General features: G+C 37.3%; 2 protein-coding genes and 1 long non-coding RNA gene across 3 annotated transcripts; all 3 read right to left on the reverse strand.

Annotated features, from left to right (window-relative positions):
* Positions 1–750: 750 nt before the first annotated feature.
* On the reverse strand, positions 751–27,162 carry LOC145114917 (uncharacterized). The gene is made up of 3 exons (XR_013711334.1): positions 27,062–27,162; positions 19,804–19,865; positions 751–824 (listed from the first exon to the last, which is right to left on the reverse strand). It is a non-coding gene; the product is annotated as an uncharacterized LOC145114917 (long non-coding RNA).
* Positions 27,163–60,314: 33,152 nt separating this feature from the next.
* On the reverse strand, positions 60,315–62,692 carry LOC145113544 (putative WRKY transcription factor 26). The gene is made up of 4 exons (XM_079049614.1): positions 62,352–62,692; positions 61,440–62,125; positions 61,120–61,269; positions 60,315–60,979 (listed from the first exon to the last, which is right to left on the reverse strand). The coding sequence occupies exons 1-4, from the start codon at positions 62,577–62,579 to the stop codon at positions 60,532–60,534; spliced, it is 1,512 nt and encodes a 503-aa protein (XP_078905740.1). The 5' UTR covers positions 62,580–62,692; the 3' UTR covers positions 60,315–60,531.
* A 3,686-nt stretch (positions 62,693–66,378) lies between these two features.
* LOC145113545 (UPF0664 stress-induced protein C29B12.11c-like) lies at positions 66,379–68,142 on the reverse strand. Its single transcript, XM_079049615.1, has 5 exons — positions 67,775–68,142; positions 67,187–67,301; positions 67,022–67,093; positions 66,735–66,934; positions 66,379–66,626 (listed from the first exon to the last, which is right to left on the reverse strand). Exons 1-5 carry the CDS (start codon positions 67,882–67,884, stop codon positions 66,542–66,544), a joined length of 582 nt encoding a protein of 193 aa, XP_078905741.1. The 5' UTR covers positions 67,885–68,142; the 3' UTR covers positions 66,379–66,541.
* Between the last annotated feature and the right edge of the window lie 3,947 nt (positions 68,143–72,089).

A 72,089-nucleotide genomic window follows, 5' to 3' on the forward strand; every position in this document is an offset into this window, starting at 1 on the left:
GGCTAGGACCCAACACAATATTCTACAACATGGAAGAAGGATGTCGTAATCCGGTCGCAGAATATTTGAAGGTAAGTGAATGACGGTTCACTAATTTTTCCACCATGAAAAAACGAAAATAGAGATTAAGTATTAAATGTACCGAAAACTCCTAAATCTTTTGAGATTCATTGAACTTTTCAATGGCATGTTTAAATCTGGATATGCCCCTCGTTTTGTGACTGGGATGCCGAGGATCACAAAACAAGGTGTGAATAACCATGCGAATGTATGTGGTGCCCTCAATGTTACAATCACCTAATTGACATGCCGGTTAACCACACACGCTCCATCGTCTATGACAAACATCGAGTCACCCTTTGCCACAATGCCAATCCCAACTTAGTGTGCCGGTTAACCACACACGCTCCACTAACTGTCTCGGCAAGGGTACAAAGTGTAATTCCATGGAATTGCATCAAATTCACTTTTCCTAAAGTATCAGGGTTGTGTATTGGAGATCTTTGGGGTGCCTTATACGATTGATCTGATCCCTATTCCCATGGGGGATGTTTGCGTGATTGTGGGTATGAATTGGCTGATCCTATTTGGTGCCATGATTGATTGTGAGGGACAACACATAGTAGTTCGAACTCCAAGTGTGTTACATCCCAAAATTTTAACAAATTTAAAACTTTTCAAAACAACTCATTTACTAATTAAAGTGTTACAAAACCATTGTTTCAAAACATTATTTGAAATCAGAGTTTCCCAATATCCAGTCAGTTATAAAACCAAGGATGTGTATGGTCACGCCTTCGCGTTACCACGGTCCACTGAAGTACCTGAAACCATAAACCAAAACTGTAAACACGAAGCTTCGTGAGTTTCCCCCAAAATACCAACATACGAACAATTAAAATATGCAAATAACAGCATGAACTGGTTCCACAACTAAGAGATTGGATTACCCCTGAGCCCACAGTATGAGTCTGGCTTGCCTACCGGGCTCCCAGCTCATATCTGGCTTGATCCTGATCGCACAACATGTAATGTCCGTGTTTCTAGGCTAGGCATTAATGTTGACATAATAGTCTAGGTTAACCGTTGTGACTCATTTTGAAGAAATGAAAAGGAATTATGTGAATATTATGTGTTTTATGTGTTTTATGCTTAATTATTAGGGTTTAATCAATTAAGACTAAAAAGGAGCGTCGAAAATAAATATTAGATAAAGTCGATATTTATTAAGAAAGTTGTAGTGGTCGTGACAAGGATTACGGATATATAAAGAATGCCGAAATCCGAGTTATAACGAAGAAGTTATGACCTGTCGAAGTTTCGCGATAAACCGGCACGGTGCCGAATGTCGTAAAAAGTGAGTTTTTGATAAACTACTTTTTAGCCTTAGTGATCTAAACGAAACTCGTAGTGTTCGTTAAACCGAGAGTAGGTATAAAAAGAACGCCCAAATCTGACTTCGTATGAGGAAGTTATGATTTTTCGAAGTTTCAGCTTAGCAGTGGACAACTAAAAACTCGAATTTTAGATCGAGTGATTTTTAGCCAACACGACCTAAACAGGAATCGAAGGTCTCGTAAATAGTAGCACAACGGTAAAAAGTCTGATGAAAACGGACGTCGGATGAAGAAGTTATGAATTTTTAACGGATTTCCTGTCCCGGTCTGTTAAAAATAATAATATAAAATTTAAAGTCAAAATTAGCCGACGAAGTCTAAACGAAAGTTGTAGAGCGGAATTTCACCTACGCGTGCATATATAGAACGTCAAAAACAGAACTCGTATGCGAAAGTTATGGATTTTAGAAGTTTTGGCGCGAAAATCGAGAAAAATCCCCAAAACCGAGGAATTTCGCACACGTGGACTTGGGCCACGTGTCCTCGCTTCGCATCCGACGCGTGTCCGAGAATGGCTGAGTCATCCGAGCAGCTGGCAGACGCGTGTTCGAACCCGGAGAGCTGTCCGAAGCCGCCTCGCCTACGTCCGACGCGTGTCCAGTGACTCACCGCATCCGAACCTTCGCATGAGCCACGAGCCCCCCTCCTCGGATTCGGACTTCGGTCCAATCAGAGGCTGCCAGCAGCCCCTTCGCATGCGCAGCCCATGTGCTCCTCGCTCTGGATCTGCGCCACCTGGAGGCTTCTCAGCCGTTGGATCAGGAGGCTCGCACCTATAAATAGGAGGGTGCGAGACCTCCCAGGTATATTTTGGAAAAGTGTCACTTTTAGCCCCTAAACTCATATTTCTTTCATTCTAACTTCCCCCAAAGCTCCGGTATTAATTATAACCCCCGGAATACGCCACGAAGTGCCCGAGAAGCCCGGAAAATTTATTTTTTCGGTTTCGAAGCCCGACTTTTGCAGAGCCCGGTTTCTCAATAAAACTCTCGGTTTTATTCGAAACGATCATTTTAGGAAACGAATTGCTGCCCGATTTTCATTAAATCAAGTGAGTGTGTAGTTACTTTCACCTTACACATAGATATGAAGTATTTTATATAAAGTACGTGTTGTGTGAATATATATTGTTTGTTTATTTGAGATGGATGCTGAAGGAATGATTTATACATGTTTTTAAATAATTTAAACTGTATATGTATTTTATCTACAAAAATGTTGGGAAAAAACATGGGTAGATGAAATAGTGGGTGTATGATGAAAGGTGAGTTGGATAGATGAGATAATCAGTGGTAGAGATCATGAGTTGAGAGTGAGTGGTGAAATGAGATCATGAGTTGAGAGTGAGGGGTGAAATATGAGAAAAGCCCTTACCCAAACGTTGGCGTGAGTGGTGCAATATGAGAAAAGCCCTTACCCAAACGTGGGCCCCCGTCATTCAGCAGAGTATGGATGACAACCATGGACTATTCTCGACAGTCTGTGGAACACTAGCAGGCCCGCAACCTGTAGGTGTATGAACTATATGTTCATCTGCTGTACTCTAAAAACCCATTGACATGTATCGCAGGGGGGGGGGGAATACCTGTGAATAATATTATCGATAAATGAGAGCTATGGACTTAGCGCATGTTGAATAAACCTTGGCAGCTATGGACTTAGTGCGCGTTGTATAAACCCCGGTGACGATGTGACTTCGTGTCTATTCCTTAGGATGAATCCTTAGGAAGGAGTGATAGTTGATTCTTAGGGTAAACCCTTAAGAAATAAATAAGATAATGGGGTTGGGGTAATTCGGTTGATTGATTGATGTTTAAGCATATTAAATTATGTATTGTGGGTTGAAAACCCTATATGCTCACCAGACTTCCAAGCCTGACCCACTCAGCTTTTTATATTACAGGTAGTGGACCCCGAGCATAGTCGGATGATGATGATGAGTGATTTTTCGATTATAGGCCAGTAGTTATAAATAACTGTTGTAAGGCTTATAATGTCTTGTTTATGCTTTTGATCTGTATCGGTACATGACATCCCGAGGTTTTGATATAAAAGGAAATTATATATTTCTTAAAGAAAGGTTTTGACAAACTTTTATCATGTTTTGTTTTGGGGACCAATTCCGCAACATCTTTTAAAAAGATTTCTCTGATTTTATTATAAAAAGCATAAATTAAATCGGTCTTTTCTGGCCGAGAAATTAGGGGATGTCACAGTTGGTATCAGAGCATTAGTTTAAGCGAACTAAGAAATTGTAGGATTTCTAGACTTAAACTTAGAATGCTAAGTGATGATTGTGAGATGAGTGTCTACCATAATTTAGACACGAGCACTAGTTTATTTTAGGAAAGATGCCTAAAATGTTTTTATGTGCTAAATGCTATATGTTTGCCATATATGCCATTATTTGTTCGGATCTATGGTCTGTTGCCGACCGGATCTGGAAACCTTATGTGTGTAGGATGCTAAACGTATGATTACGATATTAGAACTAACATATAAACATTTCGGAGTAATAACGAAGATTTAACGTCTATCGAAAATAAAGATCTAAATTCACCTACGATTGGTGTATAGATCGAAATGGAAAGTACGCAAAGTGAATTCGGAAACGATAATCCGCAGCCTGAGCCAATCACGACGACTGGGGTGCAGGCAATGGTACGTACGATGTTGGATGAACAGATGGAAGAAACAAAACGTTTACTTCAACAAAGTAAGGATGAACTTACTGTGCCAGTATGTCAGGCATCTGTTCTCGAGGCGACTATCAGGGTTGCTAAGTCTATTGAAGAAATGATCAATGACAGGACCGCCAACAAGGTTGAAGTTGACAAAAAGAGGAAATTTGAGGGGTCTTCAAGGCCCAACAAGAGCAACATATCCTCAAAGTCTGGCAAAAGAAGAGCTAAAGGAAAATGGTGCGGGAAGTGCAAAAATAAACACTCTGGGAATTGTGACGGGAAGGTGAAGTGCTTTAGGTGTGGAGAAATAGGGCATTACACCAATCAGTGTACAATTCTCAAGGGTGTGTGCTATATATGTAAGGAAGAAGGCCATATTTCTAAGAACTGTCCGAAGAACAATGAAGTAACAAGGCCAAGTGCACCGCCAACTCCAAGGGAATTTCAGAATATCTTTGACGAAGCAATTAATAACGCTAGGAAGTAGAAGTAAAGACTTGATACCCAAAGATCAAGTTACAAAGTAATAATGTGAATAGTAACAAGTGGTTTAGCCTATTCGAGGCATAGTATAGGGTAAACTTGAACCTTTGTGTAATCGTTTCAAGGAAATAATATAAACCCTGGTTTTGTCATCTGATGAATGGAATGGTTGGTGTAATTCTTGAAGTTGTCCCATCGTCTGGAATTTCCATCACCAACCAAGTTGAAGTAGAATTGATGATTGAAGATACGCATGGAAGAAGTCCTAGTAGAGTCTAGGAAAATTTTATGATTAATTGGACACATTCGTATGTGTTAAATTGTTTTGTGATTTTAGGACTTGGGGATTGCGAGACAGTACTTGGGACGAGTATGAGTAGGTGTGAATAGTAGTAGAGATCTATACTACTGGAAGCACAGGACTCACACTTGGATCAGGGAAAGTCACAAGGTTACCAAGGAACTAGTAATTGATTCCATCTTATTCTAGCCTGTCGTTACCATCGTTTCGGTAATGACTAAGAAGATAATTGTTATTCCGACCTTAGAGGTCATATCGAATCGAGTTCGACTAAGATGAGTGTGTCGCGTGGTTCCGGGAACCAAGTTCGATGTAGCATTTGACTTAAGCCAAATGATTGAAGTGAAAGATGATCAAAGCGATCAATAGAAGTATCGCACTCATTGTTGAAGAAGTTGGCAGTTAGAAATGATACATGTTGAACTGTGATTATTTCACATTAGAACATGAAGGTAGGTATAGTTTGTTCTGAAATTTGTCCCTAGGAGATCTGAGTCTAAGTAGTGCATTATACAATGAGAGATCATTAGAACATGACCCATCGGTCTGTTACAATAAACGAAGGAAAATACTTATTCTAAGAAGAAGAAGGAGTCCTCAATAAGGATTTATTTTGTAACTCGAAGGTTACAATTGAAATTCCTACGAAGATCTGAAGATTTTTAGGATTCGTCGGATATTACCGAAGGTTTATCCAAGGCTTTTCTTCGATCGCGACTCCATTGACAGCTTTGACCCACAAAGGAGCTGTTTATACTTGGAATGAGAAGCATAAGGAAGTTTTGAGAAGTTAAAGAAGACGTTGTGCGAAGCACCGATTCTTTCGTTACCTGAAGGAGTTGATGACTTCACATTTTATAGTGATGCATCTGGAGTTGGGTTAGGTTGTGTTCTGAGCCAAAGGAATAAAATGATAGCGAATGCATCGATGCAATTGAAGGAGCATGAAAAGAACTACCCCACTCATGGTCTGGAGTTGACAGCGGTAGTATTTACCTTAAAGATATGGAGGCATTATCTTTACGGTACTAAGTGAAAACTTCTCACTGATCATAAGAGTCTTCAATATCTCTTTAATCAGAAGGAATTGAACATGAGGCAACGACGCTGGCTAGAATTACTCAAGGACTACGACTGTGAGATACTTTACCACCCTGGTAAAGCAAATGTTGTTGCTGATGCTCTCAGTCAGAAGGTAAATCTTGAAAAGAAAAGGCCAAGAGCGTTGAGAATTGAAGTTGTCTCGACAATTGTGGAAAGTATAAAGAAAGCTCAGGAGGAAGCTTTAGAGAAAAATGATCGAAAGGAGGAACGTTTGGGAAAAACGTTGGTGTTTGATACAAACGGTCAAGGATTGAAGGTATTCAAAGATAGGATTTGGGTACCTAATATGGGAGGAGTAAGAGGTCTTCTGATGGAAGAAGCTCACAAAACCATGTACTCGATTCATCCCGGCAGTACAAAAATGTATAGGGATCTAAAACCCTATTATTGGTGGCCGACGATGAAGTTCGATGTTATTAAGTATGTGGCCGAGTGTGTAACTTGTGCTAGGGTTAAGGCACAACATCAGAAATCATATGGGAGTTTAGAACCTTTACCTGTACCCATGGGTAAATGGGAGGACATTACCATGGATTTTGTGACTAAACTACCCAGAACAAGGAACGGTCACGACATGACTTGGGTGGTCATTGATCGCTTCACTAAGAGTGCGCATTTCATAACCACCAACGAGAAATGGTCTATGGATAAACTTGTGAATTCTTATGTGAAGAAAATTGTGAGGCTTCACGGTGTTCCGTAAACGATTGTAACTAATCGTGATAGCCATTTTACCTCAAGGTTTTGGAGGAGTTTATAAGAGAAATTGGGTACCAAGTTGTGTTTGAATACAACTTACCATCCGCAAACCGATGGTTAGAACAAACAAACAATTCAAACCTGGGAGGATATGCTGAGAGCATGTACCCTGGAATTCCAAGGTAACTGGGATGAACATTTACCTTTAGTAGAATTTTTCCTATAAATAGTTTCCACTCAAGCATTATGATGGCACCTTATCACGCTTTGTATGGGGAAAAGTGTCGAACGCCGTCATGTTGACTGGAAGCTAGGGAAAAGCAGTTTATGGGACTGAAATAGTCCATCAGACTGCTGAAAAGTTGAAAGTGATTAGGGAAAGGATGTTAGCTGCTCAAGAGAGCTATGCTGACAAGAAAAGATAACCGATATCATTCAAAGTTGGAGATTCGGTTTTACTTAAAGTCTCGCCGTGGAAGGGACTTATAAAATTTAGTAGAAGGGGAAAGTTGAGTCCAAGGTTTATGGGACCATTTAAAGTTCTTCAGAGGATCGGGAATCAAGCTTACAAGCTAGAATTACCGGAAGAACTGGAGGGTATTCATAACACCTTTCATGTGTGTTATTTGAGAAAGTTCACGGGAGATGTGCCCGACATAATTCCCATTTCTGAATTAAGGTTGGATGAAAACAAGAGGTTAATGGAAGAACCAGAGGGAATCGTTGACCGTAAGACTAAGAAGTTGAGACGCAAGATGGTCAATTTAGTGCTTGTGCAATGGAAACATACGAATGGGCCAAATCTCACTCGGGGAAAAACGGAGAGTGACATGATGAGTCGCTACCCGTATTTGTTTGCCGATGTGTGATTCCGGGGACGAAATCATTCTAAGGGGGAGAGAATTGTAATGCCCGTGTTTCTAGGCTAGGCATTAATGTTGACATAATAGTCTAGGTTAACCGTTGTGACTCATTTTGAAGAAATGAAAAGGAATTATGTGAATATTATGTGTTTTATGTGTTTTATGCTTAATTATTAGGGTTTAATCAATTAAGACTAAAAATGAGCGTCGAAAATAAATATTAGATAAAGCCGATATTTATTAAGAAAGTTGTAGTGGTCGTGACAAGGATTACGGATATATAAAGAATGCCGAAATGCGAGTTATAACGAAGAAGTTATGACCTGTCGAAGTTTCGCGATAAACCAGCACGGTGCCGAATGTCGTAAAAAGTGAGTTTTTTATAAAGTACTTTTTAGCCTTAGTGATCTAAACAAAACTCATAGTGTTCGTTAAACCGAGAGTAGGTATAAAAAGAACGCCCAAATCTGACTTCGTATGAGGAAGTTATGATTTTTCGAAGTTTCAGCTTAGCAGTAGACAGCTAAAATCTCGAATTTTAGATCGAGTGACTTTTAGCCAACACGACCTAAACGGGAATCGTAGGTCTCGTAAATAGTAGCACAACGGTTAAAAGTCTGACGAAAACGGATGTCGGATGAAGAAGTTATGAATTTTTAACGGATTTCCTGTCCCGGTCTGTTAAAAATAATAATATAAAAATTAAAGTCAAAATTAGCCGGCGAAGTCTAAACAAAAGTTGTAGAGCGTAATTTTACATACGCGTGCATATAAAGAACGTCAAAAACGGAGCTCGTATGCGAAAGTTATGGATTTTAGAAGTTTTGGCGCGAAAATCGAGAAAATCCCCAAAACCGAGGAATTTCGCACACGTGGACTTCGGCCACGTGTCCTCGCTTCACATTCGACACGTGTCAGGGAATGGCTGAGTCATCCGAGCAGCTGGCAGACGCGTGTTCGAACCCGGAGAGCTGTCCGAAGCCGCCTCGCCTACGTCCGACGCGTGTCTAGTGACTCACCGCATCCGAACCTTCGCATGAGCCACGAGCCCCCCTCCTCGTATTCGGACTTCGGTCCAATTAGAGGCTGCCAGCAGCCCCTTCGCATGCGCAACGCATGTGCTCCTCGCTCCGGATCTGCGCTACCTGGAGGCTTCTCAGCCGTTGGATCAGGTGGCTCGCACCTATAAATAGGAGGGTGCGAGACCTCCCGGGTATATTTTGGAAAAGTGTCACTTTTAACCCCTAAACTCATATTTCTTTCATTCTAACTTCCCCCAAAGCTTCGGTATTAATTATAACCCCCGGAATACGCCACGAAGTGCCCGAGAAGCCCGGTAAATTTATCTTTTCGGTTTCGAAGCCCGACTTTTGCAGAGCCCGGTTTCTCAATAAAACTCCCGGTTTTATTCGAAACGATCATTTTAGGAAACGAATTGCTGCCCGATTTTCATTAAATCAAGTGAGTGTGTAGTTACTTTCACCTTACACATAGATATGAAATATTTTATATAAAATACGTGTTGTGTGAATATATATTGTTTGTTTATTTGAGATGGATGCTGAAGGAATGATTTATACATGTTTTTAAATAATTTAAACTGTATATGTATTTTATCTACAAAAATGTTGGGAAAAACATGGGTAGATGAAATAGTGGGTGTATGATGAAAGGTGAGTTGGATAGATGAGATAATCAGTGGTAGAGATCATGAGTTGAGAGTGAGTGGTGAAATGAGATCATGAGTTGAGAGTGAGGGGTGAAATATGAGAAAAGCCATTACCCAAACGTTGGCGTGAGTGGTGCAATATGAGAAAAGCCCTTACCCAAACGCGGCCCCCGGTCATTCAGCAGAGTATGGATGACAACCATGGACTATTCTCGACGGTCTGTGGAACACTAGCAGGCCCACAACCTGTAGGTGTATGAACTATATGTTCATCTGCTGTACTGTAAAAACCCATTGACATGTATCGTAGGGGGGAATACCTGTGAATAATACTGTCGATAAATGACAGCTATGGACTTAGCGCATGTTGAATAAACCTTGGTAGCTATGGACTTAGTGCGCATTGTATAAACCTCGGTGACGATGTGACTTCGTGTCTATTCCTTAGGATGAATCCTTATGAAGGAGTGATAGTTGATTCTTAGGGTAAACCCTTAAGAAATAAATAAGATAATGGGGTTGGGGTAATTCGGTTGATTGATTGATGTTTAAGCATATTAAATTATGTATTGTGGGTTGAAAACCCTATATGCTCACCAGACTTCCAAGCCTGACCCACTCAGCTTTTTATATTACAGGTAGTGAACCCCGAGCATAGTCGGATGATGATGATGAGTGATTTTTGGATTATAGGTCAGTAGTTATAAATAACTGTTGTAAGGCTTATAATGTCTTGCTTATGCTTTTGATCTGTATCGGTACATGACATCCCGAGGTTTTGATATAAAAGGAAATTATATATTTCTTAAAGAAAGGTTTTGACAAACTTTTATCATGTTTTGTTTTGGGGACCAATTCCGCAACATCTTTTAAAAAGGTTTCTCTGATTTTATTATAAAAAGCATAAATTAAATCGGTCTTTTTTGGCCGAAAATTAGGGGATGTCACAAAACATAAGTCTGGCTTGCCCCCCAGGCCCACAGCTTATGTCTGGCTTGCCCCCTGAGCACTTTCAATCATCGAACTGAAATACCCTCAAGCCCTTAGTATGAGTCTGGCATACCACACGGTCCTCAGCTCGTATGTGGAATGCACCTGAGCTCTCAATATGAGTTCGGAATACCCTGCCCGATCCTCAGCTCATTTCTAGAATGCTCCAATACCCTTAAGCCCTCAGTACGAGTCTGGCATACCATACGGTCATCATCTCGTATCTTGAATGCACCTGAGCCCTTAGTATGACTTTGGCATGCCCCGCCCAACCCTCAGCTCATATATGGAATGCTCCAGGGTTTGTTGGCTACAACACGAAGCAGTACAACCTCAACCCAACACAATGTGTCGACATATAACAGATAACAAACATGTGACAACCTGGAAATTCCATCTAGTCAAGTCAACCAATGTTAAACTCGTTTCTGTTATCTTTTAACACTGTTTAAGGGTTCATTTAAGTTTTCTAAACTTAAGTACATCCAAGGTTGAGTATAGGGATGAGTTTCCAAAGTCGTAAAGTAGCAAATTGGGCCATACACTCCTTTAGGAGGAGTATACGGTCGTACACATGGGTGTACGGCCATACACCCCCCTCATGGCCGCACACCCACCCCTATATAAAGGGTAGACCCCTTTCATTTCATTCCTTTCACTCCTTGGCACCACACTACTTATTCTCTCTCAAAAGTTTCTTCAACCGTGAACCCTCCAAAGCTTCAAGAACGTGAGTAATCCATCCTCTAACTTGTTATCCTTGAAATACCACTCTATCTAAGCCTTGATCCTATAAGATTCGTCATGTTCTTCATGTCTTGAAGAGAGTACGGCCGTACACCTTCATAAGGTGGGCCGTACACTCCTTAAAGGCTCTCCAAAGTGAGAGTTTGACCCCTATCTTCTAGTTGGACATGACCCTAGCCTTGTTACACCTTAAAGTTGACATTTTGGGCATGAACATGAAGGGTGTACGGCTGCACACCCCTATGTACGGCCGTACACACCGCTTAAGGCCGTGAACCCACTTTGATGATCTCTATTTGCCTCAAACTTGCCCTACAACCAAGCATGGACCTAGAACACTTCATGGATGCTAGTATAAACCTTGGAAACACCTAAAGAACACATCCCATCATGAGTGTACGGCCGTACACTCATGGGCCGTACACCCATGGACGTACACACCTATAGGGTGGTCGTACACCTCCCTCACTCAATCCCATAAGGTTCTAACACTTAGTGCAAGTGGTTCCAAGTCCCTAGAGTGGTTTCTTATTGTGTCTAGTATTGAAATACCCTAATTTGGCTCCTATATGTATTATTACATGTTGAATAGGATCCAATCGTGTTCAAGGTTTCACTTGACACTCAGCATCCCGTATCGACCCTTCAATCAAACCACTCGCTCGAGGTGAGTTCATACCCCTACGCTTTTACGATTTTTAATGTTTTCAGGGGGGAATACAAGCCAAATACAAAGTATTTTATTAAGTTTTAAAACTTATTAATACAGTCAACGATTTCCACGTTTAATAAAATATTAAGATATTTTATCCCTTTTTGTACTATGTTGAGAATAAGGGACGCTCTTATTTTGGAAATCTAATTTCATAGTTTTCAGAAAGGTTTTACAAAGCATTTTCCGTATCATTTCAATAAAACTATAATGGGTATAGTTTGGGAGAATTCAATATATAGCTTTTACCAATTCAGATTTCATGCATGAGTGAATATATATAAAATATGACAGATTTAGTTTATGGTATATATTTTCTCAGGAGTATAATATATAATAATTATTTAAGGATGATTATTACTATATACTGAATTCCAACGGATTCAAATACCAAAGAATAAAACTGAATTTCATGTAAACTAGATTATATAGAATTGTGAGGCTCTACTTCAAACCTGTACTCTTAGGAGTACTTCATTAAATCCTATCCCAGTATAACCAGAGTCTCCTGGAGGGAGAGCGTGAGATTTGTGAATAGATCTATTCGGGACTGACAATCCCACACCTGAACTGCTAGCTACAGTTAGGCAGGCATGCCTGGGGTGACAAATGTCATTTAATCGACGCCTGAAGAACGTCGAAAAGGTCGCATTGGTCATATCAAGCATGGTTATATAACTCACAATAAGTATAAACTAATATTTGTTTATAGGATTTCATTCTTCATTAGTTTTATTTTAAGTAATAAAACTACTTTCATATATACTGATAGTAATCAGGGTTTCCAAAAGTTCAATGCATAAAACGATATAAGTATGGTGAATACTTGTACCCTTCAATGTAGAACGGATAGTTCAATAACCTGCATTTAGGGAAAATATAGGATTTTCCCAGGATAACACCGATATTTTTAGAAACTGATGGTTTATCATTCAACTAACGGATATTCATATTCATTCCATGACTCCTTGGATTATGCATAACTAGTATGAACCTAGAAGTCATGGAAGGAATGGGTTTTAATCGTACTTTTCATGAGAAAATAAGGGATTTTCTGGAGGAACTCTTTTCAAAAGGATCAAAGAACATTTTTCTCCAAAAACTAAATGCTTATGAACTCACCAGCTTTATGCTGATACTCTTTCAAAACTGCTTGTATTCTCAAGAAATCAGTAGACAGGTACCTCCAGGAGTTTTGAGAAGACGGAGCGTTAGGGTCACGTCTATCCTATTTTGATTATATCTTTGTCGTATTCAAAACTATGTTTTAAGTAAATGTAAACCTTTTTCATATATTTATTCAATGTATGGTTGTGTTTACTATGATTGCTATGATACAATTGTTGTGATACTACACATGACGTCCTCCACCCCCGAACGTTTCCGCCGTTCCGGTTTACGGGTGTGACAGATTGGTATCAGAGCTATTGTTTATTGTGAACTAAGTATGCCGAACCTTACATGGTATACAACTATAAACACTAAGGGGCCGAAGCGCTCTGAACTAAAAGTATACTTTTAAAAATATTAGTATTTTTATAACAAAGTATATAAGTATACCGGAGTACCAGAATCCGTGTCATTAGTAGAACAAAACAAAAGTATTTGGATGTTGGACATTGCATTTAAACCTGGACAGTTATGTAATCATATCTGGAATCAATATAGCCTGATCAACTATATTCATTTGAGATATGACCAACATGTGTTTCGGAGTGATTGTAGTGGTGCAACAAGTCTAAAACTTACCTAGATACCAGAAGAGTTCCAAAACCAAACATAAAGGATTAAAATACTATAGGAGTAATTTAGGATGCTATAACAACCTAACCAGAAACTTACAAAAATTCATTTTTCAAGAATCAATCATGTAACTATAATACAATGGAAGTATTATTAGATTTGATGCCTATTAACTATCCATTTACCACTATCTCGTGTAGATAGCATGGTTGGATTCCATCTCCCTGGCGACCCGTACTTTCCCAACCAAGGAGATAATGGATGGCTCAAGCCAGAGCCAGAAGAAAACCATGAAATTCCTTTGGACGATGACTTCGCCGAACAACTTCCTGAAGAGACTGACTCAGAACCCGAAGTCAAGAACCTACCTCAAGTGGCCCAAATACCAAATCCTAACCATCGACTTGAATTCCAAGGTCCAACGCCTATGTGGGTTGGGAGTTTGAATAGGTGGAGCCACGAGCAAGGCCAACCCCTCCCATACAATGGAAATCGCAACTTCTACAATCTGAATGAAGGAGGCCCCGCAGACAGGGCCCTTCCAATCCTGATACGCCGAGTGGCTCGCAATGTGGAGCTAGGTGTGGCAACCCTTCAGCAAACTGTGGAACTCGAAGCGGATTCAAGCACCAGCACATATTGCATTCGTCACCTTGAAATTGCTCATGGGAGAGCTGCAAGAGACAATGAAGCTCTGCAGCGAGAATTAGCTACAACCCGAGCCGAAGTCATAGAGCTCCGAGCATGCCAGTCAGAGGACGAGAGACGCCTACTTGGTGTGGAACGTAAGCTGGCCGAATTAAGGTTTCATTTGAGGGGTGCCCATCGTCGATAGGAAATACTCTACTTATCCTTCCTTTTTGGTTTAAGGAATAACTTTCGTATTTATGTTCTAAGTAGCTCTTTTTCCGTAAACATTTATGTCTTGCAAGTACTGTCTCAGTGGTCCTTCATGTTGCCAAGATTCTCTCTCTGTTGGTATGATTTAGACCTACTCTTAGGTCAAAGTTTTCGAACTATGTGTAATCTCAGTTTCAACTATAGTGGCAACAATCCTATTTCAGTTAAAGATTATCATTATTAAAAGTATACCTTAGATCGGTAGCATGCTAACTAAGCAACTTTATCAAAGTCATACCACTATTTTGTCTTTGAAGCATATAACATAGGCTGTACTCTTACCCTAGACAATCATTCCTTTTCCCCATCGATTTCATGTCAGTCTCCATAAAAAGCTTCGATGTCATAATCGACATGAGATGGTTGAGCCCAATCGTGCTGATATCCTTTGCTTCGAGAAAGCCATTCATCTCAATCTTCCCTTTGACGAAGCCCTCACTGTTTACAGTGATAAAATTAGTTTGAACCTGCGTATCATTTCACGCGCCAAAGCCCATAAGTATCTGCGGAAGGGATGCCATGCATTACTGGCTCATGTTGTTAACGAAACCCAAGTAGTTAAAGACATCGAGAGCATCTCCGAAGTCTACAATTTTCCTGATGTCTGCCCCGAAGACATTCCAGGGATTCCTCCCGAGCGCCGAGTTGAGTTTTGTATCGACTTAATCCCCGAAGCTACTCTTATATCTAAATCTCCATATCGTCTAGCGCCGGCGAAAATGTAAGAGTTATCCAGCCAGCTCAATGAGATGAGTAGCAAATAATTCGTAAGTTTATTGTATGTGAACTTTATTGTGTTCAAATCTTTTCGAAAGTTAGAAATCGATATCCACCAATCGAAGGTAACTTAGTTCGGATGACACTCAGTCTTTAACTATCCTACAAACTTACTTCTATTCTTGCTAGGACCACATCTTGGGGATGTGGGTCGAATCAATGAGAACCAGATAGCAAAATGGGAAATTTTCATGCATATATATAAACATTTAGGATACATCCAGAGGAAACCATTGTTGCTCACAAGCTTCTTTTCTTGACATGTAGCAGCTCATGTCTCCGAAGAAACATAACCAACCCACCAGTAAGACACCAATCCTTCAGATGGATTCAGCTACGTTCCAAGCTACTGTCACAGCAGCCGTAGCAACCGCCATAGTTGTCCTTAACACTAACAACACAAATGTGGGTGGAAGTGTTACCGGCAATCCAAATCTTGGTGATAACCAATTTCAACAACAAGTTCCTAGTAGAAAGGACACACCTGATTTCCAACCTAATATCCTGAAAGGAAAGTTCGAGAATGAGAAAGGGAGTTCTTCAAACCAAGGACCTACTAAAAGGCAACGAACTGGGGCAGTTAATACCCCATTCAGCCCTGCTGTTCCAACACCAACCACACCATACTTGGGAAACCTCCCGTACTGCAGCGAATGCAACTACCATCATTATGGAGTCTGTCGAGTGCTGCATTGCACTAGATGCAACAAGATGGGACACATCGCCCGCATCTGTAGGACCCTAGTCGAGTTCATCACTCCGACTACCAATGTTGGGACTAGTCCAACATGTCACCTATGTGGTGGAGTAGGACATTTCAAGAGAGACTGTCCAACAAAGAAGAACGACGAGGAAGCAGGAGGAGTTTGACCCCAGAGAATGGGGAAGCATCAAAGAACCCTGCTATATTTTGGTACGCTTTCGAAACCCCCAATAATTGTTCATAATTGTGATTACTCTCTCGTTTAAATTAGATCACAACATTCCTATAAAAATTTGAAGCCCTAATGGGTAAACTATGATGGCCGAGTGTATACGTTAGAGTCAATTATAGTTATAAATGACTTGTATACACCAAGCAATTATAGAGAGATCTAGTAAGAATCATTTCATAAAAAGTTCGTAATTTCAAAGTATCAGAACCCTCGAATTAGTAGTACCCGCCAACTTCGAATCAAAAACAGAAAAACACCAGAAGCATTCATCCAGAGTCACCAAGGTCCTAACAAAACGCCCCCTCCGGACTAACTTAACGCGCGATTCTACGACGTCATCCTGCTTAGTACGACTGAGTCTACGTTATACCGAACCCGCTTGTCCCCACGGAGACCCTTTTATCTTAAATCGCTCGATCACAAAACCCTCGTCACTCGTAACGGCAAACTGGATGCTAACTTCAGAAATTCGTCTCTCTTCGAAACCTGAAAGTATTCATGAAGAGTATGAATCAGAACAGCGGATACAACAGTGAAGATCCGCTGAAATATCCAACGAGAGTCCAAATTCAAAATGGAGAGACTCACCCGAATATACCTTCGAGAGGTAGTCCGCTTTCATGAGGAAACCGTACCCATTATCTCCGATCGAGATCGCAGGTTTACCTCGAGATTCTGGCAGTCACTACAGAAGGCTCTTAGAACTAAGCTGGATATGAGCACGAATTATCATCCACAGACAGATGGACAGAGTGAGAGGACAATCCAGACATTGGAAGATACGTTGAGAGACTGCGTTATCAACTAGGGCACGTCGTGGGACACTCATCTATCCTTATTCGAATTTTCGTACAACAACAGCTACCATACCAGTATCAAGGTTGCGCCGTTTGAAGCCCTCTATGGCCGTAAGTGCAGATTCCCTCTGTGCTGGGTTAAGGTGGGTGACACGCAGCTAGTCAAGGTTCAAGTCCCCGACAACACTCTCACGGGTCTTGAGATCATCTGAGAGACGACTGGAAAGATCGTACAAATCCAGGAACGACTAAAAGCATCAAGAGATAGACAAAAGAGCTATGCCAACAAGAGATGAAAACCCTTGGAGTTCCAGGTTGGTGACCATGTTCTTTTGAAGGTCTCACCCTGGAAGGGCATGATACGCTTCGGAAAGCGTGGAAAGCTAAATCCAAGATACATTGGACCGTACGAGATCCTTGCTAGGATCGGTCCAGTAGCGTACCAACTCCAGTTACCCCGAGAACTTAGCAACGTCCATCCCGTCTTCCATGTGTCGAACCTAAAGAAGTGTCTGTCCGATGAGACACTCATGATTCCTCTCGAAGAAATCGAACTAGACAAGAGTTTGCACTTCATGGAAGAACCTAATGAAATCATGGACCGGGAAGTCAAAACGAACGAAGCAGAGTCGCATCCCGATAGTGAAGGTTCGCTGGAATGCCAAGCGGGGACATGAATTCACTTGGGAGCGCGAGGATTCAATGAAACAGAAGTACCCTCATCTCTTTCCAAGTTCATGATTTAAATCTCTATTCTTGAATTTCGGGACGAAATTCCTTCTAACAGGGGGATGATGTGACAACCCGAAACTTCCATCTAGTCAAGTCAACCAATGTTAAACTCATTTTTGTTATCTTTTAACACTGTTTAAGGGTTCGTTTAAGTGTTCTAAACTTAAGTACAACCAAGGTTGAGTATAGGGATGAGTTGCCAAATTCGTAAAGTAGCAAATTGGGCCATACACTCCTTTAGGAGGAGTGTACGGCCGTACACATGGGTGTACGGCCGTACACCCCCCTCATGGCCGCACACCCAGCCCTATATAAAGGGTAGACCCCTTTCCTTTCATTCCTTTCACTCCTTGGCCGCAAACTACTTCTTCTCTCTCAAAAGTTTCTTCAACCGTGAACCCTCCAAAGCTTCAAGAACGTGAGTAATCCATCCTCTAACTTGTTATCCTTGAAAGACCACTCTATCTAAGACTTGATCCTTCAAGATTCGTCATGTTCTTTATGTCTTGAAGAGAGTACGACCGTACACCTTCATAAGGTGGGCCGTACACTCTTTAAAGGCTCTCCAAAGTGAGAGTTTGACCCCTATCTTCTAGTTGGACATGACCCTAGCCTTGTTACACCTTAAAGTTAACATTTTGGGCATGAACATGAAGGGTGTACGGCTGTACACCCCTATGTATGGCCGTACACACCGCTTAAGGCCGTGAACCCACTTTGATGATCTCTATTGGCCTCAAAATTGCCCTACAACCAAGCATGGACCTATAACACTTCATGGATGCTAGTATGAACCTTGGAAACACCTCAAGAACACATCCCATCATGAGTGTACGACCGTACACTCATGGGCCATACACCCATGGACGTACACACCTATAGGGTGGTGGTACACCTCCCTCACTCAATCCCATAAGGTTCTAACACTTAGTGCAAGTGGTTCCAAGTCCCTAGAGTGGTTTCTTATTGTGTCTAGTAGTGAAATACCCTAATTTGGCTCCTATATGTATTATTACATGTTGAATAGGATCCAATCGTGTTCAAGGTTTCAATTGACACTCAGCATCCCGTATCGACCCTTCAATCAAACCACTCGCTCGAGGTGAGTTCATACCCCTACGTTTTTACGATTTTTAGTGTTTGTTAGGGGGGAATACAAGCCAAATACAAAGTATTTTATTAAGTTTTAAAACTTATTAATACAGTCAACGATTTCCACGTTTAATAAAATATTTAGATATTTTATCCCTTTTTGTACTATGTTGAGAATAAGGGACGCTCTTATTTTGGAAATCTAATTTCATAGTTTTCAGAAAGGTTTTACAAAGCATTTTCCGTATCATTTCAATAAAACTATAATGGGTATAGTTTGGGAGAATTCAATATATAGCTTTTACCAATTCAGATTTCATGCATGAGTGAATATATATAAAATATGACAGATTTAGTTTATGGTATATATTTTCTCAGGAGTATAATATATAATAATTATTTAAGGATGATTATTACTATATACTGAATTCCAATGGATTCAAATACCAAAGAATAAAACTGAATTTCATGTAAACTAGATTATACAGAATTGTGAGGCTCTACTTCGAACCTGTACTCTTAGGAGTACTTCATTAAATCCTATCCTAGTATAACCAGAGTCTCCTGGAGGGAGAGCGTGAGATTTGTGAATAGATCTATTCGGGACTGACAATCCCACACCTGAACTGCTAGCTACAGTTAGGCAGGCATGCCTGGGGTGACAAATGTCATTTAACCGACGCCTGAAGAACGTCGAAAATGTCGCATTGGTCATATCAAGCATGGTTATACGACTCACAATAAGTATAAACTAATCTTTGTTTACAGGATTTCATTCTTCATTAGTTTTATTTGAAGTAATAAAACTACTTTCGTATATACTGATAGTAATCAGGGTTTCCAAAAGTTCAATGCATAAAACGATATAAGTATGGTAAATACTTGTACCCTTCAATGTAGAACGGATAGTTCAATAACATGCATTTAGGGAAAATATAGGATTTTCCCAGGATAACACCGGTATTTTTAGAAACTGATGGTTTATCATTCAACTAACGGATATTCATATTCATTCCATGACTCCTTGGATTATGCGTAACTAGTATGAACCTAGAAGTCATGGAAGGAATGGGTTTTAATCGTACTTTTCATGAGAAAATAAGGGATTTTCTTGAGGAACTCTTTTCAAAAGGATCAAAGAACATTTTTCTCCAAAAACTAAATGCTTATGAACTCACCAGCTTTATGCTGATATTCTTTCAAAACTGCTTGTATTCTCAGGAAATCAGTAGACAGGTACCTGCAGGAGTTTTGAGAAAACGGAGCGTTAGGGTCACGTCTTTTCTATTTTGATTATATCTTTGTCGTATTCAAAACTATGTTTTAAGTAAATGTAAACCTTTTTCATATATGTATTCAATGTATGGTTGTGTTTACTATGATTGCTATGATACAATTGTTGTGATACTACACATGACGTCCTCCACCCCCGAACGTTTCCGTCGTTCCGGTTTGGGGGTGTGACAAAACATATACAAATAATCAGGCAGACAAGATTACAGGTAGTCCTACAGATCTTCCAAACTAGCATATCAACAACTAGCATAATCATGCATATCTATTCTATGCTGAACATATGAGCGAATAGCAAGATATCAAACCAATGGGTCGGCCTTGGTGCCTTCGACCCGTAAGTATGGTGAGCAAAACTCACCTCAACAACTGAACCCACAAATGAATCTCTGATTGCAGATCCTCTAAAAATCCTCGCGCTATCAAAAACCAAAATGACAACCCATTAATAACTAGCTCCTGACTCACACCATGGGTCCAAATTAAGGTAAAAAAACCTTTTTACCCTTCCTCAAACTTGGCCCAAGACCAATGCCCAAACTAGATGACCAAAAACCTAAAATTCAAAATAAGCTTCTAAGGCCCAAATATGGCCCAATTTTCCAAATTGGGCCCAATTCCTTTCATGGCCTTCAACCAAGAAAATCCAAGAAGTCACCAAAAGCCCAACCATAAAAATCCAGATGGCCCAACATGGCCCAAAACAACCAAGCCCAAAACTAAAGCCCAAAACGAATAAGCCCAAGTTTGCTGAGTATGCGGGGGGTACTCAGCCTGTACGCTCAGCGTACTGCATGAAAGGCTTGCACGCGCAGCGTACATACTTGTACGTCCATCGTACTCACCGGTTATGGCCAACTTTACAAATTAACACTTAATCCATTGAGACTTTGATCCAAACTCAGATTTGACTTCCCCAAGGCAGTTAATCACATAAAGTTGCCAACTTTATGTGCATGCATGGCTAAATGGGACTCTAGAGCTCAAAGGAGCTTAATACTTGACTTAATACATGTATGAAACCAAAACTACCATAAAGTTTGCATCTTTATGACCAAGGAACCCATAAAGTATCCAGATCTTCAAAGACAAGATCCAAAAACGACCTTAACTCCCAAACCAACCAAAAGGACCAAAATGACCAAAAATGAGTTAAGAAGTAGATCCATGAAATAAAATGGAAAGGTTTGAACTTTATACCTCCCACGCCACCAGAAGGAGATGCTAATGCTGGATCTCAAAGCCTTCCTCCAAATAACACGTCTTCAAGCTTCTCCTTCTTCTTCTAGATCCACAAAAACCTCACAAGAGCTCAAGATCACCAAACATGGGCTAAGGGACGAATTAGGGTTTTTAGGGTATGAAGGTTGGCTTAGAAATGATCAAAAGAGGCTAATATAAAGCTTATATAAGGTACATCACGAAAAATTAGGGTTTTCTTACTCACCCTTGTATGCCCAGTGTAATCCTAGTACGCCTAGCGTATGAGGCCTCACACTCTCGCTCCACCATTCGCAGTACGCTAAGTGTACACCACTTTACGCCAAGCGTACTAACCTCCGCAGAAGTACGCCCCGCGTACTCCCTAGGTACGCCCCGCATACTAGGGTTCTTTCTAAAACCCTAAAACACTCTGAATACCATAACTTCTTTGTCTTAAGTCTGTTTCCAACGAACTTTATATCCATGGAAAGGTGACGAAAAGCCCTACACTTCTATCAACTCATACCAGCCCTAAGACCTTACGAATAAAAATCCAATTTCCATAAAGCCCGAACGGACGCTTTACCGAAATACCCCTAAGCTCCAAAACACAAACCGAATACCCGAATCACCTCAATTACATTACTCGCACCCAAATGGGTCTATATCTCACCTTTCCAAAGGCCTTAAGCCTTATGATGACCGATCCTCGTCCCACAGCCTCGAATTAGGAATCGATTCGGAACAGGGCGTTACAAAGTGGGGGAGAACTGGTTACTTATGGAGAGGGCACGAGGATGGGTTCAGAGTTTTGTTCAGTAGCCAGGGCTCGACAATATATTCAGCATGGGTGTGTAGGCTACTTGGATTATATAGTGGATACGCGTGTGGGGAATCAACTTTCAGTTTCAGAGGTCCCAGTTTCTAGGGATTTTGAAGATGTGTTTCCAGAGGAGTTATCCGGTGTGCCTCCTGAGAGGCAGGTCAAGTTCAGGATTGACCTTGTGTCAGGTGCGGCCCCGATTGCCAAGGCGTCGTACTGCTTTGCACCACCTAAGATGCAAGAGTTTTCATCTCAACTGTAGGAGCTGCTAGGCAAGCAGTTCATCAGGCCGAGCAATTCTCCGTGAGGAGCGCCGATACTATTCGTCAAGAAGAAGGATGGTTCACTCCGGATATGCATTGGTTACTGGGAGTTGAACAAGTTAACGGTGAAGAACCGTTATCCTCTTCTGCAGATTGAGGAATTGTTCGACCAGTTGAAAGGTGCATCTTGGTTCTCCAAGATAGATCAGAGGTCTAGGTATCATTAGGTGAGATTCAGAGAGGAGGACGTGGAGAAGACCGCATTCCGGACTCATTATGGGCATTATGAGTTCGTGGTGATGCCATTTGTGCTCACCAATGCGCCTGCAATGTTCATAGATTTGATGAATCGGGTATGCAGGCTGATGCTCGATCGATAAGTTATTGTGTTTATTGATGATATCTTGGTATATTCCAAGACCAGAGAGCACTATGAGGGTCATCTTGGCGAGCTTATGGGGGTTTTGAGACGAGAATGACTTTACGCTAAGTTCTCAAAGTGAGAGTTTTAGTTACAAGAGGTTCAGTTCCTTGGGCACCTCGTTAACCAGGATGAGATTTTGGTCGATCCAGCCAAGATCGAGGCTGTGATGCAGTGGGAGGTTCCGAAAATCTCCCTTAGATATCAGGAGTTTCTTGGGTTTGGCAGGGTACTATCGGAGATTTATTTAGGATTTATCATAATTGCGGTACCCCTCACTCGTCTGACGAGGAAGGGGGTGGATTTCTGATGGGGCCCTGAGCAGCAGTCAGCATTTGAGACTCTTTGGCAAAGATTATGTGAGGCCCCGGTATTGACCCTCCCAGAGGGAATTCAGGATTTCGTGGTATTATGTGATGCTTCCATTATTGGCTTGGGGGCAGTCCTCATGAAGAGGGGGCGTTTGATTGCTTATGCTTCGCGGCAATTGAAGCCGCATGAGATGCGGTATACCACTCATGATCTGGAGTTGGGGGCAGTGGTTTTTGCCCTCAAGATTTGGAGACACTATCTGTATGGGGTCTGTTGTACTGTCTACATGGATCACAAGAGTCTGAGGCATATTATGGATCAGCGGAACCTGAACATGAGGCAATGCAAGTGGCTGGACCTAGTCAAGGATTATGATTGTGAGATCCTTTACCATCCGGATAAAGAGAATGTAGTGGCGGATGCTTTGAGTCGCAAGTCGTTTGGGTCTTCAGATAGGGTGTCGTGTATGAGGATATCACTGGATTCCCCACTTTTGGGATTGATCAGGGAGGTTGAGGCCGAGGGTGTTCGGGAAGAGAATTGGAAGAAAGAGAGAATCATGGGTGAGATTGACAGATTTATCTCAGATAGCCGTGGGTTGTTGACCCGATGTGGTCAGGTCTGGGTTCCAATGTATGGTGGGGTCAGGCAGATTGTGTTAAAGGAGGCTCATATGTCTCATTTTTCTATTCATCCAGGGGCCACCAAGATGTACCAAGATTTGATATTGAGCTATTGGCGGTCGTGTATGAAGAGAGAGATAGCTTGGTATGTTGAGAGATGCATGACCTGCAGGATGGTCAAGGCTGAGCATTAGAGGCCGCATGGCAAGCTCCAGCCTCTGGAGGTTCCCACGTGGAAATGGGAGCAGATTTCGATGGATTTCATCACCAAGTTGCCGAAGACAACAATGGGTTTTGATGCTATTTGGGTCATCGTGGATCGATTGACCAAGAGTGCCCACTTCCTGGTGATTCGTGAGAGTTCTTCGACCGAGAATTTGGCCGATGTGTATGTTCGCGAGATCGTTGCTCGCCATGGGGTTCCGGTCTCCATTGTTTCAGACCGTGATGTTCGGTTTCACCTCCTTCTTTTGGCAGAAGTTCCATGAGGAACTGGGCACGAGGTTGCACTTTAGCACTGCTTATCATCTGCAGACCGACGGCCAGAGTGATCGGACGATAAGAACTCTCGAGGATATGTTGCGGGCATGTGTTATCGATTTTGATGGGAGCTGGGACTCCTACCTACCTCTTGTGGAGTTTTTCTACAACAACAGTTATCACTCCAACATTGGTGATCAGTCTTTTGAGCTTTTGTATGGGCAGAGATTTCGTACATCGGTTTGTTGGGGCGAGGTTGGTCATATGGTTATAGGGGGGACCGAAGTGGTCCTTCCGATCACGGAGCTGATTCAGCGGATCAGGCAGAGACTGCAGACCGCTCAGAGTCGGCAGAAGAGCTATGTCGACCGGTGCCGATCCGAGTTGGAGTTTCAGGTCGGCGACATGGTATTACTGAAGGTCTCACCGTGGAAAGGTGTGATACGCTTCAGGAAGAGGGGGAAGTTGGGCCCCCGTTATATTGGGCCTTTTTCGGGTGATTGCTAGAGTTGGCAAGGTTGCTTACAGATTGGATCTTCCCGAGGAGCTCAGTCAGATTCACAACACTTTCCATGTTTCGCAGCTGCGAAAGTGCGTATTGGATGAGGATGTAGTGATTTCCTTAGATGATATTCAGGCCGATGAGCGCCTGAACTATGTTGAGAGGCCGGTGGCTATCTTGGAAAAGAAGGTGAAGGTTTTGCGTAACAAGGAAGTACCTTTGGTAAAGGTATGGTGTCAGCATCGGAGGGGCTCCTAGTGGACCTGGGAGCCGGATGATGAGATGCGGGAGCATTATCCAGATTTTTTCACCGCAACAGACTTCGAGGACTAAGTCTAGTTCAAGTGGGGGAGAATTGTAACATCCCGATGTTCAGGTACTTCTAAATTTATCCCTTTAAGTTTACTATATGACATTTTGGTCCCTAATTTCAAGAGAATGTGCCTTGAATCCCTAGTGGCGTTCTCGTAAATTTTAGGGCAGGAGAAGTACACCAAGCGTACATGTGTGTACGTTGGGCATACACTTATGTATGCGAGGCGTACTAAATAAAGTTGGAAACCCTACTTTTTTGGGTTTGGGTGGTATTTAAGCATCTTTATGGCCTCATTTCTCTTCACCTAATCAACCTCTACCCTCTCTTCGTGATTTGAAACCCTAGAAGCATCTTGTGAGGCCATTTTAAGCATTAAAGAGTGTGTTTGTGTGATTAGAAGAGGAATGAAGAAGATCAAGCTCAACTTGGAGAAAGAGGCACCTTAGATATGGGATTCATCTTTCATTTGCAAACCTTTCAAGGTATAAATCTTGCACCTTTGTCTCTTAATCTTATAGATCTAGTTATGGGGGTTTTATGTCATCTTTTTGGTCCCAAAATCCTCATCTTGAGCATGGCATGTTCTGGACGTTTTGAGTTGTCCTTTCAGACCCTAGGAGGGGTCCTTAGCCATAAAAATGAAGTCCCTTTGGTTAGTTTTGCTCCATGCATCTTGTAGGAGGTCTTAAGGGATTAAGACCTTGTGTTAAGTTCTTATTAGGCGTGTAAAGTCATAAAGTTGGAAACTTTATGACTCTAGGGTGAGTTTTGGTCATGGATATGAAATATGGGATTAAGTGCTTAAGCCATTAAGCACTAAATGGAGTTTGGAAGCTGCGAGGGTACGCCCCATGTACATGGGAGTACTCCCCGCGTACTCGGTCAACCACCCCAATGGTGGTCTCCTGCGAGGATTCGCGTACGCTAAGCGTACCTCCGGCAGTCCGGGGTACGCCCCCGCATACTCGCATGGGTCAGCGTTGTTAAGTTGACTCGGCTGGGTTGACTCAATTGGCTTAGTGGGTTTGACCAGTGGACTTTGACTTTGACTTTGACCGAGTTTGACCAAGTTTGACCTTGAGGGTATTTTGGGTATTTTTGGATTTTGATGGAATTGGTCATTTGATGGAAATAGGTATCGGTTAAAGAGGTGAGCTTCGAAGTCGGACCTTATCAGTTATGTTCAGTCTGCGAGGTGAGTTTTCCTCAATCCACTTATAGGTCGAAGGCACCAAGGCCGACCCTTTGGATTGTTATCCTGGTTTATCGTATGATTGTGTTCTGTAGTGATCTGTTAGATCGGTATGCTGGTAGATAGGATGTTAGCATGCGATAGTGAACTGTAAATCTGCCTGTTTGTATGATGCCTGGTTATACGTTTATTAGCATGTGATAGTGAACTGTAAATCTGCCGCCGTCCGGGTGTGTGACAAACTTCTTACTAGATGCATCCTTTACCATATACTTAGATTCCATGGCATCCCAAAGGTCCTTTGTATATACATTGCGTTAATAGATATCAAAGAGGGAGTCAAACATACCATTCAATATGTGTTCACGACATACGTAGTAACCATTATCCCATTTGCAGCAACGTCTGGTGTGTTCCACACTTTCATTTTTTTGGCATCTGGTACAAACGTACCCAAAGCATGAACACCTTTCGATGTGGCGAGAAGGAAGTTCATTTTCTTTTTCCAACGACGAAAGTCATTACATTTAATATTTTCTAGGTTTTCGAATTTTGAATGACATGTACTTTACACGTGAAGCTTCTTGGAATGTTCTTAAAAATGTCTTGTATTTCTAATATATATATATATATATATATATATATATATATATATATATATATGTGTGTGTGTGTGTGTGTGTGTTTCCGGATATGTAATAAAAAGTAATTATAATTGTTCTTGACATTGACTAGTCCAAACATAAATTATTCAAGTATAAAGAGGGCAACATGACCATCAACTCGTTTCGTATTTCATATTCAGGTGGATTCGATAGAGGATGCATCAATTTTGTTTGGTATGCAGCCCAATACATTGCAGACATCAAATAAATCCAAAACATATGATAACATCTTGAATGTTTAATGATGCGATGTTGATAGTGCGTGACTATAATGTATACCCCAACTTTTTTATTTCCCATATGTAAAAGTCCTAAGTTTACAAAAATATTATTCAAATCTTACTTGAAAGTTGTAGTTGGATACATGTCTGGTCTGCCATCTTTCATACTTGCGCATCCTCCTTTAAAGAACCATCTATACGTAAGGAACGAGATCATCAAAGAGCCCTCTGCAAAAAAAAATGTTAAGATTTCTATCATTCTACACTAAAAGTAGTTATATGTTTATATATAGCAATAATATCCCTATACATAATTATTTATCTTCAAAGTCAGTACGATTAAATATAAATGCATTGAATCGTCTCACAACTAATCGTAATGAGCGTTGTTATTGGTAAATTCTGTTCATCCATCAATAACATGTTGATGGCATATGGAATATGAATGGTGATTACATTGAAACACATGTTAGGAAAAATGCCCTTGTCCATTTTACATGACCAATATTGTCAAGTCGATCACATTGGTCCTGATTGCATATTGAAGTCTATTCAAATGTTCAAAAACAAACATTGTATGCCATTTACATCCCTGGTATAACAAATGTTCCGCTACTCTTCTCTAACCAATCCTAGACTGTAATGTCTAGCTACATTTCGAAAAAATACCCACAATATGAATATTATAAGACATAACCAAGGGAAAAGTTTATGTACTCGCCTACTCTGACATATTGGTCATGAAGGCTACTTTCCTAGCATTCCTAAAACATTCATTTAGCCTCACTAGAAACCAAAACCAAGATCACTATGTAGCATGCTCAAACCAAGCATTATTGATAGGGTTTGATGGTTTCCACCTATGACAACCACTATAAACATTGAACGTAACCAATTCCATTTTAGATATGAAGATCACTAATAGCATGCAACTCATAAATATATGAAGCTATATTTTTTTGCAACATCAATCATATCAAATTAATAACTGTAAATAAACAATTGATATTTATAAAAGTATCTTACCATACATATTAAAGCCACAAAGATTACTGAAAATGATCTCTACCATCTTTATTAATATTGGTAAAAAGTTCACATGCTCTTTCAAAATTATAAAAATATAAACAAGAAGGTTGACAAAGTTTTCATCGTGCACTCGATGAACTCATTTTCAAATGTTGGAAAAAATAATTCCGATTTCTTGGTTGTAAGTGAAAAAAAAAGATGGAAAACAAAAGGACGTGTAGTACAAAAATTCCAGAATATGTATCCGAAATGTATGTCAATATAATACATGATGTCAGTCCGAAATATATATTTTCCTGTTTTAAAATATTTTTACATCAAATCTTACAAACCACTCACAAATTCTGAAACATAACTATTGCGGAATATGGAGTCCCGAAGAGACAAATATTTTTCAAAAAAAAAAAAATAATTTTATTAATGATGTCGTTTATAATGGTTTCTTGCCCATATTTTAACACCGTAAATTGTAAAACTTATCCTTTTTAATGGTTATAAAGTAACTGAACGCATGGTTGATAGTTAATTTTGTTAAAGAAAGTTTTTTGATGGTTTAAGAAAATTTCACTTTCGAGACGTTTAGGGGTCGGTTAGTATAAATAATGATTTATTATGCATACATCATGGATGACATCATATGGTTACATATGAGCTATGACAGTTGTTTAGAAAGCCAAAGTGTGGGTTTTTTTTTTCTTTTTTGAATGGGTCAAAGATATGACCCGTCTCATTTAACTTAGTGAACACGTTCGTCAAGGTCAAATTTGTAAATTTACATCATCCATTCGTATCTTCCATTTTCCAATAAACAAAAGAGACATGTAAATGTGCTTGGTGATATTCTTTTTTTTTTTTTTATTATTTATTTATTTATAAAAAATGAAAAAAATAAGATTTTATTTTTCGTGTTAGTAGAAATTTTAGAAAATTCGTAAATGTGCTTGGTATGGTTAGGATGGATGTGAGGTAACTAAGGGTATGTGTGGGTGGGGTGTGCAGGCGCGTGTAGGTGTTGAGTATGGATGAGTATGGGTTATGGATGGGGTTGGGTATACTTATGTGTTAATGTGGATGGGTATGGGTGGGAATGTGTATATGTGTGTTTATATTTTAGAAACTAACGAATGAATATAGACAAAATTGTAATAATGGTCCTTGTGGTATGTCAAAACTAGTAAGTTTGGACTCGCAAGGGTGGTCCAATAGTTTGGTTTTATTGCGAGTTTGGTCTAATGGCTTAACAGTCGTTACATGCTCCAGTTAATTTCCCCATGCCGCCCCCCCCCCCCCCCGTGAGGGTATTTTAGTCCATTCATTTGTGTAATGTTCCCGCTAAAGATCAAAAAAGCAGTTCGTCTCCTCATTTTCCGATCGTCGTTAACCAAGATCAACAAAACCCTAGACGCAAATTCTGCTCTGTGAGTTACAATTTTCAGAGATTAACGGTGGATGAACAACAAAACCAAGATCAATGTGGTACGTAAGGTTGTCAAATAAACCCTTCAACCCCAAGGTTGCGTATGTTACATAATTTTCCCTCATTTCCTCTGTTGGTTACTTGATTTCTTTGAAACAACTACAACCGAGGTCGTTTTTTTTTCTTGTTTTGAAGATGGACACCCAACATCGTTGAGCATTAAGTTATACCATAGAGGTGAGTTCACCAAGTACCCTGATGTCCGCTACATCGAGGGAAGTGTGAATTATGTTGATACAATGGATATAAATGAGTTTTCAGTTCATGAGCTCGACACAATCATGAGAGGGTTAGGATACGGGGTTCTTCCTATTATATACTCTCATTTCCTTGTGCCTGTTAGATGTGACATCCTCATTTTTACGGCCAGAAAAGACCGATTTAAATGTGACATCCCCATTTTTACGGCCATAAAAGCCGGTTTTTTACGGTTCTTAGAAAACCGGCGGTTTTTTACGGTTTGGTTTACAAGCGGTTTTTTATGTGTAAAAAACCGGTAACCTATCCGGTTCCCGGTTGAACCGGTCCAACCGGCCGGCCCGGTCCGGTTTTAAAAACAATGCCTGTGATACAAATAAACTGAGTGGGTCAGGTTGGGAAACTTGGTGAGTACATAGGGTTTTCAACCCACAATAATAAAGTTTTTATGTTTTATCATCAAACAATTAACCCAATTACCCATCCCTATTATATTCTTTAATTCCTAGGGATCTACCCTAAGAATCATTTATCACTCATTCCTAAGGATTTTCCTAAGGAATAGGCACGAAGTCCATCGTCGCCAAGGTTTATACAACAGACACTAAATCTATAGCTGCCAAGGTTCATCCAACGGGTGCTAAGTCCATAGCTCTCATTTATCGACAATATTATTTGCGGGAGTCCACCTGCAATACATGTCAATGGGTTTTTAGAGTACACCGGGTGAACGTATCGTTCACAACACCTACAAGTAGCGAACCTGCTGGTGTTCCACAGACTGTCTAGAATAGTCCATGGTTGTCATCCGTACTCTGCTAGATGACGGGGCCATCGTTTGGGTAAAGGTTTCTCTCATATTTCACCTCTCACCCTCATCTCATAATCTATATCACCTTTTATCTCATCCTCTAACTCATCTTTCATCACACGCCAACTATTTCATCTACCCATGTTTTACCCAAGATATTTGTAGATATAAAATACATATACAGTTCAGATCTGAAGAAATAGTCCACATCTGTAAAAAAAAATACATATACGGTTCAGATCTGAAGAAAAAGGTCTAGATCTGAAAAACAAAGTTTAAATCTTTCATCATAACTTTCAAAGCATAAAATACATATACAGTCTAGATCTGAAGAAATGTTCAGATCTGGAAAGAAAGAAGTTTAGATCTTTCATCCAACACAGATCTCAAGTACAAAATACATATATACAGTTTAGGTCTAAAAAGTTTAGATCTGAAGTGAGAAAGTTTAGATCTGAAGAGAAAAGTTTCAGATCCAAGAGAAAAAGTTTAGATCTGGAAGATAAAGTTCAGATCTGAAAAGAAAGAAGTATAGATCTTCATCCAGCATACATCTCAGGTAAACAAGTAGAATATATATACACATAGCACATAATTTATATAAAATACTTCATATCTATGTGTAAGATGAAAGTGACTATGCACTCACCTGATAAGGAGTGGTTTGGACAACACTTCGCTTCTTAAAATAATATTCTTTGACGAAACCGAGAAGTTTGCTTGAGAACTGGGCTCTGCATGGGCAGAGTTTCAAACCAAAAAAACTCTTTTTCTCGGAGACTCCGGGCTTTTCGAGGCTTTCTTCAAGTGCTAGGGAAGTTTCCTAGGCTTTTGGGGGTTTAGGGAGGCTAGAGAGAGAAAGTAGTGAGAGAGAGAGAGAGAGAAGATTTTGGGGTGAAGAAAGTGTCTGCCCTCGGCCTCTTTTTATAGGCGAGGCCCCGGACGAACGTACGCGGGGCGTACAGCTCGGCCGTACACACGTGGCGAGATTTCGGTGGTGGTGCGTGGCTCATCTCGGACCGCAGAAGGTAGGAGTATGCTGGGCGTTCCGAGCCTCGTACGCGGGGCGTAGTGCGAACGCTAGGCGTCCGAAGGTACGCTGGGCGTACCCCCTCGCACAGCCTTCGTGATTTCCCATTCCAACTGCAAAATTTTATATATTTCGCGTACGAGCTCCGTTTTCGACGTTTATATCCACGCGTAGGCGGGACCGTACTCTACGACTTTCGTTTAGACTTCATCGGCTAATTCTCGACCGATTTTAAATTTAATAGTATGAGAAGATTACACTGTTAAACGACCGTGTAAAACTCATAACTTCTACATACGGACTCCATTTTCGTCTGTCTTTTTATCGTTGAGCTCCTATTGACGAGATCTTCGATTCTCGTGTAGGTTGTGTCAGCTAAAAACCGCTTGATCTAATATTCGAACTTCGGGCTGTGCACTGCTAATCCGAAACTTAAAAAAATCATAACTTCCTCATACAAAGTCAGATTTGGGTGTTCTTTTTATGCACGTTATCGGTTTAACGAATACTATGACTTTCATTCAGATTGCTAGAGCTAAAAAGTCCTCTATCGTAAATTCACTATTTACGTCACGCAGTGTCGTGCCGGTTCTGTCGCAAAACTTCGACATGTCACAACTTCTTCGTTATAACTTGGATTTCAGCGTTCTTTATATGTCTGGAATCTTTGTCACGAACACTACAACTTTCTTCGTAGATATCGGGTTTATCTAACATTTTATTTTTGACGCTTATTTTTATCATTTATTTATTATATTATTATAAACAAGTAATAAGCACACAAAAGCACATAATTCACATAGTATTCAAGTAATTTATCTTTATTACTTTAAAATGGGTTACAATGATTGACCTAGACTATTACATCATCGCATCAATGCTTAGCCTCGAAACACGGGCGTTACAATAGAGACTTCCACTTTGGTCTTCACCCTTTAGGAAATGATGAAGATGTTGTTAACTTTACTCAATATGTGAGTGAGCACAAATTCATGAAGGTATACACAGAACACGGTGAGACAAGACTACTCACCTATTTTTTGAATCCTAAACCTGTTACAAATGTTACCCTTGTACAGTTAGATGATATTCCTTAGGGTGTGCAACACATTGATGAAGCTCTTGATGACAAATCTGATGAAGCACCTGTGATGCCTACCCCTACTGATATTTTAATGTGGTGCCCACTCCACTAAACCAAATTGAATCCAAGGCAATGAAGTAGTTCAAGTCGTGTCCTTATCACCTGAGTATAATAGGAGAATGGTTAGGAGGAAGGATGGAGGGATGATATCTTGTAGTAAGAAATAATGCTTGGATGATATTGGTGAGAATTAGCAAATAGCCAAAGACTTTGTTGAGGTGGCTATTGATTTTGATCTTGGATTGTACCAACAAATATTACAAAGCAATGTTGACAAAGAAGTTCTCAATTTTCAGAATGTGGATGAAGTCAATAAACCTCAGGTGAATGAAGTAAATGAACCTCACATGGACGAGGTCAATGAACCTCGTGTAAATGATTGGAATGCACCTCAGATGAGTGAAGTTGACCAACCTCGGATGAATGAGTTTTGGGATTTAGACTTTCAAACCGATGCTTGTGTCCAAGATGCAAGCGAAGATGAGTTTCAGTCTAACATGGATAGTAGTGGAAAACACAACGTAGATGAGCTTGAAAGTGAAGAAGGAAGTGAAAGCATGTGGTGGATGATTAAAAAAAGTAGTATGAAGTTCTGAGAGACTATATCCTTGAGTTGCAGTTAACCAATCCTGATACCACAGTCAAATTAGAACTTGGAGATGTTTTCAGAACCCACTATGCTCAATTGCACTTCAAGATGTTTCAAAGGACTTTATGTCTGTTTAGGGAATGGATAAGGGATTCAAAGCTTGTTTAAGAGATTTCTTGGGATTAGATGGGGCTCATATGAAAGGCCCTTATCCATGCCAGATCTTAACTGCAGTTGGATTAGATTCCAACAATTGAATATACCCATTTGTATATGCCATTGTAGAGACTGAAAACTATCAAATTTGGAAGCGGTTCCTTGAATGTCTAGGAGATGACTTGGATCTAAATGATTTGTCCAACTTCACTTTTGTTAGTGACAAACAAAAGGTAAGGGTTATTTATTTTTTATTTTTAGTCTTTATTTGTTAACCTAGTTAAATACTAACGATATGTAATTTGTTGCCAAGGTTTGCTACAAGCAGTAAATCAATTGTTCCCATGTGCCGAGCATAGGTTCTGTCTCAAACATATACATGAGAACATGAAGAAAAATGGAGAACTAAGGAATATAAAGATCACATTTGGGACTGTACCACAGCTACAACAGTGCCAGAGTTTAACCATTACATGCACCAATTGAGTTTATATGACAACTCAACATATGAATGGTTGAATTCAATACCATCATAGCATTGGGAAAATAGCCATTTCGCAGTTAAGCTATTATATTGACAAATTGTACCCTTAGCTAACATATGACACTTTTTCCCTTTTCTTTGTAAGGAGAGAAACCACATACATGCTATTAAACAACCTTTGTGAGGTGTTTAATGGCAAGACGATTGATAGAAGAGACAACCCAATTATTAGCTGCTTGGAGTTTATTAGGGAGTACATGATGAAGAGGATATGCAATGTCCTCAAGGTGTAATAAAAGTGTGTAGGGCCACTCACCCTAACAACAACAAAGATCATGGAGAAGAATGAAACAACAGCTACTCAGTACATTGCAGAATGGTGCGGGGAAGAAAAATACCAAGTCAGCGGCCCATAGAATGATCAACATGTTGTTTATATGCATGAAAGGGCATGCAACTGCAAAAAATAGGAATTAACAGGTATCCATTGCAGACATGTGATTTCTGTCTTCTTTAACAAAGCAGACCATGGTGAGCATGTAGAAGAGCTCTACATTTATGTCCATAAGGTGCACTAGCTACAAACTTGGAAAACTGCTTATGAGTACAAGGTGGAACCAATTAAAGTTCAGGCACTGTGCCCTATAAGTGAGTATTTAATAAAGATCATGATGGGTTTTCTAGGTTATAGAAAAAATCCATGTGGTGGACAAACATGTAAACCCTTAAGTTCACATGCAACTTAGAAAGGATCTATGTTTTCTCTATTAATATCAATAACCTATGAATATCAATGTAACACTTGTAATTTTAGGTATGTTCCTTTTAGCCCTTCATTGTAAATTTGCTTACATTTTGGTCCCTAGTCGAGTACGTTGGGCATACTCTATGAGTACGTTGCGCGTACTGGCTCGATGGCTTGGACGCGGAGGCACCCATGTACGTTGGGCGTACGTGATAGTATGTTGGGCGTACACTCATCAGAGGAAAACCCTAATTTGTAGGGTTTGTGCCCTATTTAAACACCTTAAGTTTCTTTGGGAGTTTCTTATGAATAGCCTCCACCTCTCCAAACCCTGAGAACGAAACCCTAGCCTCCCTTTGAGTGTTTGTAACGTCCCAAAATTTAAGACCAAAAATTTAACATTTTAAAATAATAAAACCATCATTCAAAACATGTTCATAAATCCATGATAGAATTAGAGTGTGATCAAAACATCCAAACACATCAGAGTCACATAATAAGCGGAACGATATGGTGTGTGCGATGCGATCACCCCGAGCTCTTCCCCTTTGATCCGGAAGTACCTGAAACATAAACTAAAACTCATAAGCATGAAGCTTAGTGAGTTCCCCAAAACACCACATACCATACATATCTAACATACAATGGGTCATTTCCCAACACCTATCGTGCCCCGCCCGAACAGATCTGTCAATATCATGAGATGGGCCCTGCCCTGTATACATATAGACACATAAACACATGCAATAATCACTAAGACAAATAGCATACAATACATTCATCAGGCTCCGCCTGGAATCGGGCCTCACACAGTATACATATCACATACAAAACATGAAAGAGTAACGCAGACAACTAGCATCCTATCCATAACAAAATATGGGCCGACATTGGTGCCTTCGACCCGTCAAGCACAGTGATGAAACTCACCTCAAGCTGCTGAATATCTCAGATAAAAGCTCAGACTACTGATCTGGAAAATCCCCACACGAGCATCATTAAATAATACCTAATTAATAATGGGTCCACCTCCCATAGCTGGAATCCTAGTCCGATTGTCCAACACTCGGGGTAAAATTCCATTTTACCCTTTCCTCACTTGGCCCAAAATCTGAGGCCCAATACAATAACACCAAAAAGTCAAATACGGCCCAACTTCCTAATTGGGCCCAAAACCCATCATGGGCTAAATCCAACAATGCCCAAGCCCTTATAATGCCTCCAAGGTCAAAAGACTATTGTCCCAACAATGCCCAAACCCTAAAAGTTCAAAATATGGCCCAAAACGCAAAATTCGACAAAAGTCAAACTGTTGAGTATGCTTGGCGTATTCAGACTTACGCAACATACTCCCCCCAGGGCCAGTACGAGTTGGGTACGCCCCATATATTCCACAAACGACCAAACCATCCCATTAAGCACTTAATCGATTAAGCCACTAAGCCAAACTCTCATATCTGATCCTAAATGGTGTATTAACATGTAAAGTTGGCAACTTTACGCACTTCCATGACTTAATGGGGCCCAAAACTCAAAAAGAACCATAAGAGTAACTCTAACTCATGCATGGGCCAAAATAACTTATCAAGATTGCATTTTTATGAACAAGGGACCTCAAAAATGCCAAGATCTACTATCTTTAGCTTCTAGAGTAACTCATACTCTCAAGCATGGCTTAAAGGACCATAAAATACATAAAAAACTCTAACTAGATCTAACCAAAGGATTCATCAAGTTAAGAGCTCTATACCTCAAATAGCTTGCAAAGTTGATGAAGATTATGGATCTTCAAGTTCCAAGTTCACCAAGGCTTCCACACCAAGCTCCACCTTCTTCAAAGGGTACAAAACGCCACAAAAATCACACAAGGGCTCACAAACACTCAATGAATATTAGGGTTTCGTTCTTAGGGTTTGGAGGAGTGGAGGCTGGCCATAAGATGCACCCAACATAGTATGAAGAATGGGTACAAGATTGAGCACCACCAGCAGTCAAAAAGTCCAAGAGTTAGAAACTCGTTAGAAAAGACATAAGAGTTACGGTTATTACCTAAGATAAAAAAGATAACTCAAGGAGTCATTATAAAAGCCCTGTTTTGTTGATGATTCTGGGACGTAATCATCCTAAGGGAGAGATAATTGTAACGCCCGCAGATTCAGGCTAGTCAATTTAGAGACAATAAGCATTAAAAATGACTTTTTGATAGAAGATTATTTAGAGTAAATAATCTTAACCAAGTTATAGTATATGTCACAAGGATTCCGTGCATATAAAGAACGCTGAAATTCGACTTGTAACGAAGAAGTTACGACCCGTCGAAGTTTTACGACTAAAGCGGCACGACGCCACGTAACGTAAAAAGTGAATTTTTGATAAACTACTTTTTAGCCTTAGAGACTGTTGGATTAATGTCTAAGTCCATAACTATATTTGGTATGTACTTGACCCGACCCGGCATGGTCCATTTGGGTTGCACTTCACCGACACAATTTATATGGATAGTCTTTTGAGAATAGTATAATTATGATTTATATTAATATATTATAAGTTCTAATATATTAATATGGAATCATATTATTTAATTAGTATTGATCAAGAATTAATTTAGAATTAATTAAGTGATCAAAAAGAACTAATTAAATATGGACTCTTATATATATGGAATGGGCCAAGTTCATTTAGGTTGGTCTAAGCTTTCATGGATGGTCCATGGAGCTTTTAACCCATGGATCCTATGTAAATGAAAGGTCATGGGTATTAGGGTTTACATGGATGTAACCCTAATCCTCCATAATATATAAAGGGGTCCTTGGCTCACAAAATTGGCACAAGTGTGTGAAAATAAGAGTGGGCCGATTTTAGTGTGCATACATATTCTCTCAAGTTCTTCCATGGTGTTTTGGTGATTTGTGATTCCATTTGAGGCTTCCACACTATTGGGGCTAAGCTCTTCAAGCTTGAAGACATCAAGCTACATTAAAAGGTATGTCATCTAACTAGAACTTTGTAGTATAGGTGCTTCATAATATGCTAGTTAGGATGAAACCTTGGAATAGTTAATATTTGCATGTATAATAGAGAAAACATAGATCCAAGGTTTATAGGGTTGCATGTGCACCATAGGAGTGTTAGAATGCTCAAAACCCAACAGTGGTGTCAGAGCCATGGGTTGTTTTCTGTTATATTGATGCAAATGTTTTATTTTCAAGTTGAAAAAAAAGGAAAAAAAAAACATGACGTTTGTCAAATTTTAAGATAATTACTTGTTTTGTGAAAAACGAATTATTTGTAAAATTTGAATCATTTGTTATATGAGTTGAATTAGGTCAAATTTAGTAAAAGATAAAATGATATGATTATTTTATTAGTTTTAAAAGTTTGATCTAAATATTTTAAGGAGTTACATATTTTATCATAAAATTTTGGAGCTCAAAAGTTTTTTTTTTAAAGTTGTGATCTTAAGGGTTTTTGAAACTTCCATAAGTTATGGATATGAAAGTTTTTTTTTAAAAAAAAAAATTGATTCAAAGTTTTTATGGAGTTACAAAATTTGGTGTTAATGTTTTAAAGAATTCCATAACTGGTTCTTAAGTTATGGAACATGGAAAGTTTCATCATAAAACACCATTAATTCCATAAGTTATGGAATCCAAAGGTTTTCAAGAATTACAAAACTTGCCCTCAAGTTTTGGAATTTGAGAAAAGTTTTTTATGAAAAAAAGAATTGAATTCTAAAACTCTTGGGTTCATAAGTTAAACAATTAATTAAATGGTTTAATTTTGAGTTTAATAATTGGAATTATGATGTTTTGTTGAATAGTTCAAATTAACTCTTATGGACTTTATTAATAGTTAATTAAAGCGTTTAATTAAAAGAGTATTATTAATCCATAAATATATGGTTTGAGTTTAATTAAATTAAAAGTCTAGTTTAATTAATAGATTAAACCACCAAGTATTTTAAATGTCTAAAATACACCCTTATACTATTATAATATTAAAAGTTTAATATATTATATGTATAAGAGCAAGTCGTCTTACCATTAGTAGGCCTCATTCACGAAGCCGGTCTATAAGGGGGGTATAAGGTTACTGCCTATAAAATGGCAGTTTAATGGGTGTCCACTCTCACTCACCGCTTCCTTGACCGGTGGAGGGTCGTTACCCGAACAGGTAGGACAAGGACTATAATTCTCCCTTCATTATAAGTATAATGATAAATACTAAGTAACTAAACACTTATAAATTCCCAATCTTAGTTACTTAGGAAAATGTGAATAAGGTGCTAATCCATGAAATTACACTTTGCACTTTGTTTAAGCTGTTAGTGGAGCGTGTGTGGTTAACCGGCACACTAACCTGGACTTAACAAGGTAGACGAAGGGTAACTTAATGTTTATCATAGTATCGTTGGAGCGTGTGTGGCTAACCGACACATCGATTGAGGGGTAAATATTAAGGGTACCAAGTATATTTGCATGGTTACTTCACACCTTGTTTTGTGATCCTCGGCATCCCAGCCACAAAACCTGAAGGGCACACTCGAGATTGAAACATGCCATTGAAAAGTTCAATGAATCTCAAAAGAATCTAGGAGTTTCAAAACCAATTAAAACCTAATAATACATTTCGTTTATCTTGCTGGAAATTGGTGAATCATCATTCACCTACCTTCAAATATTTTATAGCTTGGATTACGGCATCCCTCTTCCAAGTTATAAAATAGTTTGTTGGGTCCTAGCCTTAATATATCATATTGGGTGTTATATTAAGGACTTAAATCAACTTTACGTCATTGACCATATGATATCTAGAATGGAGGAATATATGATCCCTTATCTAATGGACACGTCATTGACTAGGTCAAAGTTCGACATCGGCTTTTAAGAGCTACGATTGCTAGTCGGGATTTTGGAGTCGTATTTGCAATAATAGTTTTAGACTTATCCAAGTAGGAGACTGTTGGATTAGATGTCTAAGCCCATAACTATTATTGGTATGTTCTTGACCCGAGAGTAGCATGGTCCATTTGGGCTGCATATCATCAGGACAATTTGTTAGGATGGACTTTTGAGAAGAGGTTATATATGATTTATTAATATATTATAAGTTCTAATATATTAATATGAAATCATATGATTTAATTAGTATTGATCAAGAATTAGTTTGGAATTAATTTAGTGATCAAAAGAGACTAATTAAATCCATGGGGACTAATTATGGTAATTGGTTATATTTATATGTGTTGGGCTTATGATCTATATTGGACTAAGTTTATATATGGATACATAAAGAGTTGGGCCACATGAACCATGGATCATAAACCCATGGGTATGGATTTGGGTTATACCCATGACCTTTGGAATCCTACATATAAATATGTTACTTCATGATCAATTTCGGGTGCTTCTATTCTTAGAGAAAGATGGACGATTTTGGTGCATGAAATTCTCTCTCAAAATGTCATCCATTGTCCTAGATGTGTTGTGATTCCATTTGAGGTGAAAAACTTGGGGCACTAAGTTCTTAAAGGCGAAATTCTTGCTAGCAACATCAACAACATCAAGAGGTATGTCTAAAACTTGTCTTATTATACATATGTTTGTAGTGACTAAAGAACATGGTTTGGCATGCGGAATTAAAGACTGCACAATGAACATGGTGATTTGGGTGTTCAAGAGATGTATTGAATATGTATGGTGTTACAAAAAAGGACATAGATCTACATCTACATAAATAACACACACTCACACAGTCAACTTTTACATCTCTCAAGCACACCTCTACAAGTGAACTAAACCCACCTTATATAGAGGTGTTTACATGTCTCTCTCTCACTCTCTATCTCATGCCACAAGGCTAATTCACCACATGCAAGTGGGATTTACAAAAGTCAACACATTACAAAGTCAAACATGGATAACTTTGCACCCCAACATTCTCCCCCTTAAAGTTAGGAATGGATGACCCACTTCAAATCTTCCAAAATCGAGCAACTACACGGTCTGAGCCTCAAGGGTGACACATGTCGAAATGAACTTCAAATCTTCAATTCTTCAATGATTCTTCAATTTGGGCTCTAAGATGTGAGACCATACAAACCAAGCATCAACGAATGATCAAGAGCTTCTCAAACTCCAAATAATCACCCAAAAGTTGAGCATAAAAACACACCCCGAAAATCTTCAATAAAACCAAACCCATTTCGAAACGAAATCACTTCCAAACTTCCAATTGCATCATTTCGTGTCCTTCAAAAATTCAAGGTCACTTCGGTCTTCAAATCCACGTAATATGAAAAAATTCAACTTCAAATTTCCATATAAATTCCCCCCCCCCCTTTTTATAATCAAAATTTGATTATAAAACCATCAAGGAAAAAGAACATGCTCTATTCGGAATTTTTCGTGTCAAAACTCCCCCTTAACATGTGGCATAAACTTTGTACTTCAATCTGGAAAACCCAAAAAAATATTCAATTTTTAGCTTCGTTCACAGACCGCCTTTAACAAAATTTCTCAAGAATGGGTAGAAATTGTCAATTTCAAAATTCTGCAGTGACCCGGTGCGCCCAAAACAGCCAAAAATGCCAAACTCTCCCCCTTTTCCAAAGCTGGGTAGAAAGCGTCAGTTTGCATAAACTGTAGGGGCCTGAAATGCACAATCTTCAATTTCTCAAAAATAATCAGTCCATTTTCGAATTTGGGAAAAAACTGCCAAACTTTCGAAACTTCAATGACTGATTTCCTAAATTTTGCCTTTTGTCCTCCAAACATTCAAAAAATACCCCAATTGACGAAGTTGGACAAAAACTACCAAACATTCGAAAGTATAGGGACTGCTTACAAAACTCTTCCTCATTTCTTCAAAACTAGCGAAAAAGTGCGTATTCGTTCGAACGTTTTAAAAATGTGTCAAACTGTCGAAAGTTTAAGGGCCATTTACGAAACTTTGGGTTTCTTCTTCCCCAATCTCACTTTAACGAAAATATAGGCAATCATACGAAACCGTCGAAAGTTTAAGGGCCATTTACGAAACTTTGGGTTTCTTCTTCCCCAATCTCACCTTAACGAAAATATAGGCAATCGTACGAAACTTCATCCCTTCATATGAAATCTTCTGCCCATTTTCGTTAATCAGCAACGAAACATTTTCTTCCCCAATTTCGTTAGATTCAATCACGAATTCACAGCCCATTCTAACGAAAAATTTTCCAACACCATTTTAACAAAAACACAAACTTTCGTTAGTCATCTCCTTTTTCGTTAGCAGGCACCGAAAAATTTCACAACACCATTCGTCAATCCCAGTGAAAGAAAACCTTCGTTAGTCAACATAGATGCTCAAAATTTTCGACAGTAAGGCGCGATCAAACAAAAAAAAACTTCGACTATCGCGATCAAAAATTTTCGTTAATTGACATCGATTCCCGAATTTTCATTATTACCCTTCAAACAAAATCGCGATTTCGTCTGCCTTTGTCTGCAATCAACCAGAGTATCGATCAACGAATCCCAGTATTCGCTTTTAACAAATCTCCATCGACCATCTACCCAGGTTTCGCTTTTAGTCAACAGGTTTTCGAAATCAAGAACTTACAACCAACAATCTTAAACCTCCTATTGTTCATCTCGTTCAGTTAACAATCGAGTTTATTGAAATCTAAGGATTCGTTAACAAGCCCATCGTTGTTAGCCAAAAACCATCGACATCATGTTAGGACTTTAATCATCGAACCCAAAATCAGTCACCACACAAGATCGATTCCTTCATCCATTGAAATCGAATCATTCCTTTTTCCAAAACAAATTCAACTTCAATCCATTCAATTTTCAAATCTCGTTCAAGAAGCAAATATGAATGAACTCATAGTGTTCATCATCAAGAACACACTCCCAATCAATTCCAAAATAAAACTCCAATTAAACTCGATTTCAACTTTCACAGCCTCAAAACAACTTGTATTAACCAGTTTCAACTTTCAATTCACTGAATCAACCCATAGAAGTCGAGTTTGACTTTTTCTGGAATGACTTTTTGAAGTCAAACATTAAGAAACACGAAATTGAAGATTCCAATGCCTAATTTCAGATCAAAGCTAATTCAAAGACCTGAACTAAACATGTTTTTGACAAGAATTTGTGATTTCTTGATCAATTTCTTCAAACTCAAAGATTCAGTTATCGACTTTTAAACAAGACTTGAACAAAATCGATTTGAAGATCGAACATATAACACAAAATCGATTCAGAAATCTATTTTACTGATCAAAACAAATGGCAATTGATCACCCAGAATGATAAATTTGATGGAATCAGAACATTGGAAATAAGAACACAACAAGTCAAGAACGTACAACTCTTTTATGCATATGATAATATCGACTCAATCAACAAATCGTAGAAACTGGATGGAATTAATCACCACTTGGGCTCGTTGTTTTAAGATATCGGATTGAAAACAAGTTTGGGCTCAGTATTGGATAATGAATAGTAATTGATTTCCATTTTGTGCTCAAGATATGAAATCGATATCAGATGCAAACAATTTGTTCACAAATTTGATTTAATGATCAATTAACAATAATGGATAGTTTTTGGGCCAACGCTCGATTCAAATGAACATTAGCAATTTTGAGAATTGAATCAAACAAACGAATATGAGATTGGATCGGACTTGATCAACGAAAAAATTTTATTGGATCATAACAAATGGGTTTTTCAAAAAAAATTTGATCCAACGAATCAAAATGATCAAAAATCAAGAACGCAACGCACGATTCAATGAGATTAAGAGAGATCATAGAGAGAGACTCACCAAAAGTGCTCCAATTGTGACAAATTTTGCCAAACCGAGAATCGTTCTTCAAAAAATCATGTTGATCTTTGAAGACCCGCTCTGATACCAATTGTAGTGACTAAAGAACATGGTTTGGCATGCGAAATTAAAGATTTCACAATGAACATGTGATTTGGGTGTTCAAGAGATGTATTGAATATGTATGGTGTTACAAAAAGGACATAGATCTACATCTACATAAATAACACACACTCACACACTTAACTTTTACATCTCTCAAGCACACCTTTACAAGTGGACTAAACCCACCTTATATAGAGGTGTTTACATGTCTCTCTCTCACTCTCTATCTCATGCCACAAGGCTAATGCACCACATGCAAGTGAGTTTTACAAAAGTCAACACATTACAAAGTCAGACATGGATAACTTTGCACCCCAACAATGTTATTTCTATGCTAGTTGTAGGCTTAAAGCTTTGGAAACTATATGCATGTATAATTAGAGAAAACATAGATCCAAAGCTTTTAGGGTTGTATGTGCACCATAGGATGTTGTAGTATACAAAACCCAACAAGTTTATCCAAGTCTTTCCTTCAATAGGTGCTCCATTGAAAACTTTGACCCATAAAGGAGCTAGTGAGAAGCATGGAGAAGCTTTCGAAAAGCTAAAGAAGCGATCGTGTGAAGAACCAATCATTGAGTTACCCGATGGAATTGAAGACTTTACAGTTTATAGTGATGCATCAGTAGTTGGGTTAGGTTGTGTTCTAACCCAAAGTGATAAGGTGATAGCACATGCACCCAGATAATTGAAGGATCACGAGAAAAAGACAACTCATGATTTGGAGTTGGCATCAGTAGTTTTTGCACTAAAGATATGGATGCATTATCTTTATGGCACGAAGTGTAAGTTGTTCACCAATGATAAAAGTCTCCAATATCTCTTTAATTAGAAGGAATTGAACATGAGACAAAGACGTTGGATAAAATTTTAACCAGAATGTGGAATTACTCAGGAAGACGCATTGCAATAAAATAACCAGAATGTGGAATGTTTAGGTAAAATTTTAGTATTTGGTACAAAAAGTCAAGGATTATAGGTATTCCAAAATAGGATTTCGCTGCCCAAGATGGGAGGAATGAGAGAACTTCTCATGAAAGAGTCTCACAAGACCATGTAATCGATTCATCCTGACAGTACCAAGATGTATAGGGATATAAAGCCTTACTATTAGTAGCCGGCGATGAAGCTCGACATTGAAAAGTATGTGGCTGAATGTGTGGCATGCGCGAGAGTTAAGGAGCAACATCCGAAACCATATGGGAGTTTAGAGCCTTTACCTGTACCCATGGGTAAATGGGAGGACATAACCATGGATTTTGTGACCAAGTTACCCAGGACAAAGTGCGGTCATGACATGATTTGGGTAATCATGGATTGATTCATAAAGAGTGCATATTTCATAGTGGCCAGTGAGAGATGGTCTATGTATAAGCTTGGAAATGTTTACGTGAAAGAGAAAGTGACACTTCATGGTGTTCCCTTGACAATTATGTCAGATTGTGACAGTTGTTTCACTTCTAATTTTAAAAGAGATTACAGGAAGAGATGGGTACAAAGTTGTGGTTGAGTATAGCCTACCATCCACATACTAGTGGTCAAAGTGAAAGGACAATTCAAACATTGGAGGAGATGTTGAGAGCTTGTACTCTGGAATTTTTCGATAACTAGGATGAACATCTACACTTGGTAGAATTTTCCTAAAATAATAGTTACCATTGGAGCATTAATATGGCACCTTATCATGCATTGTATGGTACAAAAATGTTGTATGTCGTCTTGTTGGATTGAAGCCAGAGAAAAATAGTTTATGGTCCTGAGATTGTCCATCAGACCGCTGAGAAACTGAAAGTGATCAGGGAAAGGATGTTAGTAGCTCAAAATCGTCAGAAGAGCTATGCTGACAAAAAAACGACAACCGATTACGTTTGACATCGGAGACCAAGTGTTTCTTAAAGTCTCTCCATGAAAGGGACTTATTAGATTTGGAAAACAAGGAAAGCTGAGTCCAAGATTCATTGGACAGTTTAAAGCTCTTTAGAGAATTGGAAACCAAGCTTACAAGCTGGAATTGCCAGAAGAACTGGACGGTATTCATAATACCTTTCATGTGTGTTATTTGAGGAAGTTCACAGGAGAAGTTCCCGATGCGATTCCACTTTCGGAAATGAGGATCGATAAGAATAAGAGGCTTATTGAAGAACCCGAAGTGATTGTTGACCGTAAGATAAAGAAGTTACAACGTAAAATGGTTGATTTAGTGTGTGTGGGATGGAAACATACGTCTGGGGAACCTCACCTGGGAGAAAGAAAGTGACATGATGAGTCGATACCCACATCTATTTTCTAATGCATGATTATGGGACGGAATCATCCTCAGGGGGAGAGAATTGTAACGCGCGTATTTTATCGCTAGGTATTAAGAAGATAATATACTGTAATGATCAACAATTGTAACCTTTATATGAAGTAAATAAAAAGAAATATTGAGTATTATGTGTTCTATGTGTAGTTATATTAGTATGCGTGCTTAAAACGATATAATAAAATAAGAAATAAAATACGCGTCTTAAATAGAATAATGATTAGGATGAATAACATTGATCAAAGTCGAAGTAGTCATGATGAGAATTCCGAGAATATAAGGAACGCTCAAATGTGTCTTAGAATGAAGAAGTTATGACCCGTTGAAATTTTGCATTCGACCCGGTACAGCATCGAGTGTCGTAAATAGTGAATCAGAGATAGATCGCTTATTAGAATAAGTGATCTAAACGAAAGTCGTAGTAATCGTAAAACCGAGAGTGTGTGTATATAGAGAAAGACTAAATCTGAATTCATAAGAGGAAGTTATGATCTTTTTAATATTTCTGCGTAACTTTATTAGCACATAAATCGAACTTTAGATCAGTTGATTTTAGCTGAAACAATCTAAATGAAAATCAAAGATCTCGTTAATAAAAGTTCGTCCATATAAAGACTGTTAGAAACGGACTTCGGACGAGAGAGTTATGAATTTTAACGGAATTTAACACTCTAAGTCTGTTAAAAATATAACTTTAAAAATAAATTCAAAATTACCTAACGGAGTCTTAATAAAAGTTGTAGATCTCGTCGATAGCTATGGATATAAAACTTGTCGAAAAGAGAGCTCGTATGAAGAATATATGAGTTTTCCTAGAATTTATAAAAATTCGCGCGCATCCGCGCGCACAGACAGGAGGCTCGCCGCGCCTTTGACAACCCCTAATATCTCACCAGGTGTCACCCCTAGATGACTGCCACGTAACCATCTCCGACCGTTTGTGCGGCACGCCCCGACGGGGTGCACGACGCACATCTTCTTTGTCGGGTATAAATAACCTTCAAAATTTTGCACATTACCCACACCTTTAACTCGTTTCCCTCTCGAAATTCTTCGCGTATTAGCACATAATTCTCTTAGAATTAGTATTCTAACGAAACCCTACGACCTCTGAGTGCCCGACAAGTAGTAGCCCTCAAGTAGAAGCTCTGTCAGTGCAATTTCCAGACTTTTTTCTAGGGAACCTCTATAAATTAAATTACACTCTATTTTATTTTAGTGTAATTTATATTTAAATTCATAATCGTTATTATGAACTTATAAATAAGATTTGTTAATGATTCTAACGTCAAATTACTGATTGATCTACTTATGGGGATGATGTATAGGTTGGATTTAGGGAAATGTTTAAAGTGGGATTTCCAAACAGTATACTCTGTATACCAAACATACCCTACCTCCGATATGATCCTACCTGGCTGTCTCTTATCATCTATAGATCAGTAGACATTGGTATTATTGAGAAATCTATACTATCATTAGTCATAAGGAATATTAGACTAAGACTTAGTGATAATTATACTAGGTCACATCAAGGGAAAAGCTAGGTGCTAGAGCAAAGCGCTGCCCGATTTCTAAGTCATCACTTTAATAAGTGAATGCATAGTTACTATCAACTTACACCTAGATATAAAGTATCTATAGTATTCAATACTACGTGTTCCTATTATCTGAATTACTCGATATTTGTGTTAAATAAATTATATGATTTTACTTGATTAATCATATATGTATTTTCTTATATATTTATATAAAATATGTTGGGTAGTAATAGGTGATGAAAATGATGAGATGATGCTGAGAGGACTTGACTTTTGATCAGCCAGTCACCCAGCAGAGTATAGATGACGACCAAAGAAAATTTTTGATAGTCCTGTGGAACGCCAGCAGGCTCACAACCTGTAGGTGTTAGTGAACTATAAGTTAATTGATGAACTCTATCCCCCATGGTTGCCTTATTGACATGTATTGCTAAAGGAATACTGCAAGCAATATTGTCTACCCATTGATAAGGAGAACTCATTTTCATTTCATCTTGTGACTCATTCTCTTCGATCTTCTCTTTGATTGCTGCTTGTTGCCACTTTATTAGTAAGGTTGTTTACCTCAATAAAGGCGGAACTTACTTTTTCTAACTCGGAATGAACGCTTTTCAAGCTTTTTCCTTACTCTTACTAAAGCAGGCACACGCAAAACTTGATGATGATCCTTAGGATTGGTCCCTTGAGATCAGTATATTAGGACCAGTATGTGAGAATAATGAGAATGGGTAATTGGGTGAATTATTTGATGTGAAATATATAATTAAAAGAACTTAATTACGGTGGGTTGAAAACCCTATGTGCTTACCAGGCTCCCATGCCTGACCCACTTAGTTTCTTTGTATCAGAAGTAGCGACACGAAGGCCCAAGGATGTTGAGTGGTTTTTGGATAATTGTAGGCCATACTGTAATAAACTACTGGAAGGCCTATAATATTTTCGTTATGATTATGTTTCTGTATTGACGATGAAATTCTAAAGTTATTAATGAAACACATTTCTTCATAAATGCCTGGTAATAAAATTATCACATTATTAAGAACAAATTCCACATTATAATTCTTTAAAAAGGATACTCTGAAATGAAATAAACATAATTAAATCGGTCTTTTATGGCCATGAAATTGGGGATGTCACAAAAGAGAACTTTCAGGACTCGTTATGGCTAGAAAAGGATTCCATAATCAGCAATCAGATAACTAATACACCTGCAACTTTCATGGATCTTATAAAACGGGTATGTAGGCCGATGTTGGATCGATCGGTGATCGTTTTCATTGATGATATCCTGGTCTATTTGAAGACTAAGGAGAAACATGAGGATCATTTAAGGGAGGTCTTGGAGACATTAAGGAGGGAGAGGCTATACGCCAAGTTCTCTAAGTGTGAGTTTTTGTTGCGCGAGGTGTAGTTTCTGGGGCACCTTGTCAACCATAATGAGAATTTGTTCGATCTGGTCAAGATTGACGCCGTGATGCAGTGGGAGGTTCTGAGGTCTCCATATGAGATTCGGAGCTTCCTTGTCCTAGTAGGTTATTATCGGAGGTTCATTTAGGATTTCTCCAAGATTTTCACACGCTTGACTCGTCTGATAAAGAAGACGGTTGTTTTCGGTGAGAGCCTAAGCAATAGGTGGCTTTTGAGGCTCTCATATAGAAATTATGAGAGGCTCCGATTCTGATTTTACCTGAGGGTGTAGTTGATTTTGTGGTTTATTGCGATGCCTCGATCACAGGTTTAGGTCAATACTTATGCAGAGGGGGCATGTGATAGCATACGCTTCGAGGCAGCTGAAGCCTCACCAACATAATTACCCTAGACACGATTTGGAGTTGGGGGCTGGGGTTTTCGCTCTCAATATTTGGTGACATAACTTGTATGGGGTTTAATGTACCATATACATGGACCATAAGAGTTTTAGGTATCTGATGGATTAGTCAAATCTGAATATGAGGTAGTATAGGTGGCTTGACGTAGTGAAGGAATACGATTATGAGATTTTGTACATTCAATTTGATGAGCGCTTGAATTATGTGGAGAAACCAGTGGTGATCCTCAATAGGAAGAGGAAGACCTTTCACAACAAGGTAGGCTTAGTGAACGTGCAATTGCAGCATCGAAGGGGTTCAGAATGGACATGGGAACCTGAAGAGGAGATAAGGGAGCACTACCCTGAGTTATTTGTAGTAGCGGACTTCGAGGACGAAGTCTGATTCAAGTGAGGGAGAGTTGTAACATCCGAATTTCCGAGGTATGAGATTTTTTTTAAAAATGTATATTTTAAAAATCTGGTTGGCCATAACGTGATGAAGGATACACCACAACGTGGCAAATTGGTTTAGAATCGCACAATTTAAATAAGTGCCACAGCGTGACACTATGTTGGCCTCGACGTGACAACTGTTTTGGGCCAAACCCTAATTTTTGGGGTTTAAGTCCTATTTAAAGGAAGTGATGGCTAGGGTTTCTTCCACCCTTAGCCTCCATCACCTTCAAACGACCCTTTGTCCAAATCCTAGCTCTTTTGAAGCTCTTGTGCTCATTTTGCAAGTTCTTGGTGGTTTTTAAGGAAGAAGAAGAAGATTTGGTGCCTTGATTCAACAATCAAACATTTCCCTCACTTGTGTGCATCTTCTGGACTCTTTGTAAGTCCTCAAATTTCCATGTTTTGATGATTTTCTTTTTAAATCTAGGTTTTAAGTCATATTTTTGTCCATTTGATTTGGTTGTGTAGTTTGAAGATATAAGGTTTGCAACTTTATGGTTTCTCTATGTCCCAAGAGCATTATAACTCATAGATCTAGGAAGTGGTGGTGATTTGGGAACCTTGCATTAAATCTAGGTCATATTGTATCTTTTGACCTATATTTGGGAAAGGATATGCATGGGGAATGCATGTCCATAAAGTTTGAATTTTTAGGGACCATTAGGGTCCTTAAAGCCTTCCTAGAAGTTTTGGGCTGAAAAATTCATGGATTAAGTGCTTAATGGTTAATACCATGTATTAAGTTGCCTCTTTGGACCTTAGAATTGACATCTAGGCTTAGAGGGATGTCTCAATGGATAAAGTCAGAAACTTTATCCATTAAGACCATGAGAAGTATCATATCTGAGTTTTGGAGCCCAAGAAATGGATGGAAATGGATGAACCCATTAAGTTGTTGAACCTAGTTCCCATGACGTGGCGGCCTTCTGAAGTCAACTTTGGACATTTGACTTTGACCGGTGACTTTTAGTGTTGACTTTGACTTGGGTTGAACTTTTGGTCAAAGTACTAGTTTTAGGGTATAGACTAAGGTTGGATCTTGTCTAATTGATCAGGTGTGTTGTAACACCGGCTTCATGGCAGTTAGATGTGATTTATTTGATTTTTGAGACAAGTGAGTCTTCTCACTATACTATGTACGGTGGTAGTTGTCTTTGTGATACTTGCATGGAAGACCCCGATGGTAGCCCGTGACATCTGTATGAAAAACCATGGGGGTAGCCCAATGCATTTTCATAAAAGACCATGGGGGTAGCCCATGACACTTGGGTGTAAGACCATGAGGGTAGCCTATGACGTTTCAAGGAAAGACCATGGGAGTAGCCCATGTCACTTGGGTGTAAGACCATGGGGGTAGACCATGGAAATTGTATCTATGATATGTGGTATTTTGGGGACTCACTAAGCTTTGTGCTTACGGTGTATGTTAAATTGTTTTTGAGATACTTCCAGTTCCAAAGGGAAGGGTCTGACGTGATTACATCGCATCCACTGAAGATTCCACACCTTGATTTTATCATAACTATGATGTTGTTTTACAAACACTTTTGGTACTTGAATACCTTTTTGATAAATTAATGATTTTGGTTGATTATTAAAAAGGAAATTTTTACATGATATTTTGGGATGTTACAACCTTACGCCCATTCTGATTTCCTACTTATTTACCAAGTCATAACTAAACCTTTGTGATATTGATCAACTATATTTTGTTGAGATTGAACAAACTCATCATAAATTATCCCATGAGTGATAAACCCGTGTACCATACTATTTTTAACCCCAAAATGTCTTGAAATTCCATTATACACTTGACTATATACCTTAGCCAAATCAATTACACACAATATACAAGGATGCATGAAATATCTTTGTTCCATAATAAGATCTCATAAATCAAATTCCTTATCTACTTTGCCTCTTTATGGTAGCATTAAAGCTACAAAATCATATTCCATTATCTAATTGATGATGCAAGTTTGTTTTTAGAGGCCCCCAGGATTGGACCTACTAAAAACATGGATACCCAACCAGTAGTGAATGACTGGTCTTTAATGTTGGTAATCTAACTACCATAAAAATATCATTATCAGACCAAGAAAAATCCAACATATAACAAACAAGGGTCTTTGGCTTTCTTAATATATTTAATCACCCAACTAAGTGCTTGCAAGTGATGAGTACAAGGTTACCACAAAACCAACTTAGTAGGGTTGCAACCGAACCAAACATTCGGCAAACTATTCATGATTTTTTTGACGTGACATTTTTTTTATCTTCGTTTATTAAAAAAATGAATATGAACAATATTTTATGTTTCTTTAGTTAAACATAAAAAACATAAATAATGGTCTTGTACGTTTATTTACGTTAGTGAACATTAATATATATATATATATATATATATATATATATATATATATATATATATATATATTAGACAAAATAAAAAGAAGAAACAAATCAATCTTTGTTTATTTTAAAACAAGAATTAAATATCCTTTTACATTTTGTTTCTATCCGTACTCATTCTCATATAAAATAATAACATGTGAAATCCAATAATTCTCTCTTTTAATCATTTATCTTGATTTAACATTTGTCTAGTGAGTAAAAAGATGGATAAGAAATTAAGAACCTATATATTTGATTTCTCATTTTAAAATTAGAGTAAGTTACACAAATAGTCCCTATGGTTTGTGGTAACTTACGTGTTTGATCCATAACTTTTTTAAAACTTGGATGATCATTCAAACTTTAATTTGTTACATATTTCATCCATAACATTTTTCTATTATTTATTTCTTTTTTAAAATATCATTACATTCTATTTTATTTATGTTTTTACCTTTTGTAATATAAGAAGGGCCCACTACCCATCCATACCCCACATCCTTGTTGTGTTCCTTTCACTTGCCTTCCCTCCACCGATGACCCTCTTCGTTGTCAACGTTCTTTTCTATGTCGGTGACAAACTAATGTTTTTATGTGCAAGAATTTGAGACAATTTCTGGGTGCAAGATTCAAATGAACAAACAATGATACAAAGTGGCGTTTTTATGTGAAAAAATATAGACAAAACAAACAAAGAGCTACCTTAAACTAGTTGGCGATGACATTTGGTGTTTTCATATCTATAAAAAAATTATTACACAAATATTGATGTGTGTAAAACAACTCGTCTTATTCCTACTCTAAAAATATAATTTAAGCACACAAAGGCAGTGGACTTGTCTTTTAGTGGTATAGTTGAATAAGTAGGGTGTCGAACTCGAGGAACGGAAATTAACCTAATAACTAATTTTAACTAACAAGTAATAAAAGAAAGAGGGTTTTCTCTAGTTTTAGAAGACTAGAAACTTAGACACACTAACTAATACGCAATTAATTAATCAACTAAAATCAAGTAAAAATTCACCAAATTTAATAAAAGGTTTCTGCTTAGGTTCAACTCATTCACTCCTATGGTTAATTTTATGGCGAATCAATAGATTAATTATTATTGGTTACCGACTAAAGTGATTTTATTCGCATTCGCTATTACCACTCCTTAGAAAATCAATTAATTTAAGCAGTGATCAAGTGTTTAAGCTAATTAATTCCCTAGTTCAATTATTCGGATTAAATAAGACTTGTAATTGGTTAATCAAATTACTAATTCAATTAGCCTCTTGTTGTTGGTTTATCAACAAGCTCACACATTAATTTACCCATTCTCTAATTAATCATAGTTTCATATTCACTAATCCTAGGCACATAACAAAGTGTTCACATAAATTATATGAGGTAAACAATTAAGAGATGTTCATGCAGCCTAATTGCTTTCCTATTAACACAGAATAGTTATGGTTAATGCATAAGGATCTTTAACAAGCTTAATTTAACAAAATCACCAACTAACAATTAATCAAACCATTAAATTAATCCATAAGAGTAAAATCGTCTTCCCTAAACAGAAACTAGTAAATTTAGCTCAGGATTACAGTAGTCAAAAAGCTAAAAACGAAAGTAATCAACTCAAACCTTGTTCAATTCAAAGATAAATGGAAAATTTAAACCTAATTGCCTTGAATCTTTTAAGAATGAGAAATTCGGGTTCTTCTCACGTTCTCCAGGTCTCCAAGGGTTTCCTTAGTCGCAAAGTATCTTTCAGAAAAGCCAGAAAAGATAGTGGATTCGGAATTTGACCTCTATTTATAAGATCCTCAAAACAGGGGCAACTCGGCGAGACTGTCGTTGCCGGGGAACGGTTCAAATAGTTAATTTTATTTGCTAATTGTTATCGTTTTTATTTTATTGATTAATTTTTTTAGTTTAATTTCTATTTTTATTATGTATTTTCCAAATCTCGATGCTCTTGATGCTTTTCTTGAGGAAGTAGTACAGGAAATTGAGCAAGAAGATGAGGAGTATGACTCGGATGAAGATTTGAAGAAATTTGGAAGATGGTTAGATAGCATCTTGTCTAACGAATAAGAACAATCTGAGTTACAAGAGCTAGAGTTACAAGATGAAGAATTTAATCCAGAAAGAGATTTGGAGGAGCTGGAAAGATTGCTGGCAGAGAGGTCAGACGAAGAACAAGAACAAGCTGAATTGCAGGAACCAAGTCGTGGATTGACCATTACCACGACATGTCCCCCTGTATTTCTGGTTTGTGTTTCGAAGCATGGGGTGACGATTCCAACTTTGGAGAAAGTTCTGAAGCGAGATCCATTTCTGATTAGTACCCGACCGGTCCCAACCCTTGTCAGAATTCTTGGGTTTTATGTATTCAAGCTTGTTTGGCCAATTTTAGAAGCAAAGAGCCAAATTTTACAAATTGGTCCAAAGAAAATATTTAATGCAACAGATGGATGGGCATTGAGTTTATTAGAAGTTTATTAAGTTGGGAGTCCAGCTCAAGACTCGCACAAAAAGAAGTGCTTGCGGGAGGCAACCCGTCATTAGAGTTTGCTTTTCTTTTTCTTTTTAAACTTCTAGTTTATTAGGGTAATTTAGGATTTTAATTTTGATGTTTGTTTTCGTTTTTATATTACTTGTGTGTTGTTTTGATCTTTTCAGTTTGAAGCTTAGGATTGCATGTGAGGGTCTAGAGTCAAGGCTAACGAAGCGAGAAATCGAGTCTAGGCGAGAGAGGAAACGAAGTTTTGAGTCAAGCTATGAGTCCAATTGATAGAAGGGTTATAGAGTGTTTATTCACCGAAGAAAAATGAGGGAAAATATTAGTTTATACAACCCCCATACATCAGAAACGAACTTGGACAGAATAATTTTTTTTTCACACAGCGGTCTACTCGCTGAGTGCATCTTATGGACTCGCCGAGTCCATGTGCAAATTCACGATTCTTCTGCCATTTACGCTTCAACTCGGCGAGTCTACATACTTACTCGACGAGTCGCTCATTCTTCTTACTTTTGAGCTGAAGATTTGATGACATTTGATATGGGCATTGGTTCTATTCTTTGAAGATCATTTTCCGAGCATTTTCAAGAGTTTTTCCCTTATATTTGGAGCTTTTATAAAGACTGTACCACACGAGATTTTGACACCCAAGGCATGGATGAGCTGTTCCCATGTCTAAAGTCAATTGAAGATGGAGCTTTCAATGTCAAAGATCAACCTCGCGACTACTATTCCAGGGGAGTTTGTTCCAATTCCCTTTTTACTTTTGTTTTCTTTATCATGCATAGCATGCAATGGGGACATTGCATGAATTAAGTGTGGGGTAGGGGGTTGGTTACATTAGTTAACTTAGAATCTTAATTTAGGCTTAATTTTAAAATTTTGCATTAAAATTACTAGGAGTTAATTTAGGAAATTTTGGTAAAAACAATTAAGATTCCATGCTAGTGTTATGTTTGATGATTGCATGAAGACCAAAATGTTTAGTTGAGCTTATATACGTTATAATGCATTTGTGGCTCCCTTTATTCTAGTGAAATCATGGGATAAAAACATAACCTCGCTTAGTTTGAGGGATGCAATATGTTTAGCATCATGTACCAGAAATGTATCCAGGAATTTTTTTATCTTTAATCAATAAAAGTTGAAGTTGAGCGCCCCTGCTTAAGCATGTAGGTATTGAGTGAAAAAAAAAGTGAGTTACATGTAAAAAAAGAGAGAATTACAAGAAAAGTTTGAAGAATTTTGGAGCAATTAAAGTAAAGATCAAAAGACCAAAATTCCGAAGGATCAAAAGTGAAGATACCAAAAAATCAAAAAGGTGGTGAATTCAAAGAAATTAAAGATCAAATATCAAAGAAGTAAAGAATTCCAAAAATAGCTCCATAGTGGTATCGAAAAGTTGTAATTATCTAGATTATGTATGATTGGGTTGCTCAACCAAAAATACCTTGAGGCTAGGAGGTTTTCTACGGATGAATTCGGAGGGATGCATAAAATGAGCATTGTTCAAAAGAAGTGGGCGAGTGTTTATGAGGATTGTGAGTATTTAGAATTGAGGGGGGTCCTTAGGAAAAAATTTAGACACAAATGCATGCGTTGCGGTCTTGGCATAATGGCTGGGTTTGATTGGGATTGTCTTATGTAGTTTTAGTATGTTAAAATTCAGTTTTGCTTAGGGGCAAGCAAAGGTCAAGTGTGGGGTATTTTTATATGGGCATATTTAGTCATATAATTTATATATTATCTTAATACTTTATGTTGATTTTATCTCATTTAATGAACAAAAGGTGCTTAATTAGTTTAGAATTTCATTTTTCAGCAACAATGACATGCTCGGATGGAAAAGGAAGCGGATTTAGCAATTGGAAGCTTGGATATTGGATTTTGAAGAAAGAAGGATGTCGTTGGACAGCTTGACCCCTCGTCAGTGTTTTGGCCATATGTCATTAACCGTAACTCCGATTGACGAGATTCAAAATGTTCTGAAAACTAGACACAATTTCGGATGACTTTCGTGTTTTGAGAAAATGTTGATTCCAAACGGACTCGACGAGTTGGGCATCAACTCGTCGAGTTGATCGGAAAGTTCGCGATTCTCGACGCTGACTTGCCGCACACGGGTTTTAAGTGATGGACTCGTCGAGTAGGTCACTGGACTCGCCGATTCGCCCCTGTTTTCAGAAAATATATATAGAAACGCTTCTCATTCGAACCGGAACGAATGGGGGAACCCTTGGGGGTTAATTTGCGACTGGAGGTGCAGCTAGAAGCCCTGGAACTCGTGGAACAACCCTAGCTTTCAATTTTGAGAAGATAAAAGGCAATTTAGGTTTACTCTTTACTTAATCTTTTGTTTGAACTATGTGTAAACTATTAGATTTCGTTTTTGATAAACTTTCTGCTGTAATCATGAGCTAAAACTCATATATTCTGTTTAGGGTAGATGAATTTATGACTATGTGTTGATTTTTGTGGTTGGATTAATTGAAATTGGTGAATTTGTTTTGTTAAGCTTGTTAAAGATCCTCATGTGTTAACAACAACTATTTTCTGTTAATTAGCTAAGTAATTAAGCTGCATGAACATCTCTTAACTGCTTATCTCATGTGATTTATGTGAACACATTGTTATGTGCCTAGGAATAATGAATGTGAAACTAGGGTTAACTAGAAAATAGGTAAATTAATGTGTGAGCCTTGTGTGACGAACCATCAACAAGAGGTTAATTGAATAAGTAATTTGATTAGCTAATTACAAGTCTTACTTAGCCCGAATCAATAGTCTAGGAAACTCATTAGTTTAACCAATTGGCCAATGTTTGAATTAATTTGTTTTCTAAGGATTAGTAATAGCGAACGTGAACTTAATCACACTAATCGGTAGCCAATAACGAATAATCCATTGCACTTACCATAAAATCAACCATAGGAGTAAATGAGTCGAACCTAAACAGAAGTCTTCTCCATTATTGAATTTAGTGATTGTTTATTTGCTTTAGCTGTTAGTTGCTTAGTTTGAGTTTTATTTCATTGTTAAGTTTCTAGTCTTGCAAAACTAGAGAAACCCCCTTTCTATTACTTGTTTTATTTAGATAATATTAGCATTTATTTTAATTGTTTACCGTTCCCTGTGTTCGATACCCTACTTGCTTGAACTATATTACTAATCGATAGGTACACTGCCTTTCGTGTTTTTATTTTGTATCTAAGTTAGTAGGATTAAAACTAGTTCGTTTCATACACATCAAAAAAGAATCACAAATCACACATTAAGAATTATTGATAAAACAGTAAGAATCCAACGGATTAAGAATTACAGATCCTCTTCCCATCGCAAATCTATCCCTTCGTAAAAGAAGACCCATCCTACCCTTCACCATCGTTTTTTCATGAGAGAAATAGAAACATGGTATTTGTGACTTTTTTTTTCATTAAGAGCATTTTCGAGCAAGGGTTTCAATAAAAGCAATCTATGGTGGGGGTAACTGAATGAATTTTAGTGGGTAGTTATAGGTCCAATGAGAAGTTAACCTAAGTACCATGTTTTGGGCTGATTCAAGCCGATTTGAGACCCCATGCAAATAAATAAATAAATAAATAAATAAATAAATAAAATGAGGCCATGGATAGTAATTTTTAAGTAAAAAATGATTAATTGCTTAGAATCCTGAAGAATCGGTTGTAATCTCTTCGTCTTCTCTACCAATTTTGGCTCCAATCATGTTTTTCCTTTTTTGTCGTTGCCTGCTACGACTTAATAACAAACACTTTTTTTTTCTTATAATAATATAAATAGTTACATAAAAATGGGCCCTAGAAATTTGGAGGCACTGAGAAATCGTCGATGATGCACCACCCACTAATACAAACTATGGTCTACTATAAGCTTCGGTAGAGGCTAATACACCATCTCTTTTTTGAGTCACATTTGTTTCGTGTGACAATGAAGCTCGTTCTTCTCCTATGCCAATTCAATGGAAAGAGAAAAATAATTCTCTCAAAGAAATGAATGGGTTGGAGATCAATTATGCATAATTCAGTCTTACAGAAACCACCACTAAAGAGTAAATAAAATCCAGTAAAAGTCGCACACTTCCCATTTGATTTATGATTTCTGCTTCTGTTGGCACTACAAAGAAGCCGTTGATGGTACCGAAGATAATGCACAACAGACAGATGGGATATGTAATCGACGGTTTCTACTTCAACTTCCCCTCTGATTTTATGGTTTGTAAATCTAAAATGTAATCAACGGAATCAGAGATACAAGTAAAAAGGAGATGGAGGAAGGGTGGGTGGTGATGATGTAGAGTAGACCGACGATAAGTAGTTGACAAAGAAAGTGGGAAGGTTAAGAGTTGTTTTCCGATGGAGGTGTGAGCAAGATTGGAGAATGATAATTAGATGGTGCAGTGACCCATATATTTTATTAAATTTTTTAATAAATTAATAATACTAAAAGGTAAAATAATCAATAAGGGTAAATGAGTCGTTTTATTTCGATTAGTGAAAAATGCGTCGAGATGAAAAAAATTAAAGAACAAATATGCAAACTATCCAAACCATAAGGATCATTCGTGTAATTTACTGTTAAAATTAAGTGAACATATATATGTACACGTGCACTACTTCATAAACAAGCGGTCAGTGAAAGCTTTTGAATTTGTTCGTCATTCCAAGATGTTATTTACTACATAGGTATTAGACTTGAGGGAGTGATGTCATACATGTCATGTTGCCACATCAGTTTTTTAGCATCTATCTCATTGTCATGCCATTTATGTCATACTCGATGCGTGACATGCCATTTTGGTGAGGTGGGTTAAGATTAGGTTAAATGATTTGAAATTAAAAAAAAAACCCAATGAAACCTTCAACCCGTGATTTCTCCCTCGTTTCTCATCAGCAATAGAATGTTGTTTCCTTACAATTCACTCGACATGTCACATTTGTGGGCGGTGTATGTCAGAGTGTCGAGGTCATGCCAACCTCTTGTCGGGTCCACTCCGTGGAGTCTTATCATAATGTATGTTTTGTGAAACATACGAGCATGTTTTGGTTTTACATAAGGTGATAAGGAAATTTTTAATAATAATAATAATAATAAATAAATAAATAAATAAATAAATAAATAAATAAATGATAACAATAATAGAGTATCCTCACCAAATACTAATGATAATGTTGTAATCTCACCAACTTATTTGTAATTGTGTGATCGAAATACTATTTTCTCATTGATTATATGATTTGATCTTGTTAGTTAAAATGTTACTACCAAAATTTTATATCACAAGTTAATGACGTGTAATTTAATCCTATGTATCTTAATATCATATATTATTTCTGTCAACTAGCATGACAATAGTTTAATCGTGCGTGAGGGGTTCCTTTCGACTAGTTTAGAGTTACAAGCTACAACGACATTCTAGTATAATTTGATTATTTTATATAATAGTTTATAATTTAAGATGTATTTTATTTATATATTTCTAATTGTAAAAAAGATAAATACATATTGTAGTACAAACAAATAACTATTACGCGTGATATACAATTCTATGGTACGAGAAGCTCGCAATAATCTAGATGGTTGTTTTCATTCTATGACCATAACACATATAAGGTCTCCCTTTGAAGATCAGAACTTTCCTTGTATCAAAAAGTTAACACATATTAGGTTTACTAAAAAAATTGTACATCCAAGCACACCCACAACCAAGTAAAATAAATAAATAATGTTTTTATTATTTTATTATATACCTTTACAAACTTAAATATACATATCTTTTATTATGTACCTTAGAACCTTAGATATACATGGTTTCTGTGAAGAATATATTACAACAATCAAAAAAATAAACAAATGGTAACATTTCCCAAAACAAAAGTATGTCAATGAACAATAAAAGAATATCACTCATATATTTTCTATAATAACCCTCCATGTATGAGTATTAACAAGTTCAATCCTTGCAAAAACAACCTCAACTCAGCACGGTCTCCAAAAAGTTTCCGTCTTCAATTAGTTCGTCTTTAGCTTTAGCAAAAATACTCCCCGAACTTGGTTGTCGACTCATGTAAGAAGACCGTATAGAGTTCTCTGGCCCTGATAACCCAAAACTCTGTGAACTCTGCAACATCTCTAATGTAAACTGTGTTTCTGATAGTGCAGGTAACGTGGACCCATATATTTGATTGATCATAGAGTCATTAGGATGGTGATGAAACAGTTTCGATGCGTTAATTGTCACATTGGCCACATTGTTGTCCTGGTTGCTAGACAGTAATTGTCGGTGACCAACACCACGAGCCGGTGGCACATCATGATTGTGCTTCCCTTCGTAGGTCGTTATCACCGAGCGCATGTCATGAGATGCGCGTTCCACATGTTTTCTAACTGAGCAATTAGGAGTGGTGCACTTGTAGTAACTCCTACAAATGTTGGCAAAAGAAGAAAATAATTAAACTCCATATGAATCTTTTTGCAAAAAGTTGCTATCTTTTTCTTTCCTTCGTTTATATGAAAGATATAAAGTTTAAAGTAAAAAAAGAAACAATAAACAAATGATTACCTCGGATTAGGGTTCCCTTTCACTACTTTTTGGCCATACTTTCTCCATCTATATCCATCATCGAGTATATCAATATCACTTATGGTTTGAACAACAACTCTCGATTCTCTTACAGTCCTACTTATCCCTTCGTTTTCACTCTCTATCTTCCTGTTAAACAATTTACGAAATAGGTTTAAGATATTCACTTTAAATAACAGATTTACACGTGTCCCAATGTAATGGTTTTGACATTTTTAAAGTTGAAAATAAGCAAAAAAAAAAAAAAAAGTAGTTATCAAATCAAAATTGTCCTTTCAACAAGAAGAAAAGGAACTCACAGTCTTTTAGCCGGAGTTTCATTTTCAATAAACTCATCTCCACCTGACGTACTCCGATCAAACTCATCATCTCCGACAGAAACTGATGAATTTTCCGGCGTTCCAACCAATTCCCATTGTCGAGAACCATGAGATTGATATGGGAAATCACTAAATTGATTCACTACAAGTGAATTATTGGAAACTGATGAAGAAGATGATCGTTTGGTGGATTGTGGTTTCGGATGATTATGACTTCCTTTATAAACAATCTCTGTAATATCCCCATCTGAAGATGTCTCCACCTTCTTCCTCGTTGAACAATTTCGATCGGAACACTTGTAATAACTTCTTGGATTTTCACTACCTTTCACTTGTTTTTGCCCGTATTTTCTCCAATTATACCCATCATCCAACTTCTTCTGTGACGATCGATGATTATAGATGTTACGATCAGTTGGGTAATTTGATTCAAAGCTCTGTTTCTGAAATGAATATTCTGATTTTACCAAACTTTTGTCATCTTCGATTCTGGGTTGTTGATATATTTCCTGAAAACTTACTGTGTGAGGATTTGATTGGGTTTGAAATGGGAAATCTGTGAAATTGTCGTGTTCTTTCTTTATGCCGTGTTCTTGACTTTGATAGTTGGATGTCCAGTTGGAGGCTTGTAAAGGGAAAGAACCAGTCGTTGGAGATGGTAAAATCTACAAGAAAATTGTAAAAAGTTAGATACTTTCATATGGATTTATCAATAAAAATGGTACCAAAATTGAAAAGATCGAAACTTGGGTAATGGGTTTTTTCATTTCTCCAAAATCCAATTCGTTTGTTTTCGAGAAATGTAAAACTTTGGTAGAAATTTTTTTTATCATGACAATAAACAAGAGCTCTAGGACGTCATTAATGGCAGAGAAAAAAAGCCAGACTTACGTGCGAAGAAGAAAGGAGAAGAGGGGAGTCGAGAAGATCAGCGGAGGTGAGACCACCGGTGAAAGAGAAGTAGGAGGAAGGTGAGAACGCCGGTGGGGTAATGGGAAGTAAAGGTGGAGGTGTTGACTTGAATTTGGGTACACCGGCGGCAGGAGGTACGGCGGTGGTGGAAGGAGGTGGTGGCGGCGAGTTTGATGGTGATTCAAAGGAAATACCTGAAGAAGACATGAGAGGAGGTTCGGATGAGAAAGTCAGAGAGTTTAATGAATTTATGACAATGTGGATTATGAAGGGATTGGTGTAAGAGTGGGGTTGAAAGGTGGAAGCGTACCTAACATACAAAGAATTTACATGAGAAATTGCTTGGCCCCTACCCCCTATCTCTTAAATATCTTCCATTTTGGATTTTGGATAATCACAAAAATACTATATCTTCACGTGTTCAAGGCTTTGATTACTCATTTATGAAATATTTTCAAATAAGTTTGTCATGCAAAGGTTTCATAACATTATAATTGTGAAATTTCAAAAAATTGAAAAATAATGAATCTTTCCATTTATAAAAAGTAGGCGAAGTTTCATAATTAATCCACACAAACTGTCAAACTCAATTTTCACACCATCTATAATTTTATATGCATCTCTGTTTTCAAAATTGTCTTCTAGAATCCAAAAATACCAACAAAAGTAAACAAGTCATATGCTCATCCAATACTGATAAAAGATAATTATAGTTGGAAAGATGATGATTGTTTTTGTTCGATTCACAATCACAACTGATATTTACGATAATTAATAATCATAGTCAAATCACTAGCCTCTTTCACTTATATTCTATCTTCAAAATATAATCATGAGTTGTTGAACTTTGGTTGTTCATATTTTGCAATCTCATCAACATCATGAGTATACTAAACTAGTTGTTTTGGCTGATTGCCAAAGTTATAGTCACGTCGACATTTAACTTGAGCTTGCTAGATATTTTTGCAACCATTTAATTTAAATTAAATGTATATAATTAAATTTTGATTTATTGTATGTATTATTTCAAAATGTTGATGAACCGATTTTATCAATAAATAAATATAAATACTTACCATTTTATTTTGTAGGTTGAGTTTCTAGTTGATTCAAACTCTGTTAAATCCTTAATATCTCTAGCATTCAATTATATCTCAATCTATATAGAAACATGGGATATGAAATACACATACAAAATTTGTGAATCTTTTGCTTAGAGGTTTAAATAGAGTTTTGAAATCAACTGAAAAACAAACTCTGCTCATCCGATACAAAAATCTCAATGGAAGAACGTAAGTAATATTCCTTCTTGTTTAAGTTTCTTTTAATAAGATTCGAGATCAAACATCCAACGTTTATGTTTTTGCATTTTAAATCTAGTTATAAAAAACTAACATTGTTTCGATTAGCCTTTAAACCCTTATCCAGATTTTTTTATAAGAGTTGTCATCAAAAGTCTATATAATGTAAGTGTGACGTAACACTTAATTTCATGTCAATAATAAATATTTAGTGACACAACATTTTCAAGGGCGGATTGGTTTTCATATCAAGTCTTTGGTTTCAAGTTCTTCAGTTTCAGAGTTATTTGAAGATCACGAATTGAGTTTTTGCGATTGTCATTGATCAAGAGTTGGTTTGTGAGTTTGCCTACAAATATAAATAGTGTTGACCTTCTATGTGATGAGTAGTTGTTCGGAAAATTGTGCTCTATAATTGGGGAGGTAGTTCGGCAATTTATGATGAATAAAGGGCAATGCAACGTTGGTAGGCCACCACCATTGCCCCACCTATATGTGAGGGAAGGTCAGACTGAATGAGCGGAGGAGCAGCGGAAAAAAACTTGAGAATTAGGAAGCTTAACATGCCTATATGTATATTGTTGATTGGAATACTATATGTATCTCCTTGTTGTATTCAATCATGCATTATTCTGAGAAATATGTATTTGAAATCGGGATGTTCTTTTAATGATTTCTAATTGAAGTTTATGTTTTTAAAACATAATCATGTGCATCCGTAATAGGTGAGTTTGATACTTGTGTGGTCCGAACACTTCGGGAATATTAGATGTCCAAATGCGAATGTTGTAAATGTTGTGAAAGATGGTGAATGATTTCTATGAAAGCATTACATATGAAAGTTGCAAAAGTGCAAAATTTTGTAAAGAGTTTCCAATGAAACTATCATATGCCTTTTGGGTCTTTGAATGCCCTTCACGTGGTACTTGTGACATGGTGTACTTGTACCTAGTACGATGAAATTTGTTGGAGCTTCTTTGTAGAAAATATGTTATGTTATTTTTTATCTACATATGCTTCGTAACCATTTTGCGACCGATACACTTACCATGAGAGTCCCTTAAGAACGAGGGTCAAAGACTTGTAAGTTATAGATTGACTTGGGGTTTTGATTTCCATATCATACATCACATACTTATACATTATTTTCCTTTATGATGTGTTTAGGATGTTTATGATATTAATAGTAGTGTATTTATATCCTTTACAATGTTTCCCCAACTTATTGAAGTTTTGATGATTTTATGAATTTTGTAGAAAAAGGGGTTATGATTTGTATTGTAATATGTTCGTTCCTATTCGCCTAATCACGATATTACTCACTTGGCTTTCGATGCCTAACACACTATTTTGACATGAGGTGGTTGTTACTTAGTGATTGAAGACTAATGAGCTTAAAGACATTTATAAGACATTATATTTTGGTGTATGTAATATGTTTACTTTAAATTGTTGTCACTTGATTATATCGTTACACCCTCATATGCCCCCACTACTGACATATAAAGTTTTATAATGTTAAAAGACTTTACTTTTGAGGACCTATTTCCTCATATTTATTTTTGTTAAATGGTTTGAACTTTACCTTAAATGGATATTTAAATTTGCCCATACAAACTTTTATAATGTTAAAGTCTTGACCTATTTCCTCATACTAATTTTTGTTAAATGGTTTGACCTTTACCTTATATGGATATTTAAATTTGCTAGGGGTGTTATAAACTACCACCAACACTAAACCATTAGTAGTTGATCCGACGCCACATGTAAACCTAAAAAATTGTTTAGGTGTCAAGCCATTGTCCCTAGACCTCATAAGGGGTATTGAGTCATGACCCTTAACCCTTTTTATCGGCCATGCTTGGAATCCAACTAGCTTATATAAGTATCCACTCCTAACTCCTAACTCATATTTGAGCATAGCCAATCTCCCCTCCCCTCATGTACTCCCATAAATCTAAATTACCTTAAATGCTTGATGACACTAAAATCACCAACGCTTACAATATCTATGCTCAACAAGTCAAAGGATCTTCATACTAAAAATACATTAAAGTGTCAAATGTCGGAACAATTTGGATGGCCTTCAAACTAATTCCACCTTAACTTTCCTTTCCGAACCAAAATGTATGATAACTAACAAACAATCGTTAATACAAACCATATAATGACTAGTAACTCGTGAACGAAGACAATGGTTCAAAAATTCATGCTTCTTCCCTTTAAAAAAGGAGTTATGAGAACTAGGAATCCATAACTCCTAAAACAGAACCCTCTAAATAGAGCACGTTCCAAATATTATAGGTCTTTTGGCCAAACGCAAACAAGACCCGCTATATATGCATCGAATAAAACAACAATGGCTCACAACTCCAAAAAAGTTCTATCCACAACAAAATACGATGGATTGTCGATGACATTCAACATCCTAAATTGAGCAAATTAAGGAACTCTAGACACATATATTTCTCATTATAACAAGAATATGTGCACCATTTTTTATTTTCAACTGAGAAAAACCTGAGGTAATTGAATTAACTTCTTGATATGGTATATTGCTCCCCAGATGAATGAAATACAATGTTCCAATACCACTTGTTTGAATCATATTTCAAAACTATGCTCTAAAATCACATGTTGAGATTTTAGGTGATCGTTCACAATCACTAAGTTAGCAAATAACATTCACCAAATGGAAAACAAAATCACCAGTTAAACAAATTTCTAGATCCAAATTTTAAAATTGTTCTCGACTTGAAATAAACCAACCAAAAATATACAATATTTACTAGAATTTATGTTCAAATGTATCAATACAAACCTAGATTAGACTAAAAAAGATACATACATCAATTATTATTATTCAGATTAAGAATGGTATGTGTCCCGCTTATGTGTTTCTGAACCAGGTTGCTGCAGAAAGATCTTTGTGGGATCACTAGGATCAACATATCTGCTCAAACAAAAAGGGGGAAAAGTGAACAATCAGAAACATGAAGGGGGTAAACTGTACACTTCTTTATATATAAAACAAATCAAATGAACAAGAAACAATGCTTACGCTGCATGGATCATTTCATCAACTGGAGTTTGGGCTGCTCTTAAAGGATCATTTCCAGTTTGAAATTGTTGATTATATTGTCTCACTGATTTTATCAAGGTGAAAAACAAGGGCACAAATGTCCCACAACCTCCATGTTTAAACAGAATCTTGAAAGAGTGAGTAGGGTACATCTCCCTGTTTTGATCATATGGCACTACCTGCAGTTTTAAATAATTCAATAAGATAAATTAAAAAGCTAATGGGTATGATTTTTTTAATGAAAATGATTGTTTTGATCTACTTACAGGCTCTACAAGTCCAGATATATTGTTGCAGTGAAAGACTGGTTGGTTAAACTTTTCATCATGCACATAAAGCTGCAGGAATGAAGCATGAATCAGAAAAAAGGAAAAAAGATTAGATGATTTATGCATTTTAAGTAACAAGATAAAAGGTTTTTTTTTTCATACCAGGGGCATGTCAAAAGCATAGAAGAAATCTGTAGGTGGTTTATCAGCAACAAAAACCATGCGGACATTTGACAGAAAGAGTTTACCCTTTGTTTTAATGGTTCCTCCACGAGCCCTGAACAAATTATATAAAAAATGTTAGGTTTTGTTCAAACTAGAATTTTGAAGCCATTATTAATCCAATTCAATAGCTTATCATAGTAATTCCAATTCCCCTTTTATGGTTCTTAAAAATTTGATTTTATCTTGTTTCGTTCTTGTTAATACTCAAGATATGAAACATAATCGTTGTTCAGGACCCCGTTCGTCGACGGATATTATCAAAACCCTCGATGGCAAGCAATACAAATAGTCATCAGAACTCGGAAGCTTCCGATCAAATTAATTTAGATAAAACTGACTTGTTTGAGAAGTTATAGAAATTGCCTAGTCGCAGTCGAGTTATTACTAAAAATTCCAAAAGCAACTTAAACAAGAAATCCTTACGTTTAGGTTTTGATTCGACAATTCAAACCCATCGATCAATCATCATCATCCGGCGAAACAGCACAATAACATTGTGAATTGAGAAATAGAAATTATACTCACCCGTGGATTTTGTTGATCTCAAATTCAATTCCGTCTCTGATTAAGACGAACATCTCGTTGACGAATGCTACCGGCATCCCGTTGCCGTACAATTGCGGGTTTAGGGCCATAATTCAGACTGCCGACCTCCTTCAAATCAAGCGATTGGGTTTTTTCGATTGAGATATTTTTCGAATCGTATTATCAAGAACAAGGGATTTTATATGTAGTAAAGGTTTTCCGAATCAGATATTTTTCGAATCGTGTTATCAGGAACAAAGGATTTTGTATGTAGCAATAGATTCTGCTCCGAAATCCACGACGTTCCAGAGATTTCTTTTACGTTGTGAATCTTGATTCATGCATTAATTCCGTGTTTTCCGCTTTACTCGCTTTTCTTCCGAAATGTAAACCCCATTTTTCTTTTAAACCTTGACAAGTTAAAAAATTAATTAAAATTTTCTATTAAAAATTTAAAATTATTAATTAATTATTTTAAATAAATTATTAATTAAAAGATATTTTTTAGTTATATAAAATTATAATCATTGATTTAAATAAATATGTGATCTTATAATATGTATTAATTTTATTTTAATTTGACAAAACTGCACAAATGGTCCCTGTGGGTAGCTGAAAATTGCCACTTTGGTCCAAAAAGGTTTGGACTAGCACCAGAGGTCCAAACTTTTCATTTTGTTGCGAGTTTGGTCCAGTTTTCTATAAACTTTTTCATAATGACTATTTTGCCCTTATTTTTTTTTTCAGTTTTTTTATCATTTAAATATTTTTTTTGATTAAAAGAACAAATAAAAAAGAAAATTTACATTTTCAATTTTATTTTTATATTCTTTTATAACAAAATAAAAAAAATAAAAATGAAATCTCTCTCTCTCTCTCTCTCTCTCTCTCTCTCTCTCTGGGTTTGTTTTGATAAACACCCAAGAACATCATCATAAATTCAAGAGCACTCAAGAACATAGCCATCACCACCATTCGACCACCGTCCGCCATCACCACCGTCCACCATCAACACGGTCCGCCACTACCACCACCTCTATCTCCACCTAAAAATCATTCTTGAAACAAAAAAAACACACACACACACACAACATCTGGGTTTGTTCTTGAGCTCTCCCCCAAAAAATTATTACCAAATCTGAAGCTTCATCAAGAGTTCAAGAACACACACACTTACATTCAAGAACACATTCATGAACCCCATATATGATTAACATAAACACGCACGAAATCAGATCTGACAAACACACACACACGAAATCAAATCTGATGAACACACACACATACACACGAAAGCAGATCTGATGAACACACTCACACACACAAACACACGAAATCAAATCTGATGAACACACACACACATGAAATCAAATCTGATGAACACAAACACACGAAATCAGATATGATGAAGGGCTTTCAGATCGAGTTAAGGGGTTCTCGGGTTCACATCTCCGATATCCTCATCAGACGACGAGCTCCTCCTCAGATGAGTTGCCTTCGAGTCGCACACGATGGAGCTGGAGCCGCTTGTTAAAGCAAGCCCTAGAGCCGCCGTAGAAATGCCTGTCTCCAAAATCGGCTCACGTCTCCGATCTCGTCCCTGAAAATGAAGAATTTTTTGTATGTGTTTGTGTGTGTGTTTCCAGGGGACGAAGAAGAAAAAAGGAGAAATTCTTGTCTCGAATGTTGATTTTTTCAAAGAGAGAGAGAGAGAGAGAGAGAGAGAGAGAGAGAGAAAGAGAGATATTTCATTTTTTTTATTTTCTTATAAAAAATTATAAAAATAAAATATAAAATGCAATTTTTCTTTTTTATTTTTTCTTTTAATCAAGAAAGTATTTAAATAATAAAAAAACTAAAAAAGAAAAAAAATAAGGGCAAAATAGTCATTATGAAAAAGTTTATAGAAAGTTGAACCAAACTTGCAACAAAATGAAAAGTTTGGACCTCTGGTGCTAGTCCAAACCTTTTTGGACCAAAGTGGCAATTTTCAGCTAACCACAGGGACCATTTGTGCAGTTTTGTCTTTTAATTTTTATTCTAATGTTATTAATTTAATGTAGTTAGAGTGAGAAAATTTAAAATTTGAATTTTGAAATGAATGATCAATAGATTGACAAGTGACATGACAATAATTAGAAGATCTGGTGACACGTGACAAAAAGATAATAAAAATAATTTTATTAGAATAGAAAGATTTTTGGGTTAGAGGGTGTTTTGAGATTTTATTGAGATTTTCTATAAGTATCCCCATTCTTTTTCAAATTTCACCCCCTGACATGATTTTTTTGTCTTTTGTTGTTTTTTGTTTTTTGTTTTTTTATGTATTTTTAATTTTTTTATATTATTATTATTATTATATATATATTAAAGTTATGAAAGATTTTAACAGTAAAGTGTCACATTTTTTGTCAATTTTGGTCCTCCAACTTACAACATTGACCCTTCATCTTTATGCTTTTGTTCACAAACAACTATTTCACTTTGGTTTGAATTTTTCATAACCCTCGCCTTTTATTACATATTATTAGTATTTAGTCTTTTGGCAGAAATGGTCCCTCGTCATTATTATTATTATTGTTAGACAAAATTACACGATTGGTCCCTGTGGTTTACCAGATTTAACATTTTCTTTTTGATTTTAAATTAATGTTTTATTTATTAGAAAATACTCACCCAATACCATAAACCCACCCACCATCTGCCATCACCACCACCACCACCGCCGCCAAAATTACATAAATGGTCCATATGGTTTACCCATGGTGACAAATTCAGTCCCTACTACCTGAAAAGACCAAATTACCCTCACATTAACGGACAAAAAGCAACCAACATGCTATTTTACTTTACAAAGCAATACCTTCCGACCCCGGCAACGCCGGGGAATCTTTTCTAGTTATTATTATTATTATTATTATTATTATTATAAATTTCGATAACCGTATAAAATATGGACAACATTATAAAATCCGGATGAAATCTTAAAATTCAGACGTTTTTATAAATTTGGACGACATAATAAAATTCGAACGACTACATAAAACGAAACAAAAGCAAAGTTTGTCTTTATTTATTACGAATATATTAATTGGTTCAGTATTAAATTTTCGTGGTGTGTTATGCGGATTGAAAGCAAACTTTACTTTTGCTCCATTTTATATAGTCGTTCGAATTTTATAATGTGGTCCGAATTTATAATGTTGTCCGAATTTTCAAACGTTGTCCAAATTTATATGATTATCGAAATTTATAATAATAATAATAATAATAATAATAAAAGAAAAAACAACAAAAAGGGCAATATATATATATATATATATATATATATATATATATATATATATATATATATATATATATATCAAATCAAAAGTAAAAATTTTAATTAGATTGATGTTGGGGGGGGGGGTAAATTGGATAATGAGGTACTTATAGCACAACCCATTTTATTTTGAAACTCAAAAGGATTTTTATATAAAGATTTATTGACTTAGAGTTGTAGGAAAATAAATTTTTTAAAAAGTGTTTGAATTAGTTTTGTAGTCGGAAATTAATAAATCAATAAGTTGTTTTTTTTTTAATATTTGTCCGAACTTATACATCTTTTAAGGGGTATTTTAGCTTTTACAACCCAAAAAATTATAAGAAATTTTGAAAAGTTAGAAATCATATTTTATTGAAATATTCTTTTAAATGGTTGATGAAAAGTTATTTTAAAAATCTTTTTCATATTGTCAAACATTTTTTTTGACCTATTAACTTTTCAAAAAACCAATAAGTCAATAAGTTGTTTTTAAATGAAATCTCAAAAATCATCTAAAATATCAGCCAACCTACTTTTTACTTTTGGTTTAAAAGTTCCCTAATATTATTTTTTGGTGTTTTAAAGGCATAAAGTCTAGTTAACATGTTAAAAAAGATATTAATCTTTTTTCTTTTTCGGTTTCACAACTAAAAAAGATGAGGTGGAATAATGACTTGACTTCTAAATATTTTTTTAAAAAAACTTTGCAATTGATGTCATGGTATATATGTTAATCCTCTCTAATAAATGAATGTTTTTTTTGTCACTTGTCACACTCACATTCAATTTGCCAAATGTCATTTTTTTAGTTATTTTGAATTAATTTTTTTTCCACATGTCATTTTATAAGGTTTTCTATTTTATTAAATTCCACATAATATTTTAATGTAATAATTGTAATAAATGTAGTAATAAATGAATATCAATTTCATTAATGAACTTACCTTTTAATTTCAAAATTCTCAAAATTAAAGTTCATTAGTTTCTTTTGTTTATTTATTTAAATTA

This window comes from Lactuca virosa, chromosome 5 (genome assembly GCF_052849685.1).
Source record: "Lactuca virosa cultivar CGN04683 chromosome 5, Lactuca_virosa_CGN04683_v6, whole genome shotgun sequence".
NCBI classification, from domain to species: Eukaryota; Viridiplantae; Streptophyta; class Magnoliopsida; order Asterales; family Asteraceae; genus Lactuca; species Lactuca virosa.

Coding starts and splice junctions, on each gene's coding strand:
- LOC145113544 (XM_079049614.1), bottom strand. CDS start 62,579: ATGTCTTCTTCAGGTATTTCCTTTGAATCACCATCAAACTCGCCGCCA. Junction 62,126..62,351: donor TTCTCCTTTCTTCTTCGCAC/GTAAGTCTGGCT, acceptor ATTTTCTTGTAG/ATTTTACCATCTCCAACGAC. Junction 61,270..61,439: donor GAAACTCCGGCTAAAAGACT/GTGAGTTCCTTT, acceptor ATTGTTTAACAG/GAAGATAGAGAGTGAAAACG.
- LOC145113545 (XM_079049615.1), bottom strand. CDS start 67,884: ATGGCCCTAAACCCGCAATTGTACGGCAACGGGATGCCGGTAGCATTC. Junction 67,094..67,186: donor ATGCTTTTGACATGCCCCTG/GTATGAAAAAAA, acceptor TCATTCCTGCAG/CTTTATGTGCATGATGAAAA. Junction 66,935..67,021: donor TATCTGGACTTGTAGAGCCT/GTAAGTAGATCA, acceptor TTAAAACTGCAG/GTAGTGCCATATGATCAAAA.